At 34.4% G+C, this 72089-nt stretch overlaps 7 protein-coding genes across 9 annotated transcripts; 5 read left to right on the top strand and 2 right to left on the bottom strand.

Moving 5' to 3' along the window:
* Positions 1-3904: 3904 nt before the first annotated feature.
* LOC107629726 (trehalose-phosphate phosphatase A) lies at positions 3905-9867 on the top strand. 3 transcript variants are annotated; one of them, XM_016332598.3, is made up of 14 exons: positions 3905-4131; positions 4411-4490; positions 7044-7529; positions 7624-7764; positions 7852-7923; positions 8033-8161; positions 8253-8309; positions 8426-8527; positions 8665-8742; positions 8848-8917; positions 8998-9068; positions 9166-9258; positions 9362-9388; positions 9532-9867. In XM_016332598.3, exons 3-14 carry the CDS (start codon positions 7239-7241, stop codon positions 9646-9648), a joined length of 1248 nt encoding a protein of 415 aa, XP_016188084.1. In that variant the 5' UTR covers positions 3905-4131; positions 4411-4490; positions 7044-7238; the 3' UTR covers positions 9649-9867. The 3 variants fall into 3 exon arrangements, with proteins under 3 accessions (XP_016188084.1, XP_088365601.1, XP_088365600.1); XM_088509475.1 differs by lacking the exons at positions 3905-4131; positions 4411-4490 and adding an exon at positions 5444-5754; XM_088509474.1 differs by lacking the exons at positions 3905-4131; positions 4411-4490 and adding an exon at positions 5619-6951.
* A 2895-nt stretch (positions 9868-12762) lies between these two features.
* On the top strand, positions 12763-13251 carry LOC148569891 (uncharacterized). The gene has a single exon (XM_088506706.1). The coding sequence runs from the start codon at positions 12763-12765 to the stop codon at positions 13249-13251; it is 489 nt and encodes a 162-aa protein (XP_088362832.1).
* A 7137-nt stretch (positions 13252-20388) lies between these two features.
* Positions 20389-28608, top strand: LOC107629727 (acid beta-fructofuranosidase 1, vacuolar). The gene is made up of 7 exons (XM_088509291.1): positions 20389-20870; positions 21077-21085; positions 25771-26627; positions 27086-27247; positions 27358-27602; positions 27703-27790; positions 28203-28608. Exons 1-7 carry the CDS (start codon positions 20504-20506, stop codon positions 28404-28406), a joined length of 1932 nt encoding a protein of 643 aa, XP_088365417.1. The 5' UTR covers positions 20389-20503; the 3' UTR covers positions 28407-28608.
* A 1369-nt stretch (positions 28609-29977) lies between these two features.
* AGL12 (AGAMOUS-like 12) lies at positions 29978-35088 on the top strand. Its single transcript, XM_016332604.3, has 7 exons — positions 29978-30662; positions 30986-31079; positions 33621-33682; positions 33906-34005; positions 34139-34180; positions 34394-34435; positions 34734-35088. Exons 1-7 carry the CDS (start codon positions 30481-30483, stop codon positions 34845-34847), a joined length of 636 nt encoding a protein of 211 aa, XP_016188090.1. The 5' UTR covers positions 29978-30480; the 3' UTR covers positions 34848-35088.
* Positions 35089-39835: 4747 nt separating this feature from the next.
* On the bottom strand, positions 39836-43905 carry LOC107629728 (uncharacterized). The gene is made up of 4 exons (XM_016332603.3): positions 43267-43905; positions 41347-41529; positions 40990-41261; positions 39836-40901 (listed from the first exon to the last, which is right to left on the bottom strand). Exons 2-4 carry the CDS (start codon positions 41513-41515, stop codon positions 40305-40307), a joined length of 1038 nt encoding a protein of 345 aa, XP_016188089.1. The 5' UTR covers positions 41516-41529; positions 43267-43905; the 3' UTR covers positions 39836-40304.
* Positions 43906-48870: 4965 nt separating this feature from the next.
* LOC148569892 (uncharacterized) lies at positions 48871-54010 on the top strand. Its single transcript, XM_088506707.1, has 4 exons — positions 48871-48943; positions 49013-49966; positions 50049-53036; positions 53628-54010. Exons 1-4 carry the CDS (start codon positions 48871-48873, stop codon positions 54008-54010), a joined length of 4398 nt encoding a protein of 1465 aa, XP_088362833.1.
* A 6796-nt stretch (positions 54011-60806) lies between these two features.
* LOC148569893 (uncharacterized) lies at positions 60807-61586 on the bottom strand. The gene has a single exon (XM_088506708.1). It carries the CDS (start codon positions 61584-61586, stop codon positions 60807-60809), a length of 780 nt encoding a protein of 259 aa, XP_088362834.1.
* Positions 61587-72089: the final 10503 nt, after the last annotated feature.

A 72089-nucleotide genomic window follows, 5' to 3' on the forward strand; every position in this document is an offset into this window, starting at 1 on the left:
GGACCAAGTTGTGAGTAGGCTTTACATTTATAATTATTTGGCTTTACATCTATAATTATTTTGATATATGCTACTTGAATTTATGACTATACTTACAAGTTATTAACAAAGGATTTGAATTTGATTTTAATAATGGATTTATTTGAACTAAATATTATTTTTGGAAAATTCGAATTTTTAATCTGTACATGAGACTATATACATGTTTGATGAAGTTTTGTATTATTGTAGAATATTCGATTTTATTGAATATGTGTTTTTGAAACATTAAAGTATTGTAAATACTCACTCATATACTATGAATTTGTAAAGTATATTTGACATTTCATATGATTGAAAAGGATTTTTGATAAGAGAGTATTATTTGATTTGATTTGATACTGTATATATTTGAAAGATCAAAGATTGGTTGTATTTGAAATTATATGTTTTGAATTGGTTTGGGAGGCTCGTATTAGAAAACCGTAGTTAACGACGGTTATGACGTTAACCTAGATGCATCTGGCTCAGACCTCAGCTAGCAGGGGCGTTGCTAGCCTAACGTGTAGGCCACACGTTGGATCTGTTATTCCGTACGGACACGCTAGAGGAAAGGGCTACCCTTAGAGGTGGAGCCGCCCAAGTGTGGACTATTTGATTTGGTTTCTGTATGAGAACTCCCTTATTGATTCACTTATTCATATAAATTATTATTTTCTAACTAAAATTATTTTCATAATAATGTTTAGATGGTCTCATGTGAATTATAGATGTACTGTCTAGTCACTGAGTTGCAAAACTCATCCCTTTTTTTAAAAAAAATATTTTTCAGGAAAAAGTATTTGATTATGTGAGTCTTTCTATTCAAGAGTAATGATCTGCAATGGGTTCTATTCCTTGTTGAGTTCTTAGGCGTCATCTGCTCCATATGTCACAGGCAGAATCCATCTATATTTATTTATTTTACTTTTGTTCAATTATGTAATTATTCATTCTAGAAAGTTTAAATTTATCAAAAAATTATTTGTAACATTTTATTTATCTTATATTCGAATCTGTTAGGCTTGCTAGGGAACTCTTTTTCCTGAGCGCCAGTCATGGCTCATTTTGGGCTGTGACAGATGTGATAGAGACTTGTTGATGATTGACGTGAGAAATTTTTTTAAAAAGTTGACCTTGATGGCACGAAAACTCTGTTAAGAGTAAAAAAATCCTAGCAGAGCATTGTTACCTTGACGACACTCAAATCTTATTATTTACTTTCTATTAAATATTTATTATTATTCTTATTATAGTGTTAAAAAAAAAATATTAGATCAGGCCCAATCTAATTTAACATATGACAACTCATTATATTATGTGTTGCTCTAGTTTTTTCTTCCTTCTCCTTCTTCCTTCTTTAGCGCCGTTTATTCTTCATTTCTTCTTTAGCGCCGTTTATTCTTCATTTCTTCTTCAAGATGCATCTTCTTCCTCTTTAAATTAAGATTCATGTTATACATGTTTGTCATAAAAAAAAATTAATCTCATTTATTCTATTCTTCTTTTCTTATTTTTTATTTTTTATTTTTACTTTACTCATTTCTCATACTCTTACTCTGTTTATTATGCTCTATTGCTTCACCTATTTTGCAGGTGATGAAACAGAAATGGTATCCTCCATTTCACGGACAACAAAATAGAAATGGAACTCTCTCATTCTGTGGACGACGAATCAGAAATGACTCTGGCACGTCTAGATCTATTTTGCAGACGCTATGTATCAAAATAATAGCAAAATCTATTTTGCAAATGCTTCACGTGAATTGACTATGCGTACTTTGACAACATTTTTTCATGGTACCTTTTTAGAGAATTAAAACATTTTTAATATTTATATTAAATAAAAAAGCCTCCTAAGTTGGACCCTTCAGATTGGGGTCTATTAGAGAAGTGGTGTCTAAGACTCCAAATTTCTAATGTCTAAATTAACATTAAATTGAAGTAATTAAACGAAGGATAAATTTAAACTTTATTCACGTTGGCAAGATCTAGGTTCGAACCTTGGTTCATTATGGACTTACTGTTACAGATGGGAGATGGCAAACTAGGTAGTATTAATAGAGTTAGGCGTATCTACATCGTAATACATTTAATGCAACCGATCAATCTCCATAACCAGTTTTCTTTTCATTTTTTTATTAAAATAATTAAAAATTATTTGTTAGTACATAATAAATTTAATTTTGATGTATTAATAATATAAAATATTTTATATAAATTATAATTGTTTTTTCAAAAGGTTATTCACACGCTTAATATAAAATATAATAATTTTTACTAATATAATTATATGTGATTAAATATACGTATAAAATAATTTTAATTAATATTTTTTTATTTTTTCTTTTGAAAGTAATACTTTTTTCGATTTTGATCATTATCCAAAAATTTTGCTAATTAACCAATAAAGGTTTAGCCAATAATAAGTCAATAAACATTTTTAAATTGTACTCCATATTAATTAATTATTAATTACGTACAATCGTTTAAATTTCTCGATTAGAAATTGTTTATCTATATATTTTTTTTTATCCAAATGACAAAACTTTCTCTCATAATTTAAAATTCTTTATTGATTTTCAATTATTAAAGATGGTGACGGTGTTATAATTTCATCAAGTAAAACTTCTTTTTTTTTTTTTAAATTTAAGAATAATCTTAAATAGAATTGTTTTTTGTTTTTTTCTTATATTTAACTTTAAGTTACAACAAAAAAATGGCTCCTAACATATCAATAGGTTATAGAGATTACTTACATCAATTACTTAAATAATTAGAAATTAATTAAAAAATTTAAATCATAAAAAAAAACTGTTCTTTGAAAAATAGTCAGAAACCATAAAAAACAATTTCTCTCCTTTTAATATTTGCTCTACTTTTTTAATCGGTTGATAGTTGGTTAAAAAAAAAGAGCTTTTAGGAAAAAACAATATTCCTCTTATTAGTTATTACCCTATGTCATAATATATAAAATTTGACATGTTACATAATATGATTCGTAATAATCTGTACATTTATAGAAAGAAATATTAGGTACTTCAATTAGTATGTTTCATCCCTAGTTCATATAAAAGAATTTAACATCTTGATTAATCTTTCCTTAATTACTAGTTTATACATTAATAAAAACATAAATAAAATGCTATGAAAGCAATATGGATTGGATGTGAAGTTTAACAAGATTATTGAACCTCAAAATTTCTACTGTACCTGTTACTCTACGCAGATCTACGTGTCTGTTTGTTGGTTGGCCGGGACAATATGGGGTCATGGTCATGCATGAAGGCCCATCCCCATGCCACTTCACCTCATCATGAGGCCATCATTCGTTACAGTGGACCCCACCTCTCTGACACGTGGGACCATCCTACAGGCCGTCCACGACAATCGCCACCGTCACCGACGACTACCACTCGTTCGCCCCCGTTCTCTTCCTTCCACTCTAATAAAACGACATACATGGTGGGCCCCATCCCACAACGTGGCCACGTCGACATCGCCTCACTTACACGTGTCCCTACGCGCTTCGCCGCCAACTCGCTCCGCCACGTGTCTCTCTGGCCCCACTCCCTTTCCAATGTGCCTTCGGTCGTTGATTCAATGCGCAAACCAATGAAATCAAATCTTTGCCCTTCGGATATTCAGTTATCAGTTACACGGTTACCACTATCCCTCTCCCACGCGCCGTGAGATACACCACGCGCCGTCGCAATTGAAGCTCACGCGCTTGAAATCGAGATTGAGTTTCTGTATCGTTTTATTGAATTTTATTGGTGGGGTGGTGGTGTTTCCTAATTCAACAACCGACGAAGGTTTCCTTGTAAAGCACGTTTCGTGAGGGTCGAAACGCTATAAATACGCCTTTCTGATTTAGCAGTGTTTTTCTCTCCTCTCTCTCTTCATTTCTTTTCTCTTTCTCGCTCTCTCTCTCTCTCATTCTGTTACGTTCTCTCTTTTTTAATTTAACACTTTCGCTTCTCTCGCCGCTTAAAAGCACACCGTTTTTCAGTACCACTCCATTATATAGCTTCGTTCTTGAACCCTAATTCTTCGTTCTTGTCTAGGGTTTGTTTGGTTTCGGTCTGTTTTAATCATTAATCATATTTTCAGGTAAATTTCTCTTTATTCTGCTTAACACATTGCCTTCCCCACTGTCTCTTTGTTTGGCTGCCGAGAATTTCTCTCCAAAAGGGGGATTCTAGCTGATATTTTTTGCGCCGAACAAAGGTGTGGGTTTTGTGGTTTGTGTGGGTTTTCGGGGGGGGGGGGGTGTTCTTTATGCTTTATATTCGCTCTGTTTTGTTGGCTGCCAAACTCTGAATACTGGTGGTTCATTTTTTTTTGTTCCCTTTTAAAATTATTTTTCCTTTTTTTGTTTCCTTCTTCCAGCTAGATATCTGCATTATTATGAAAGAAGATTAATGAGAAACCTTGTTACGTTGTTCGCGTGGTTGGAGCTCGTTTATTAGGTAAGCTTCTTCTTCTTCTTCGTCATCTTCTTCTTCACTCTATATTCATGAGAAAAGGCTTTTAGCTTTCTGAAGGAAAACAAAAGGGTCTAACTTTTTTAACAAAGCTCTTTCCGAAACCCAGATTCTGAAAGTTGGCTCCTTTTTGTGAGAAAGTTTCCTCTGTTTTTTTATTTATATATATAGATATTTTAAAAATGGTGATTGGGGGGTAGTTGCTTGACATTCAAGAGGGTCGGTGGCATTTTGACTCGTGATTGTTTCGCGTTACCTTCGCTTTTAATGATTATTATTATTATTAATAATAATCTAATATTTAGAAGATTTGGGAGCTAGTCAAAATCTACGACACCCCTCTTTTTTTATTAATATATTTAATATTGTTAGAAGAAACTTTTCTTCCTCCCCTATTAATTTCTTCCAGCAAACCATCGTTTACTTTGACTGATCGTTGCATGATTGGTTAATTCAGTTTTTTTTCGGTTTTCTCCCGACCGGGAGATGGGTACTGTCGACTATTGATTCTGATTTGTCTCTGCCTTTAGAGCTGTTCTTGATTAAGCTGATGTGATGTTATTTGTTTCCACCTTTTTTTTCCTCTCTATTTTTTCTCATTGCTTTGTTGTGCTTCTCATTAAAACTGTCATGAACTATTTTAAAATGGATAGTAAATATAATGGAAAAAAAATTAAGCAAAAAGTCAAAATTTGAAGTAGATGCCGGTCCATATTCAGTTAAAGTGTTTAACCATTCATGGGTTGTTTCGTTCCTTCTGAGTATTTTTCTTTTGCACAGTGAGGAAATTACTTGTACACCAGAATTTACACACAGTTTGTGGACTTTTTTTTTTAATTATTATTGTTAGTTAGCAATTTTTATTGATATTCCATGTCAGTTTGTCTATTTCTTTGCAGAATCTTTATTTATTGGGACCCTTTGTATTATTGACTGCCATGCTTTGTAGGGCCATTATGTGTGGTTGCATATGGTATTGTTTTGATGTTTTCTTTCCCATCCACTTGGTGGGGTAGTAGGGCACTACATTATGCACAAATCAGCATCTGATTAATTTGTTTCTATTAGCACAGTTCACCTGTTTATACTTTCTATTTTCCTCCGCTTCATATTGGTGGTTGGATTTTCTTTTCCTTTTCTTTCTTGTATTTGTTTCTTCTCCTGATATTTAGTGCAGTTCTCATTTGTTCTGATATTTTTCTCTGCATCGTGTACTAGTCATTCTTCCTGGTGATTTTTGCTGTGCTCAGTAAGTTTGTTGATGATTATTTTATGAAACCATAGCAGTTATTGTTATTAGCTTGTTGTTCTGAAATCAATATCTACAATTGTTGTGTTGAATTCTCTTTGGTCAATATCTTTAAAGCAGCATCTTATGTGACTAAGCATGGAATTGCTTTTCATGTTTTAATTCTTCTAAACTAAGTTTTTTATCTCTGAAAATTGGTAAAATTGATCTTTTTTGGGTAATACTTCACTCTGTATGAGTCTGCCCTGTGTTTGATATATAGCATCTTTTTGTTAGAATGAATTTTTTCTTTTCTTTTTTATTTTTAAAGATGGAACTGTTGATATGATAGTCAATGAGGCATGATGAGAAAACTGCACTAATACTTGGGTGTGTGTCAGCAGCTCCTGTTGTAAGCAATAATTGAGAATAAACCCACAAGTTGTTAACTTTTCCTCATCCCTTTATCTTCTATTACAAAATCATGCTAGAATGTTTGACTTTGATGAACTTGCAATAGATGCTTTTTCTTATGATATAAATACATGAATTTATATGATCCTATTGAATTACTTCGCCATGACTCATGGTCAGCCTCAGCGGTCAATAATGCAAATTTGGCAACTAATGCCAAGTTGTGCCTTGTGTATTTCACATCATTAGTTCACTAAAAGGAGGATGGGGTCTTTACTGTCTTTGGATTTTTGTGAACTGCAATTTTGGGCCAATCATTAATTGGAAGAGTCCTTCTAAATATGCATAAATAAATGAAAAGGAAGAATCAGTGTCAATTCATTGTTTTTCGCTTTCTTCTTTGTTTTTTTTTTTTCCTTTTATTCTAAAGATTTTATTTCTTCTTTACACGGATTGTAAAAGTTAAAGCTATATAATTAGGCTAGTGCTAAAAATAGTTTCTAAAACTGTCTCCTTTACCTCAACCTCCCTTCTCCCCTGCTTTGCTTGCTGGTTGCTTCATGTGACTGTTTAATATTCTAGACATCTCAAGATCTTTGTTATTTATTGATTTGGCATTGACCAAAGCGTTTTCACGTGCACTGTTTCACCTCATAGATGTCAGACCTGCAAGTAGTTTTTCCTTTTCTATTGTAGGCTGCACACTGTTTTGAGTTTATACATTTACCATTTTTGGAACCCATGTTTGCTGTTTCAAATGGAAAAATCTCCTTCACTTTCTTTTAAAGGGTTGATAGTGAAAAGGTGGGCTCAAACTTGGGTGCCGTTTATTTCAATTTATCTGTCACTAGATAATGACATCAAACTAAGGCAATTCATATTATCATTATTTTCAGGAGCTCAGCAGTTGATGGACTGTTACCCCAAGAGCAGTGACAAGATAACATTGAAGAGGTGGTTTTTCATTGATAAGAGAGTTGGGTAAAGTGGAAATCTGATACATAGATAATAATAGTTCAATTGGTGCTCAATACTCCTTAAATTTCACACATTGTTGCCGTAATATCAAGTGGTTCACAAACCTGGATCCCATGGACTTGAAATCAAATCACACCCCTGTTCTTGCTGATGCTGCACCCATAACAAAGTCAAGACTGGGTGTGCATTCAAGTTTATTGCCTTACTCCCCAACCGGGGCGACCTTTCCACATGGTATGCTATTGACTATCCCAAGGAAGAAAACTGGACTTCTTGAGGATGTTCGTTCTAGTAGTTGGTTGGATGCCATGAAATCATCTTCTCCTCCCCCCAGGAAGATAACGAAGGATGTTAGTCATGGCTTTGCGTCACATGAATCTGATGCTGCTTATTTTAACTGGCTGGTATTGCATACTTTCCTAGAAGTTAAATTCCAGACTTTACAAATTGTGGAGGTTACTTATGCTATTTCTCTCTTTCATTTTGTTAATTTCACAGCTAAAGTATCCCTCAGCACTTACATCTTTTGAGCAAATTACAAACTATGCAAAAGGGAAGAGAATAGCCTTGTTTCTGGATTATGATGGAACTCTTTCACCGATCGTCGATAATCCTGACTGTGCTTTCATGTCTGACAATGTATGTAATGTTACCTGGAACTTGAATCAAAAAATTATCCTTTTCTAATTCGTCACTTTCTGATTTCTGATCATACAAATTCTGCAGATGCGAGATGCTGTTAAAAAGGTGGCTGAATATTTCCCTACTGCTATTATCAGTGGAAGAAGTCGTGACAAGGTAGCTTAACAGCTGAAATACAAGAAAAGATTTTCTTCCTCATCAAATTAGCTTTATTTCTTGATATGTTGGTATTGATTCTAACTTTTGTTTCACCCTATTGGCTCAGGTATATGAATTTATAGGACTAACAGAACTCTATTATGCTGGTAGTCATGGTATGGACATCATTGGTCCTGTCAGGCAGGCTGTACCTGATAACCACCCTAATTGCACCATTAGGTCTACTGACAAGCAGGTAATGGGGGTTTGTAGTCCATATGTATAAGCTCATTTTTCTTCTCAAGCTTTCTTCTAAACAGTTTTCATGATTATCTTTAACATGACAGGGTAAGGAAGTTAATTTATTCCAACCTGCTGCTGAGTTCTTGCCCCTGATTGATGAGGTAGGCATATATTTCAAAAATACCATCATTATTTTGCATTTTGGTTTTTTTTATTTTTATTTTTTATTTTTTTATTTTATAGGATGCCATATCCTGACTGGATTTTGTTTTGACAGGTGTTTGAGTCTCTTGTTGAGAGTACAAAAGATATTAAAGGAGCAAAAGTTGAAAACAATAAATTTTGTGTGTCTGTACATTACCGCAATGTAGATGATAAGGTACAGTCTCTCGTCCTCTAATGAGATAAACCACAGTTAGCAGTATCATTACATGATAACGGAGTAGCTTTTCTGCTTAATTATTTTGCTCTTACAGAGAGTTGTTAATAATTTTCTTCTCTCAATTTAATATGCAGAGTTGGGATTTGGTGGGGCAGATTGTCCATGATATTCTGAAGGGCTATCCACGTTTGCGACTAACTCATGGGCGCAAGGTATATCTGAGTGAATCTTTCTACTCTTGCTTTGGGGGATTTAACTGTGACGGATCCTTGGCATGGAGTTTTCCTTGTCGTAATCTCTGCTTCACTATTTTTCAGGTCTTAGAGGTCCGCCCAGTGATTGACTGGGATAAGGGAAAAGCAGTCACGTTTTTGCTCGAGTCACTTGGTGAGTTCTATCCCCTTTCTTGAAAATCAGAGTTCTTTGTTTTTCGCATTAATGACTGATAAAAATTTATCATTTTTCAGGGCTTAGCAATTGTGATGATGTGCTTCCTATATATATTGGAGATGACAGAACAGATGAAGATGCATTTAAGGTAATAATGAGCGCTTTCATGTCCACCTTTCTTTTCCATTTACTCTGGAGGTTTGGTTGAATAGTGATCTCAAATGAATTCATTTTTGTTCTAACAGGTTCTGAGGGAGGGAAATAAAGGTTATGGGATCTTAGTGTCCTCAGCGCCAAAAGAAAGCAATGCAGTTTACTCTCTCCGTGATCCATCAGAGGTACTTCTTATATTCTTCGTGATGTTCTGCTGCTGCACTTGTTTTGCTTGCAAATATGCTGTCTTGGATCTCGAGTTGTGATTCATTTGTTATGTGATTGCAGGTGATGGAGTTTCTCAAGTCTCTTGTGGTATGGAAGTCAAGCCCCCTAAAAAGCCTTATATAGTGTATAGAGTTGAATTATACTCTAATATATACTATAAACTATATAATATCATCATCATGGTAGTGATAATAAAGACAGCCTTATGTTTTCGATTTTGGGTTTTCTAGGAAACATGCCAAGAGGTTTCCTGCAGCAGGTTTGCGCACAGAAGACCTCTTATGGTAGCTACAACCTTGTCGCTACCTTGTTTTGTTCAAACTTCAAATCTCCTTTGGCAATTGTAAATTAGCCACTCATGTTTATGTCTCAAAAGGATTAAAGAAAAATATGCAGAGAAATTTTTTCTTTCTTTGTTATTCTTTCTTTCTTTTAAGCCCAAAGAGTGTTTATATTTTTAGTTTTTACTCACTGGTGCCTCCAGTTTTGGTTACTGTATCTTAACCACTTAAAAGGGAGTTACATATGCAATTATTATTAATTTATTCTTTTTTTTTTAATGTTCATTATTATTTTGGAATGGAATATACATGTATTTATGGCTGTCATGGCCTTTGCCATTTGCCAATACTATATCATTGATTATGAATGTTATTTTTCCGGTGTCCAAAAATCTGGAAGCGAATTCCATCATGGGTCGATGTCTTTTGGGGTCCAATAATTCAAACTTGTGATAGAAATAGAAAGCAAGCAATAAAGCTTTCTAGTATTTGTCGTTGTCTGTATGGCTATTTCCCGTCACATAAATATGATATGATTGGTAAAACCCAACAGTAAGCATTTATCACTATCAATATTTATTATATGCTACAAATGCTAGCTTGGTTCATAAATATTGTGGAATGTGGAGTGTTGATCGAAACAATTGAATCATAAACAATCAACTCGAGGCCTGCTGCACATACTTTGATAAATGATAATAGTGAAAAACAAAACGCATAAGTAAATCCAAAAGCTCTTGTTACAACCCAAGACGAGATCAGAGTTCAAAGTTCAAACCATTGATTCAACTTTTAGTTGTGTTTAGGTTTTTTTTATTTATTTCTCACTGTATCTCTCAGTCTGACAAGCCAGACACTAATCCGTTGACTAATGAGTTGTTGTGCAGGATTCGAAGATTCGAGTCTACCCAATTTGGTTGTCGTGCAGGTTCATACATACACAGGTTCAACGACCCAATACATTTGGAGTAGAGCCCAATGGAAAATATTCATTCCCCCTCTCCTCGAATGAAAGGATTTTGGACCTTTGGATCAAACTTTCATTTGAGGTGTCAGATCCATGTGAATTGTATAGAACTATACACGAAGAGTAATGCAGAGGCCCATATCAGATGGCAAATTAATTGCTTCTTAAAACGTTGCACTCCTAGTCCCCCCCAAAAAAAAAAGAACACACGTCACACTCGGGTTCAATTTTCAGCTAAGACTACTTTGTGATTTGAGAATTCTATAGTGTGTGTACTTGGGGCGTGAATAGTGTAGTAACGAATAAATAAAAAAAAAAGACTAAGAGCAATAGGTTAGAATTTAAATTCTTATGAAGTTAGTAAAGCAACAAAATAAAAGTTAACTATACTTAAATTAATGTTAAATTATATAATCTTGACTTATGAGAAATAAAAAGAAAAGAATATTAAAAATTCATCAAAATAATAAATGTTTTCTAAGATTTCTCGCAAAAAGAAAATAACATAGTGACACCAATAAAATGAAATAAAATGTGTGGTTTAACAACTGGCAAAACGGCAGCAGCGGACATGCAAGAAAATAGTAGTGTAACAGATTTGAATTGGAAAGAAAGCTTCTAGAAGTTATATGAGTAAGCATACATATCAACAAAAATTGAGAGAAAGAGATGAAGCATTGAGCAAATACGTTTTGTGGGAGTCATTCTTCCTCTTTTTCACAATTAATTTATTATTGCATATCTGAATTTTTTTTTCTAAATCTGATTATTGTTATCATAGATTATTCTTGAGTCATATCTTAGGTTATTTGGTTCTTCTTTTTCATTTCTGTAAAAGAATAAAACTAATATATCATATGAGAAAAATTAGGAAGAAAAGTCACGGATTTATTTTCCGTTATATCTTGATTTCTAGTGTAAAAATTTTGGTTTGAAGTTCTGTTTTGGCACATATAATATTGGTTTAGAGTTAATTCAGCGTTTTAGGAAGCTCAAGTATAGAGCTTCATTTCTCTTGGCGTGGAAATCAGGTTTTGATTCAATTGTTTATTTTTTAAAATTGGTTAATGTATTCTAGATATATATTTAGTAAAATTTCACCATTATTAATGTAGACACTAGATATAAATATATATTTATAATTGGAGGTTGAATAAAGGTACTTTTCTTCTTTATTACGTGTTTTTTTTAGTTTAAATTTTTGAGACAGAATAAAAATTTTTCGATCTCAAAAGACCTACATTTTGGTTGAACTTAAAAAATTAGGTTGATCCAAATTTTTCTTTTCAAATTTTATAACCTGTTCCGGCCCAGCCCACCAATAACCTGGGTCTAGACATGAATAGTCGACCCGACGGGTCGCTCAATCCGAACTAGGAGGTGACCCGCACGTCGACTCCTCATCCACGTACTACCTGGACAACTAGCGGAATCTTCTAGGAAGGTGGGCCTGACTACAAGAGGCCCACACAGATACGGACTATAAAAGGGGAGGAACTTATCCCTCTCCAGAGGTACGTCACCTACTCTAACCTTAAACCGCTGCCTTTTGTACGGATACTGACTTGAGTGTCGAAGCCCTTGCAGGTGGCCCACCACATCGTCACTCCACAGATCCAACCAAGCATATCCCTCCAGCATCCCAGCTCGCACCCAGGTCGTAACCTCTTCGAGTTTCTGCTCCAGCACTAGTGCAACCCGACCTACCGAGCGCCCGAGCAAACGAACATTGGGGCCGTATGTGGGGACCTGACGCGAATGGATTTCCTTTTGGGAGAAGAAGGGGAGGAGGCACGCAAGGAAGAGGGAATCCGCCTGATGAGTAGGTCAACTTCCGTTGCCTCTTCCCATGAGCGCATGAGAGTGCGTTCCCGTAGAGACGACCCACCCTATAGCTCCCACGAGAGACGCCCCTTCGGCGGTACAGGCGACGACAGTGCAAAGATCATGCAGGAGTTGCGCCACCGGTGCAGAACCTCGAAAGAGAGCTGGCAGCGAGGGACCGCTATCGCCCCGACCACAGTAGAGACTCTCGTCCCAGTCTATATCGCACCCGATCTCCCCCAAGGAGGTCGGAACCGCGAGGAAGGAGCCCCCGGAAAAACAACGAAAGAACGCGAACTGACGCTCGATCACAAACTACCCAAGACAGGTTGGAAGAGCATGGAGAGACCCGCAGAGAGAGAGCGAGAAAACGACGAGACCCCATAATCATGGGTGTGACCCTTTTTCATACCTCAATCCTTAAGGTCCGGTTGCCAAAGAACTTTGACAAGCCCACGGACATGAGGTACAACGCGACGAAGGACCCTCAGGAGCACCTGACGGCCTTTGACTTTGAGGCCAGGATGAACCTAGAGGGTGTTGGGGATGCGGTCCGATGTCGAGCTTTCCTTGTAACGCTGGCGGTCCCCGTGATACGATGGTTTAACGCTCTTCCGCAAGAGTCCATTACGGCCTTCACAGATATATCCCGCAGCATTTTAGTGAAGTTAACCACACGCATCGCCAAAGCTAAACACCCGATCAACCTGCTGGGTATCACCCTAAAAGCCGAAGAGCTGACCAAGAAGTTTCTGGATAGATTCAACAATGAGTGCCTAGAAATCGACGGTCTAACTGATTCGGTAGTCAGTCTGTGCTTGACGAATGGCCTACTGAACGAGGACTTCAAGAAATACCTTACTACCAAGCTCGTCTAGACCATGCAGGAGATCCAAAATCTGGCACAAGAATACATCAATGACGAGGAGGTTAGCCAAGTGGTGGCAGCCAATAAGCGGTAGCCGATCAACTCGCCTCCCCGTCAACCCGTGTATGCAGACAAACCAAGAGAGATCCCAAAGGAAGGGGCATCGGGGAAGCAATCCAAGCCGCCGTGTATGCAGACAAACCAAGAGAGATCCCAAAGGAAGGGGCATCGGGGAAGCAGTCCAAGTTGTTTTCTCAGGTGGGAAAGTTCACTAACTATACCCCCGTCACGGCTCCTATTGTCGAAGTTTATCAATAAATTGCGGACAAGGGCATCCTATCAAACCCCAGCAGCTGAAGGACAGGACAGACGGGAACAAGAGCTTGTATTGTGACCACAAAGGCTTTGTCCACAAAACTCAGGACTGTTTCAACCTAAAAGACGCCTTAGAACAGGCTATTCGCGAAGGCAAATTGACTGAGTTCTCTCAATTCATAAGGGAGCCGAGAAGAAGAGAGCGTGAACAATTTGAGGAAGACCGAAGCTGCACCGTAAAGCCAAGGCAAATGTCCAATGAGAATCCTGACAACGCCCCGAAAGTAGTCATTAACGTCGTGGTAGGACGAGATGCACCCCCAAGTCAAAATCGGCAGTAAAGAAGGATGCCAAGGTCCTAGCCGTGTCAACGGGAAATCCCAAGATTCCATCCAAGGAACCTTCCGAGATATCCTTCAGTCTGGAAGACCAATGGTGCCACGATCACCCCGAAAATCCACCCAAGGTGATCACGGCGATGATCGAAAGACGCTTCGTCAAACGGATTCTCGTTGACACAGGAGCCGACTCCAACATTATGTTTAGGAACATGTTTGATGCCTTGGGGCTCAGAGAAGCCGATCTCAAGACCCACCAACATGGGGTCATTGGACTGGGTGACAACTATATAAGGTCGGACGGGATAATCTGTCTCCCGATCTACGTGAAAATCGGCAAAAGTAAGAGGTTGGTAATTGCGGAGTTTGTTATTTTGAGAGACTCCACAACCTACAATGTCATCCTTGGAAGGAAGACCATCAATGAATTTTCAGCTGTTATATACACCAAGTTTCTAACAATGAAGTTTGTGCTGACAGCGGGACGATTGGTTCCATCAGGGGAGACTTAGAAATGGAGGTTGCTTGCGACAACGCCAACCTTTCATTGAGAAAAAGGTTAAAAGAGGCATCTGGGGTGTTCCTGGCTGATTTAGACACAAGAGTAGATGACAAGCCAAGGCCAGAACCCCAAGGTGATTTAGAAAAGTTCCGAGTTGGTGACATGGAGAAAAAGTTCACCTTCGTGAACAGAAAACTCCCTCATGAATTTAAAGGACCTCTCATGGAGGCCGTCAGAGCAAACGGCGACCTGTTCGCCTGGACTCCAGCCGATATGCCAGGGGTAGACCCTGAGTTTTTCTGACCAGGTGGCCAAACAGACGGCTAGCCTGTTAGAAGCGGGATTCATTAGGGAACTGGAGTACTCGACGTGGCTGTCAAATGTGGTTCTCGTCAAGAAGGCTAATGGAAAATGGAGAATGTGCGTCGATTACTCGGATCTCAATAAGACGTGTCCAAAGGACTCTTTCCCCTCCCGAACATCGATTCCCTGGTAGATGCAACAGCAGGATACCAGTTCCTAAGCTTTATGGATGTGTACTCTGCGTATAATCAAATCCCGATGCACCTACCTGACGAGAAAAAAATGACGTTTATAACTCCAGCTGGGACCTGCTGTTATAAAGTAATATCGTTCGGACTAAAGAACGCAGTAGCTACTTACCAGAGGCTGATGAGCAAAGTTTTTAATAACCTTATCAGGAGGTCAGTTGAGGTATACATCGACAATGTCTTGGTGAAAATAGCTGAACCAGGCAACCTAGTTGGTGACCTGGAAGCCGTCTTCGAGGCGCTTCGAGAACACAACATGAGGCTCAACCCCCTCAAATGCGGATTTGCCATGGAAGCTGGAAAGTTCTTGGGCTTCATGATAACACAGGGGGGTAGAGGCCAACCCGGACAAATGTGAGGCCGTCCTTAAGATGACGAGCCCAGGATGTATCAAGGATGTGCAGAGGCTGGCTGGAAAGCTCACAGCCTTGTCTCACTTCCTCGGAGCCTCGGCAGCGAAGGCCCTCCCTTTCTTCAATCTGATAAAAAGGGGAATAGCCTTTGAATGGATCCCGACTTATGAGGAAGCATTCAACCACTTCAAAAGAATACTTTCGGCACCCCTTGTTCTCGGCAAGCCAAAAGAAGGCGATCCCTTTTTCTTGTATTTGGCAGTAACAGAACAAGCCATGGCGGCTGCCCTCATCCGAGAAGAAGACAAGATACAGTAGCCGGCGTATTTTATCAGTAAGGTGCTCCAAGGGGCGGAGCTAAGATACACCAAGTTAGAGAAGCTGGCATATGCCCTATTGATAGTCGAAGGTTGAGGTAGTACTTTCAAGGTCACCCGATCATCCTAAGAACTGACCAAGCCATACGTCAAGTTCTACAAAAACCCGACTTGGCGGGCCGTATGATGATATGGGCGGTCGAATTATCCAGTACGACTTGCAATATGAACCGAGACATGCGATCAAGGCCCAAGCAATGGTAGACTTTCTAGTGGAAGTGACGGGAGATTCGCCCGAAAGCACGGATACACGGTGGAAGCTTCATGTTGACAGAGCCTCCAACCAAACGTTTGGGGGAGCAGGTATAATCCTTAAAAGCTCAGTGAGAGTGATCTATGAGCAAGTTCAACTTCCCGGTTTCCAACAAACAGGCGGAGTACGAAGCCTTGATAGGGGGCTTGGTCCTAGCTAAAGAGGTCGGTGCATCGAAAGTTGAAGTCAACAGTAATTCTCAAATTGTGACCTCTTAAGTTAAAGGGAGTTACCAAGTCAGAGATTTCTTACTTCAAAAATATCTAGAGAAAGTGAAGAAGCTATGTAAGGATTTTGAAGAGGTAATGGTTCAGCATGTATCCAGGAAAAAGAACGCCAGGGCTGACCTCTTGTCAAAACTAGCAAGCACAAAACCTGGCGCGGAAAACCGATCTTTGATTCAAGGATTAGCGACGAAGCCATCGGTAGCCCGGTGCGTAACCCAAATGCTAAACCCTCCTTCGTGGATGGATCCAATTCTTCACTTCTTGGAAAGTGGCAAACTCCCTGAAAATGAGAAGAAAGCTAGAGCAACAAGAAAAGAAGCAGCTAAGTATGAGGTGACACAGAGGTAGCTGTATAAACGAGGGCTCAACCAACCTCTACTAAAAATGCCTACGCCCCGACCAAACGGGTTACGTCTTAAGTGAAGTTCATGAGGGGTGTTGCGGCCACCACATCCGAGGAAAAGCATTAGCTAGGAAGCTCGTCAGAGCTGGGTATTATTGGCCTACAATTATGTTGGATGCACAAGAGTTTGTCAAGAAGTGAAGAAAATGTCAGGAAAATGACAACTTCTACAAGGCTCCAGCAAGAGAATTAAGCTTAATACTGGCCTCTCGACCTTTCGCTCGATGGGGAGTCGACCTCTTGGGACCATTTCCGGTCGGCCCTGGACAAGTCAAGTATCTGATAGTAGCCATCGACTACTACACTAAATGGGTAGAAGCGAAGCCACTAGCCAGCATATCATCGGCAAGTTGTCAAAAATTCATGTGGAGAAAAGTGATCACCAGATTCGGAATTCCTAAAATCGTGATATCGGACAATGGGATGCAGTTCGCAGACAAGAAGTTCGGGGAGTTCCTCTTCGGGTTAGGAGTCAAGCAGAAGTTTTGCTCGGTAGAACACCCACACAGCAATTGTCAGGTAGAAGCTGCAAACAAAATCATTCTCAAATGGTTGAAGAAGCGGCTTGATCAAAAGAAGGGCTCGTGGGTAGACAAGCTAGCCTCGGTCTTGTGGTCTTATAGGACAACACCCTAGTCCTCCACCGGAAAAATGTCTTTTTGACTTACCTATGGAGTAGACGCAGTGATCCCAGTTGAAATTGGGGAGTCGAGTCCGAGGTTTCTCCTCGGCGGTGGTGAAGAAGCCGTAGAGAAATACTTGATTGATGAGACCAGGGACATGTCCCATTTGTCAAAAATTGCATTGAAACAGAGAATAGCGCTATGGTACAACGGGAAAGTGCTCGGCAGGAGATTCGAGAAAGGCGACCTAGTATTATGGCGCAATGATATTGGGTTACTGACCCCAGGAGAGGGCAAAATGACGGTGAACTGGGAAGGCCCATACAAAGTAAGGGAGGCTCTCGAAAGAGGCGCTTACAAGTTGGAAAGGCTCGATGGGAGCGAGGTCCCGAGAACATGGAACATAGTGAATCTGAAAAGGTTCTATGCGTGACTTTCTAGTCCTCTATCCCAATACCTTGTCTTTTATTTTAAATGTTTTGAATATGTTGCCTTTACTGCGTACTTAATTCAATCTTAGTCCTGGCAGTATCGGCCGATGTGACGGCTTTAGTGAACTTCTTTTCCAGGTCAGCAACCTTGGCCTCCGCCGCTGTCGCCCGACTCGAAGCGGCACCGAGCTGGCTCCCCATGGTCAACTCCCGGTTGGTAAGGCGGGCCACGATCCCATCAGATATCTTTAGCTTTTCTTCCGTGTCTGCCAATTTAGTCTTGGTGGTTTCCATCTCAGCTTTCAAACTGCTGATTTCCTGCAGCGCCGAGCGGTACTTCCCATTCAGTACCCCAACCTGGGCTAAAACGGATTCCGCCTTCCTCGCGATAGTTGCAGCACAGAGCATGTAACAGTAAACCCACTTAGCCTGAGAGGCCAAATCACCACCATGGAAAAAGTCCTCATTGCCTGGTAAAAGTTGGGAGTCAATGAATCCCCCAGCCCACCAGCGACCCGGGTTCAGACATGAATGGCCGACCAGATGGGTCGCTCAACTCGAGCTAAGAGGTGACCCGCACGTCATCTCCTCATCCATGTGGTACCTGGACAGCTAACAAAAGCTTCCAGGAAGGTGGGTCTAACCACAAGGGGCCCACCCAGGTACAGACTATAATAGGGAATGGACCTTCCCCTCCCCAAAGATATGTCATCTACTCTAACCCTAAACCGCTGCCTTCTGTACGGATACTGACTTGAGCGTCGGAATCCTTGCAGGTGGTCCCATCACATTGTCACTCCGCGGATCCAACCAAGCATATCCCTCCAGCATTCCAGCTTCCACCTAGGTCCTAACCTCTTCGAGTCTCTGCTCCAGCACTAGTGCAACCCGACCCACCGAGAGGAACATAACCCTTGATTATTTTTCTTTGAAATTAAATTTAGATTAGATTTAGAGTTGAATTCGGTTTAATTTATAAATATTTTATTAAAAATAGGTTTATAATTTAAAAATAGACCCTTTTTTACTTGGATTCATAATTTTGTGTATATATCTTAGTTAAAGATTTATGTACATAATGCTAAAGTTTTTATTAAGAACCTGCTTGAATATACCTGTAAAAGTTAATGAATCACAAGGGTTGGGTGATTGGCATGAATCTCGCCATTTTATCACTTTCCTCCCTTCTACATATCAATTTTCACTTTCGTCATCATGAAATCCACACAGTTCATGTTTATATTAACTAATTATTACTTTTTAAAACCTTTATTTTTTATTTTTATTTTTTCCCCATATTTTCTTGTCAATTACAAGTTACCACTATAGCTTTAATAACTACCTGCTACCATATCATATTTTATAAACTTTCGTATTCATATTTTAAATAATGTTGACCCTACTCATTTGTTGCTATGATAAGAGGTGGTCCAAACTCCACAGACATGTTCAATCAAAATCTTTATCGTCCATGTATTTTGAATTAAAATGCATGGCCTAGAAAACTATTATTTTATCCTCAAATTCTTCTTAATATATATAATTATATATTACTAGTTGTTTTAATAATTCAATTTTCCTTGTTGAACCTTTTCCTATATGATTTCAAAGTTCTTTAGAGAAAACTTTAATTGCACACTTTTGTAGTAAATTCATCTTGTTCTTTTCTATTATAATGAATAATGAATTAGTTGTTTTACCATTTCCTAATAATAGCACATGTGCTCCACTTTTTATTTTTCTTCTTCTTCTTTTACTACATATAGTACCTAACAAAAAAATTTACGTGATTACTCTTGTAAATGTTAAAAATAGGTAGAGATATAGAAAAGAAAATTCATATATAACAGTATTATGATTATTGATTAATTAATAGTAATTTTGAGTAAAGCCGCCCAACAATGAAGAAATCAATGCAAGCATAGGCTTGTTCCCAGATTGCGTGCAGCCCCTGTTTGATTGATGGTCAACATGATGAATTCCGATTGTGTGCAAGCCATGCTTACACGTCCAATATTGTAATTATTAAAAGTATAAAATGGCTGTAATATAGATAATTTAACCTTTTTTTTTTTTTATTAAAGATAGGGAGTCTCGAATCTGCGACTTCTTAGATGAATATAAAAAGATTATGCTATTTAAACTATAACTCATTGACTTAACTTAATACTTATATAAATGATTGATTTCTCGATTTCTTGAATTCTTGACTATAAAATATAATTTGAACCCCCTTCAATAATTATTAATGGAGTTTAATTAGAAAATTAATTTATTTTAAGTCAACTATCTTTTTATTTTAAATTTTAAATCTTAAATTTTAAATTCTAATTCTAAATCTTAAACTCTCAAAAAGCATAAAATAAAAAAATATCATAAAAAAATAACTAATTAAAAAATATTTCTCTATAATTATTAATATATATTCACACACCAGAGAAAAAAACAATGATATATATAATTTTTTTTTATTGAAAACAAAACATGTCTCTGGATACTATGTAAAATTGTAATATGGGTGTGAGTGTAAACCTAATATTAATTGCTTTTTTATATTATATATGTTTGAATTTTCAAATTTGGATCCCAATTAAAATCCTACCTGTCCTTCCATATTAGCCACAAATATACCCATAGATTTCCATGTTCTTTTGTGTGGCCTCCAATTATGTTGGATCCAATCATCCAACTACCAATCCAACATAATTCAACATGTGCTATTTTGTACTATTATTTTATTATTCATTATTTTGTTACCTACATTTCAATACTTCCCTTTCTTATATAATATCTTCTTCTTCTACTTCTCTCTATTCATCACTACTAGTCATTTTACTTTACATATACATGATCATTTGCACTAGCTAGCAAGCTAAAAGATCGATCATAATGGGGGGTATCAAAGATGATGTAGGACATGTTCCTTTGCTAGAAGCTGAAGAAGAAGAAGAAGGATGGAGGCCCTTAAGGTTAAGGGGTAGTTACCTTGGCATATTTGGCTCTATCGTTTTCCTAGTGTCAATGGCTGCACTCATCATATACCAAGGCCATGATTATTATGATGAAGCCAAAATAGAAAACAAGGGTAACAACAACAATAATTACAACAAAGTCCCTAGAGGAGTAGCTGAGGGCGTTTCAGCAAAGTCAAACTCTTTTCTTTCCGAGACTACTCCTTCTTATAATTGGACCAATGCTATGTTATCTTGGCAAAGAACAGCTTTTCATTTTCAACCCGAAAGGAATTGGATGAACGGTAATAATATTTTTTATATATTAATATATGCTTGTTGCCATGCACAAAATTATTATTATATATTCTACGTGTGAACTATGCTTTTTAAACTTTATTTTATTTAATTACCTTATGAAAAGGCCGGGTGATTAATTAAAAATTTTCTCTCCTTCTTGGTGTACTGGGGTTGCTCTTGTTGATGGTCAAATTGGTTGAGTCTTCTTCAGATCCAAACGGTACGTTATTTCTATCCCTTTTACATAAGACTTGATTGATCCATATGAAGTAGCTAAGAAAATAAAAAATAGAAAGAGAATGGATTAATGAGGATGACATGTTGAGATGCAGAGTTAAGAAGTTGAATACTACTTATCCATCAGATACAGCTGGTATTGAGTATTGATTGACCTGACGATGTTGTTAATGTGAGTAATTAAATATTGAATACTAATAATGCTAACCGAGTGAAGCTAATGAAAACGAAGACAAACATTGGCAATAATGTAAAGGTGATGGTACTTTTAAAGATAGATGTTAGTTGAACAAAAGGGATCATTTAATTCATTAATTGTCTATTTTTTTTTTTGGTTTCCCACGGTATCCCTCAACCCGGCAGGTCAAAGACTAATCCGTCGCGGTACTGAGCTCCATTTAAGGGTTTGCCGCTGACTCGCGGACTAATGAGCTAACCACTAGACCAACCTAACTTAGTTATTCATTAATTGTCTATGACTAGACCATTCCTAACTTTTGATTTTGGGTCCACATAAGCCCCCTCTTGTGTTTTGGATGTGGCACATACAATACTCACTTCAAAATATTGCGGAAAAGTATAGGTAACTAATTACGATGCCAACTGCAAGCAATTAATAGTAAATTTAATTTTAAATTAAAAAAAATATATTTTTACGCTCACGAAAACACACACTTTATTACTCAAATCCATAGCATTTCGAAATTGCGATCTTTTTCTCTTCTGCTGCTGTGACGTCGCCGTCCCCTCTCTCCTGGTCCTCCGCCGATCGTCACGCCGCCACACACTCCTGCCTCCTTTTCCAAACGCTTCTCACCTCGATACCCATCTCCTCGCGCAAGAACAGGCGACGGCGATCTCCCTCTCCTGACGTCGCCTCCCCCTCATTCTTCGCGCCACCGGCCCCTCCTGGTTCGTTGCCGGTCGTCGCGCCTCCGTACACCCACACCACCTTCCAAACGCTTCTCATCGCGGCGTCCATTACCTCGCGCAAGAACAGCGCGGCCAACCACTCAATTCCTCGCGCAAGATCTTCTTCTTAGTTTTAAATGATTTATTTTACTAATTTTGGAGGTTTCTTTCTATTAAGGTTAAATATTTTTTTTTTATATTTTATATATTTTTTTTAATTTTGAATAATTTTTTAATAATTTTAAATAATTTTTTTTATTTTAAAATATTTTTTATCTAATAATTTTGAAGATCTAGTTTTGTCAAATTTTGAATTTTTTAAAATAATTTTGACTACCTCATGTTTTTTAGGTTCTGAATGTTTTTGTTAAGTTTCGAATGTTTTATTATTAGGTTTTGAATATTCTTTTTATGATGGTATTCTTTTTCGTATTTGTAAGTTTTGGATAATTATTTTTATTTGTTTTGGATATTTCATTTTTCTAGGTTTTGGATGTGTTTTTTTTTGTATGTTTTGAATGCTTTTATATGTATCTTCCTTTTCGATTTTGAATTTTTTTAATAATTTTAGATTTTTTTTTAATTTTTGAATTTTTTTAATATTTTTGGATGTTTCGTTTTGTTAGATTTTGAATTTTTTAAAATAATTTTGGATATATCTTTTTTGTTAGGTGTTGAATGTTCCTTTTTGTTATGTTTTAAATGTTTCTTTTTAGAATTTTACTAGGTAAACAATGACTTTTGTGAACAATGAGTTCTAGAATTGATCTAATAAAGTAAAAAAATACTTCACTCTCAAATTATCCTCTAAAACACATCTAGTGAATTGAACATCCACCTATTATTAACTGTGCATGAGTAACCCGAATCAAAATGAATAACCATCCAATTAAAAATAATAAACATAATCATCTGCATACCTATTAAATTAAACATCCGACATATCTATTATTCACATTGTTTAGTATTCTCATTATCTACCTATACTTTTTCTTTTTTTATTAGGTTTTGGATATTCTTGTTTTAATGATTTTGGATGTTTATTTTCGTTGATTTTTAATGTTCCTTATGATAATTTAAATTCATGTACTTTTCAAAGAGAAAATTCAAAATGTAAAAGTTGCTAATTGGCCAAAGTTAAAATTTTATTATTGGATAAATAAGGACAAAAAATACACTTGAAATATCTTGGCACTCACAAAAATTATCTCAAATTTTATTACTGACAAAAATATTCTTAAATAATTTATAAATGTGTCAAAAATGTTCAACTATGATCAAAGACCTACTTCGTTAAAGAAAAAATGTGACGCAACTCACTTACTAATTTCAGACTCTTATTTTTTATATAAAAAACTACGTTTGTCACATTATTCTTTTCCATTAATGTAGAACAATTTTGTTCATAAATATATATTTTTGTCATATTTTTAACTAATTTAAAAATATTTTTTTCAATAATGAAATTTTAAAAATATTTTTATTAGCCACAGAATAATTTAGATATATTTTTAAGGGTTTACCCGGAAAATAATAATGGCCATATTATTAATCAATAATTATATTAACTTAAATTTTATCAACAAACTATATTAATAATTACAAAATAATATGGAATATATAGATACACGTTTATTCTATTATAATTATACCTACATATCTAAATATTTTAATTAGATCAATTATACATAAATAACAAAAATCAAGCAATAACTTTTTCAACAATAGATGCTATATATTTTCAATTTTTTTTTTCTATATCTACATTCATTATTATGTCCACATATAATGGCGAAATATCTCTCAGTCACATTTTTTATTGTTCAACTAACATTCTATTTCATGCAATATAACTAATTTAATGACAGCGCGATAAATTTATCCTTAAATTTTAAAGATATTTTTTTTGGTCGGGTATAAATTCTCTCGGCCATTTTAACTAACATATTTCAATAATATTATGGTTTGCCTTATCTTCTATTTTCTTATTTTTCTGAATAATGCAACTAAGATAATTAATATTTTTTTATTATTAGAATAACATTTACTCCAATTTTATTATTAGAATAAGTTAATTAAAAAATTTAATTAGCCAATACAATTCCCTTTTTTCCCTAAACTTTTTTCAAACTTCAATAAAGATATTATTATCTAATAATTAAATTCATTGATCTACTGTTTTTTATTTTTGGTTTAATTTCATTAACTACTTCAAAGTCTCGAATCTTTTTGGCCTTCTTATTATATCGTGTTAAAACTTATAGCTGGATCACGTTAAGAAATTATGTAGAGCAATCGATCTCGAAATAATATAATAAAAAACAAAATTTTGTCAAACTCTCTGATTTAAATACGATTTCTTAATTTTTATAAAAAGATTTTTAAGTGTACCGTTAGTAAAGTACTTATTGTACCATACGAATCCATGCATGTTTCTTGTCGTATTGTTCACTTGTGTACACGTGAAAATTTTGTAAGATTTTAATAGATTATTATATCATATTAAATAACGCAACTTAATTAGCCGTGGTCATTTCATTAACTACTTGTTTCCCGTATTTATCATGTACCTATCTTGATTAATAATTGGTCAAATTATTATGCTTGTACTTTTAAGATTAAAAACAGGAGATGGAATTTGAATTTGTATTTGATAACTCTTGAATTTGGCAAAGGCTTTCAAATCATAGCGAAACTTCTTAACGTTGAAGATTTGTTTAGCTTAGGTGATCAGATAACAAATGAAACAAATTCTATTTACACCATAAAATATATGTTTGACTTTTAGTTAACACCTATGTTGTATGGTATATATGCCCAACACTTCATGTTTGCGTACTGAAGCTATGTTCAGTGAATTGCGTTCCATATTTCATACACGCACGGGAATTAATTTTTAACTATAATTTAGAAGAGTTTAATTTTAATGTATTTAATCGTGTAAAATTCATTCAATTATATTTATTTTTTTAGATAATTAATTACATAATTAATATAAAAATTAGTTATTTTTACTCATGTAGTCTACTATTACATGATTAAATGTATGTGTATAATTATTTTACATTGAGAATATATTAAAATTAAATTATAATTTAAAAAGGTCAATTTATTTTTATCTTTTATAGTCATATATAAAATATAGCCAAAATAAACAAACACCAAGGTCAAGTCTAATATTGGATTATCAATTCACCACATGAAATGTTTTGTTTTGAGTATAAATGTATAATAAAATCTTTAAAAAATCCCATAATAATTGACTTCTTTGTTGAGAAAATTCAGGACCCTATAAGAGTTTTACTTTGAAAAACATTCTCCATCTGAATTTCGTTACATTTTTTTAACTCATTTTTCCTTAGAATTCAATTAAGAAATCTTTTTTTAGTTAATATTAATCAATATTTTGAAATTATTTTTTTATCTTGAATCATAATTCGAAACTTAAATTTATCAAAAAAAATAAAGGTTAAAAATCAATTTTATAATAAAAAATTATTAAAGATTTACGTATAATTATTTTTAATTTTTATATAAAATTAATATCTAAAAATAGATAATTTGATATATTTAACTAAATAACAAACTAAGTATAAACTAAAATTAACTACCAATATAAAATATATATTAAAAATTAATAAAATCACACATATATTTATATAATAATTAATTTTTAATATACCCATAATATTTTTTTAACTAAATTGTGATATAATTTTTTTTAACTATTAATTTTATATAAAAATAACTATGTAGGTCCATTGTTTCACAAGGGTTGGTACCATCTATTCTACCAATACAATCCCTTTTCAGCGGTGTGGGGTAACATCACATGGGGCCACGCAGTATCAAGGGACCTCATTCACTGGCTCTACCTTCCAGAAGCCATTGTCAGAGACATGTGGTTCGACATCAACGGTGCATGGTCAGGCTCAGCAACGCTCTTGCCAGGTGGCGAAATCGTGATGCTCTACACCGGCTACACCGACCAACAAGTGCAGGTTCAAAATCTCGCATACCCCGCCGACGCATCTGATCCCCTCCTCCTCAATTGGGTCAAATACGCCAAAAACCCCGTCATGGTTCCCCCACCCGGCATCGGCCCACACGATTTTCGCGACCCAACAACGGCCTGGTTCGGCCCAGATAACAAGTGGACGCTCACGCTTGGGTCAATGGTCAATGATTCTGGCCTTTCCTTGGTTTATAAGACAACTGATTTTATTAACTATGAGCTTAATGACCACTTCCTGCATATCGTTCCGGGTACGGGTATGTGGGAGTGTGTTGACTTTTACCCGGTTTCAATAAACGGGTCGGTTGGGTTGGACACGTCAGCAAATGGGCCAGGTGTCAAGCACGTGTTAAAGGCGAGTTTGGATGATACAAAGCTGGACTATTATGCAATTGGGACATATTTTATTGAGAATGACACGTGGATACCCGATGACCCGGATTTGGATGTGGGTATCGGGTTGAGATTGGATTATGGAAAATACTATGCTTCAAAGACATTTTATGACCAAAATAAACAAAGAAGGGTCCTTTGGGGTTGGATTAATGAATCGGATAGTGAGGTTGCTGATATCACAAAGGGTTGGGCATCTCTTCAGGTAAATTAATCACATTTTTCTTTTAAAAATAAATTAATTTTTTCTTTTAATGATCAATTTAGACCCCACTATTTTACTCTAGATAGTGGATACTCTTTACTTTTAAGGTCATATGAAAGCACTTAAAATTTTAAGTATAAAAATATTAGATTTGTGTCTATACAAAAATATTTGGTCCAAACTTTAGACACTAATATTTGATGGGTAGATCTTTGATTGGAACATGTGGCACTTTTAAACATGTGCTACTGACCTGTTGTACCAATTTCAATATGATAATAATGCCTAAATTCAAAAGAAAAAGAAAGAAAATAAAAACAAAGAACTTTAGTAGCACAAAGAGTCAATTTTAAAAGTTTGACACATTGTAATTAAATTTTATAGATTGATGGGTAAATTAATTTAATTATTAAGGATTTCTGATCCACAAATGTTTGTGTTTTGGGTGCTGGAATCAGACTATTCCAAGAACAGTATTGTATGACAAGAAGACTGGAACTAATTTGCTTCAATGGCCAGTGGAAGAAATAGAGAGTTTGAGACTTAGCAGTCATGAATTGAAGGAATTATTGGTTAAACCTGGCACAGTAGTGCCATTACATATTGGCCCTGCAACACAGGTTTGTCCATAGTTATTGGTTGCATTGTTACAACTTGTATCTCACATTAATCATGGTTTTACTTTACATTTTTTTTATTTTTATTTATTTATTTATTTTTTGTTGTTCAGTTGGACATATTTGTTGAATTTGAAATAGAATTGCTGGAATCAGAAGGGATTGTGAATAATGTTGAAGGGTGTGGAGTTGGTGCTGTTGAGAGAAGTGCTTTTGGACCATTTGGTATTTTGGCTATTGCAAATGACGAACTTTCTGAACTAACACCAATTTATTTTCGTCTTTCAAATTATGGAAATGGAACCTCAACTACTACAACTACTACTACTTCTACTTCCTTCTGTGTTGATGAAACTAGGTACTATTAACTAATCAATCATCATCATTCATATTTGCCTCTGTTTTTATTAGGAGAAAGTGACAAAATATATATGAGTTGTTGTTGGATAATAATGCAGGTCATCAAAGGCACCTGATGTATCAAAGCTAGTTTTTGGAAGCAAAGTGTCTGTTCTAAGTGATGAAAAACTATCATTAAGAGTATTGGTAAGTAGTGTCAATTAATCTATTTGGTCTTGCGTGGTTTAATTTACGAGATAATATTTAAATTGGATTCTCAAAAATCATACATAAGTTAATATGGTTTATTAAACTGATAAAAAATTCAATATTTTTAATTTAGTTCTTGAAAGATATTACCGTGAGCCAAATTGATATGTTAACTTTTACTAATGTATCACTAATGATCGCTGACATATGAAGTTGTCACATGACATGTTAAAAAAGGTGTCACATACATCAATAATAAAAAGTTAACATAAAAACCAATTTTAGACACATTAATATTTTTAGAAATCAAATTAAAATATTAAATCTTTCAAAAAGACCAAATTAACTAGTGTGTGGTGGAATATTAACCTAATTTTCATGACAATTGAATATCTATTTATATGATTAGGTGGATCATTCAATCATCGAGAGTTTTGCACAAGGAGGGAGAACTGTGATCAGTTCTAGAGTTTATCCAACAGAAGCAATCTATGGAGCTGCAAGATTGTTCCTGTTCAACAATGCAACAGACATTAACATCAAGGCCTCCCTTAAGATTTGGCAATTGAACTCTGCTTTTATACGCCCATTTCCCTTTCACAACACTCAATGAAATTAAATGCCAAAACTATATATACATAATTGCATCCAATAAAAGTATTATGGTTCACTTGCTATTTTGCCGCACAAGAAAACATAACCACTGAAAAAATCATGTAGTAAAAAGTTAAAAAACCATGTATATTAAATTGAGTTTCCCTGCTATTATTGTTTCATAGTTATCAATTAGTTAACGAGTATCCTATTAATTTTTACATTCCTTGATCCTCATAAGTCATAATAGTTTCTTTAGGGTAAGTTATATATCCTAAACAATACTGAAATATACGGTGAAATCTACCATACACTCTTTAAAATAAAGGGTAAATTACTCTTGATAACATATACAGTGATTATTATAAATTATCTTTCTACCAGAACTTTAAGATTCATATTATTTTTTCTTTTCTTTTCAATTGACACTATATTTCTCTTAAAATTTGATAACAATATCATTATATTTTTGAAAATCTTTACACATAGTACCAAAAATACAAGACAAATTTCTCTACTGCAGTAGAATTGAGGGATAAAGTAGCGTTTACAAGATTATTACTATTTAGACCATTGTCACTACCGCCCTGAGTGAGTCTATCTGGGGAACTCAGAACCGTTTGATAAATTGCGGTCACGATGAGAGTAGTAACTACCATGACAGCGTTGCGTTGATGTTCTCTTATTTACATTCTACTGCGATCTATTAGTATGAAAACAAGTGATCGAAGTGACTTAAATTTTAGTTTGTCTTCGCCGTTGGAATCATCATCAACCGATGCACCACGTTTTGCTTTAACTTTCAATAATGTTTCTGTAATCGTTGGCGCATGAACTTCAGTTAAGTCTAATCACTTTATATATTGCAAGGGGTAATTTACTCTTTATTTTAAAGAGGGTAGGGTAGAATTCACCGAAATATATATATAAATCAACAAGAATCAATGAGTGAGAAAAAGATCGACAATGATACGTGTATATCAAAATTAGCCATTAAAGTATATATTAAAAATAAATTAAACCACATATATTTATATATAAATACAATAGCTGATTGTGATTTGCGAATAACATTTTTGAAAAAAGGTTTATGTCAAATACTTTATTATATATACACTTGGTGGCACTCAGCTTTCTTCAGAAGCAATAAAAGCTACTTTTTTTTTTCCTTTTCTTTTTTGTGACTAATATAATTCTAATATTCAGTTGGAATGAATGACAGGACCGAATACCAATGGCAAGAAAGAAAATAAAAAATTCGGATTTTGACTATATGCAACAATGATATTAATACTATATAATATGATTTGATTCCTCGTCCTGTAGTTCAGCTTAGAGTGCGCCAGAACTAATCTCATCAAAGTAAAAAAAAATAAAAAGAGGTATCAGGTTAAGATATTACAACAATTGAGCTTAAATTAAACCCGTTTCACGCTTTACAAGGTTCTACTTTACCAGATTCTTGATTATATTCCAGCACGGTTTGGCAATTTAGCATAGGTTAATGTGCCCTCTTGTTAATTATAATTTTTAATCTAATGTTAGTAACATGGAAAAAGCACTTTCTAATAATAATAGGGTTCTAAGTGCAAAACAGAAGAGAGTGTAGCATTATGATTATGATTATTATAATTATAGAACAGCATATATACTATGGAAAATTGAAATTGTGGCCTTGGTAGTTGGTATGCAGAGCGAGATTTTTATTTGGTTGGCAATATAATACAGGAATAAAGGCTGCACATAAATTATTTAAGTTGAAAAATGAAATGAACCATATTCTATGGTTGAAATGACCAGATGAACTTTGGTATCACATGCTTTGAGTGATGTGATCCATTATGAAATTAAATTGGAACCAATTGATAACTAAACATTAAAGAAAGCTTAGTGAGGTGTAAAGTTTGTGGCTGATTCCCTTGTTGATCATAAGGTGAGGTTATATATAAGGGGTTGGATAAAAGCAAGATTGAAGCAATTTCGTTAGAACAAGTTTGAACAGATAAAGAGGTACTACTACGTACCTGGTTGCAGCAACCTCGAAGCTAGTTCAAACTAGTGGGAGGTTGTGTGCAGAGAAAGCGCACACATCAATGGCTCGTGGAAGAATTCAGTTGAAGAGAATAGAGAACCCTGTGCACAGGCAAGTTACCTTCTGCAAGCGCCGAGCTGGCCTTCTCAAGAAGGCTAAGGAGCTCTCTGTCCTTTGCGACGCTGAAATTGGCCTTGTCATTTTCTCCTCTCATGGCAAGCTCTATGAACTCGCCACTAAAGGGTATTACTATTATTACTCTTTTTACTGTTAGATAATTTGATAGATTTGACTAAATTATTATTTAACAATTTTTAACTATCAACTTTATATGAAAATAATTGTATGTGAGTTTTTTTTCAACTATCAACTTTATATGAAAATAATTGTATGTGAGTTTTTACTGGGTATTATTGTCAATTTAGAAGTACATGTGTGGACATCCATAAGATTCTTGCATGCATGCATGTATTAATATTATGGTTTGTACATTTAACTTGTGTGATAATAATAACAATAATAATAATAATAATGTGCACGTACATGTTTATATGTGGAAAAATAAGAACCATGCAAGGGGTGATAGAGAGGTACATGAAGTTCACTACTGGGGCGGCTCAGCCTGAAGAACCACCAACTGAACCGCATCATCATCCTCTTGTATGTCTGATCTCTCTCTCTCTCTCTCTTTCTCTTTTATGTTAATTAAGTAGCTACTAAGTGTCATGTTATTATTGCTAGCTGCATAGACCAAAGGAGAATTAAGGAAATTAATTAAAGGCAATAAAGCAAATATGCTGTTAATTAAAGAGGAAAAGAATATGGGAATATATATAGCAATTTATTGTTGTCCTTTAATTTTGTTTAGTATTATAAGGAGTGGCGGTATTAGATGCGGCTTGGTGCATTAAGTCACGGAATAAAAATAAAAATATATAATAATGAGTAAAAGTTGTGATCATGGAATGTTTTCTTGTCTGCACTCTCCATTACCCTTTTGACACATAGGGCCTAATTATATTATATATTATTCTATAACCATACAACCTTGTAATTCTATGAGACCTGCCATATATAAGGACTTCTCTTGCTTACCAATTAAGTTAAGGTGGTTTCTAATTAAGTTGTCACGAATTCATGATATAAAAAGATTTTTTAACATAATGGGAAATAAAGAAGAGATCATGTTTATGATATGTCATTTTCTCATGCATTCACTATATAATTTGATCTTTAGTGCTATACACACACATTTTATTTGTCACTTATTTTTTGAGCATATATATTACTGCTAAATTAACAGCTTCCATGAAGCATAATCAACAACAAAAACCAGTAATTACAGCTAAAATCAAGAACAGAAGTGTTTATTAATTAATTTATTTGAATCTACCAATCTGGTTTGCAAACCTAGAGTTAATACAACCAAGGAAAATATGCATGATTTGATGATATACTATGTCATTCAATTTTATTTTATTTTTTTAATGCCTTGAAGAATAGTTCTAGTATCCAACATCCTAATTCAACTTTAAAACAATCTTTAGTTTCAATTTATTATTGCAAGTAGTGCACTTTTGTACATTATGAAGAGAGTTGCACGTAGTACTAAAAAGGAAGAAAAGTTTCACATTCATTATATATTAAATTAGACTGTTGCTTGTATATATATAGCTGGATCTTTCAAATAATATTGAGATTAACTAAACCACTAAAAATATCCCAACAAAGATTTAGGTGTTTATAAAATTATTTTTAAAAGATTAAAATAGCAAAAATATTCACAAAATATATAAAAACGTATGTGATCAAAATAATCAAATATTTTTTATATATATTTTAAAAAGGAATTTTGAAGATCGAATTTCGATATAAGCATAACCAAACAAATAAATAAAATGTTTTCATCTTTAATTTTTATAGTTTTGAGCCAATTAAGTGAATATTTTTTTTTGCGTTATTTTAATAGCCAATTTTTTTTTAAAACAATAAAAAAAATGTTTAGAAATGAGTTTCGTTCTCACTTTTTATATGCATTTTCTAAATCATTGTCCATATATTTTCAAAAAACAAAGTTATTTATTAAATATAAATTTTATTTTTTGTTTATAAAAAAATAATTTTATCATGTTTTTAAAATTTTATAGAATGTTTTTATATTTTAATCATGTCCGTTTGACTTGAGTAAGAGTTTTTTTTGAGTTTGTATATATTTGATATAGGCATTCTTTTCTTCTTTTTTTTTTTTCCTTTTTTGTCTTAGCATGGAAAAAATGTGAAGACTCATGTACAATATATTTGACTATATTACAATATAACAAATTTTAATTATTAATTATACATAAAATTAATTGCAAGTAAGTTTTCACTTATAAAAAAAAACTATCCATACCAAATATATATCTTTCATCCTTCATGGCCAGTATTATTTATACAATTAATCTCATATTTTTCCAATATATAATAGGTGGATATACTATTCACTATATAAAGAAACGAGAGCCTTTTCTCTATTTAGATGGTATGTACTACTTATCATCATTTTCATTTGGCATTGATAGATGAATATAATTAGTTAGAACTTAGAATGAACTAGGCTCCATATATTGAAAGGATTGTAATTGAAAGAGAAAAGTTTGAAAAAGCAGAACAATGAAAGAAACAAAACTTGTAATTCAAGAATGAATGAATAGTATTGATACTAATCTCAATTACATTACCAATGAGTTTCTACCTCTATATGATGACCTATTCTCACACTGCACTGGTTAGTGTAACAGAATTACCTAAAATAACAGATTCATAACACTCATAATTAACTGTAACTACTTTTTTTTATATCCTTTACGCATATATTGTTGACACATATATATGTAAATGTAACATATTCCATATATATATTTGGCAGTAACTTTACCAATAATCTTATTGAAATTTTTTTAAATATTTCAGAAATACTAATGTTTAGCATTTTTAACCCTGACCCCAATTATAAAATATATATAATATACATAAATAAAGATCAACCATTAAAATCATTGAAGTACCGATATTTTTAGAATATTTAAAACTTTTCCAATCTTATTATTATTATTATCCTATTCGTTCTGCATTCTTGTTATCAACATGTGCATCATCACAATTGACCACTAATGTTAATTAAGTAACATGGTTCCCGTAATTAATCATTTAATTGTCTAGGATGCTAAAGAGGAAGCGGATGTTCTAAAACAGGAAATTGACACATTGCAAAAGGGAATCAGGTACCAAAGAATACCAAGAACTATTTATTACACAGTGAAAACTCAGGTGAAGTCGACTTCACATGAAGTTGATATTTGAGAACTGTTAAATAAAAATTTAGTCAAATCAGTTAAATCATCTAACGACTCTCAAGTATTAACTTCATGTGAAGTCGACTGCACCTGAGTTTCCACCTTCATTAGATAAAAAAAATGAACGATATTTTCATGTCTGTTGTCGTAGTTATTTGTTTGGAGGAGGAACTGGGACAATGACAATCGATGATTTACAAATCTTAGAGAAGAATCTCGAGACTTGGATTTATCAAATTCGCTCAATGAAGGTACTAATCAATAACAAGCACGTCCATGATATATTAAATTAACTATATATTAATTATTATCTATTAGTTAGTTTCAATTTTGATATGAATGAAATGAGTAGTAATCCCCAGTTTGCATATATATGCACATCAGATGAACCTCATGTTACAAGAAATTCAAGATTTGAGAGACAAGGTTAGTGTAAAATCATTCAATTTCAATTAATTTTGATTGTCATATAAAGCTAGTAATTTCAACATTTCTTCCTTTTTATATTATTTTGAAAATAAAAATTTAAACAAAAGAGAAAAATTAAAGAAACGTGAATGTATGTGTATTATTAATAGTATATGTATTTTGTTAACTTGATTTGCTGAATCAATTTTTTTTTCTCTTTTGCATTTGAAGGAGGGTACACTCAAAGCAGCAAACAAGTTTCTCCATGATAAGGTAATTAATTAATAACACGTTTTTTTATTCATTAAGCACAACTTTACTTTAAATTGGAAAGCATGTGATGAATAATTAATTAAGGTAAAAATTTATATGCAGTTGTCTTAATATAAATTTAATAGTTGATAATTATTAGATAACAATTTAATTAAACATATCAAATTATTTATCGATTCTCATTAACGGTCAACTTCACATTAAGATCAATGTATACAAGTTTTTACTGTTAATTAATTATATATGATTTGGTCAGGGAAATCTAATACGCATAATATATTACATTATTATTTTACAGATTTTGGAGAATACAACTGCATTTACTAACTTTGCTCCATTTGCTACTGACTCAACTTACCCACTAACTATACAAGATGGGATTTTTCCAGCTCTAGGAAATGTACTTGGTTAATCATAATTATTATGTCATATATATGTTTTAGTGACTTATTAAAGAACTAGATGAATATTAATGTGGTGTATAATTACTTAGACATTATTGAATAATGTTGTATGAACAATATATAAGATTTGCCCAGTGGTGTATGTATGTGCAACATTGTGTTGTTGCAATACTATATATCTAGAATAAGATTATCATGTGAAAAATAAGTATGGTTTCTATTATTTTACAGCTTGTATAATTTCTTCAATAATGTCCTTTTGACTGTAGTGTATGTAAAATATTTTGCGTGGTATATGAGGGATCGAAAGAAGTTAAAAAATGGTAGATAATATATCCATGTAGTTCTTTTAGCCTTATATATACACGATGTACTTATTTTATATTTTTCAATTTTTTTATCGTTTAATTATTATATATTGTATTATTATTTCGCTTTTTTATATATGTATATTTTCACATTTTGATATATACCAATAATATTTTCTTAGGCTTTAGGCTTTGTTTGGAAGTTTTAATAAGGTGGCATACATAAAATATAGAGGGTGAGAGAAATCAAACATGTAGATTTCTTTTTTTTTTTTTTTTCTTCCTTTGAAATGAATACATACACCTCTGAATTAAGAAATTGTTGGAAGCCGATAGTTTTTAGTATTTTTATTATTAAGTGATTAATATAAATATTAAATTATTTTTAATAAATAAATTTTATTAATTTATATGTATAAATTTAAAAAAATAAATAAAAATTATATTAATTTATATATACAAAATTTTAATAAATATAAATATAAATTATTACTGATTTAATACATGCTAGTTAAAAATAATAATATTTATTAACTATTTAACATTGCTTTCTATATATTGTTGGTTCATTTGAATATGTATGTGAGTCTTTTTCGTTAATAAAAGATTAAAAAAAAAGGTTAAGAAAAGAAAAGAGAATTACTACAAAGGGAGTTTGTGTTTGAGGGACATTATGGTTATGGTGATAGAGCTTAGTGGAAGGCCATGCAACTTTTGGTGCTTGCGTGATCATCTCTTCCATGCGCATTAGTACCTTAGCTTGCAGCCCAGCACCATGATTTCTGCGTAGCAAGTTTGAGCACAAAATTCTATGAATGTATCATTGCTTATAAAAGTTTCACTTTAAGTTTATCCGTATGTGTGAGAGATATATTTATAAGAATGATGAAAAATCATGTTCAAGCTAAGAGTTTTACTTTTTAAATTGGTTTCATATATTTTTAAAAGTTGTATTTTATCAAAGAGTTTCATCTCATCAAAAAGAGTTTTATATTTTCGGGAACCTTATATTTCTATGACGCTCACTTATGTAAGAATTTCTTTTTTTATTTTCGTGAATTTTTATATAATTTTTTTTATTTATCTTATGTTAGGTTTTTTTTTTTTTGGGCTAACAATAATAAAACTTTATATCTCTAAATCATAAATATTTTGATAATATATCATCAAATTATTCTTCTCAAAAAATTAAATTGACTAAGAAAAGATATATTGTAACAACTCAAACTACCTGCTAGTATGATATTGTCCGCTTTAGCACACAAAACTTTACGGTTTTGTTTTTGATGATAAGAATGATAGCCAAAATCCTCCACACTCACTCGTTAAAATGCGTCATGCTATCATCCCTATTGTCAAAGACAAAACTATCAAAAATAAAAATGTGAGAACTTGTGTGCTAAAAAAATCTTGGTGGTCAAAGAAAAAGAGGTGGCATATTACGAAGTGGAAGATCCTCCAATTTTTCTTGCCCTCAGAGTTAGGTTTGTGCTCGCTTTATTTCCATCGATTTACTTAGAATTTTAGCTTTGCTCATTTACCTTTTACCTTTTACCTTTCATAATCCAAGAGATTTTTTGGCTAAGTAAAATACAAAAAATGACAACAAAAAATTATAATATTAATAAATCTGACTATAAAAAAAATTAAAATTAATTTGTGACCATAAAAAATAAATTTTTATAAACAAAAGTACTTAGATCTTAAAAAATAAAAACGTATTAAAACTTTTAAAATAATTCTTCCAAACTAACCTAACAACTCTCAAACTCTAACTTTATCTCATTTCCAATCTTCAATATTCGTTACCACCACTCCAATCTCTCAATCCCTCCCTCATCCACTCCATTCCCTCTCCTCACCCCAATCCCTTAATATTAAATATTTTTTATTAAAGTAATAAAATAGTTAATTAATTACCAGGAAAATTGAAAGCACATATGAGAATAGAATAGCACGCGGCGCAGAGGAATAATATAAGGATTGCTTTAATTTCATGCATGGTGGGACATATATTACGTTTGATGGGGCTAACATAATAGCACTCACATGGAGCTTCTTAATCCCTTTCATTTTCTGGGTGTGAATCTGTCAATATAATTATACATGTTTATGATTCCTTAGCTTCCATTACAAACAACATACACCATATATATATACTTATTAAATAAATTCACACTCTGTAAACCCTAATTATTGCATTGCATCCACACAATAATAATAACATGAAGGAAATTGTCACGCCAACAAGTTTAGTTAATACGGTCAAAAATAAAAAAGTCTCTCTCTGACTTAGAACTACACCACTACTTTTGATACCTTGGAATCCACAACTTAATGATCAGCGGTTCCTCCATTTCTATGGCTGCTTATTACTTTTCTTTATTTAGCGTTGTTACAGCCACCTGGAACATGATTCATGAGTGTGTTGGTGCTTTAAAGAGAAGAAGACCATGTAACTTGACTTCACAAGAACTAATACCATATATATAATTAAAAAACTAAATGAATAAAGTCTTATCTCTATCTCTATCTACATCTCTATCTCTGCACTGCCCTTATAGCTAGCTTGTGCTTCTTCTCTCTTGCACATATATATATACTACTCTCATCTCTAGCTAGCTTATATAGTTCAATTGTCATTCATATTTTTAGAGAGAGAGAGAGAGAGAGAGCTATCAATATATCTCCATTCACTGCCTGTGTTATCTTCTATGCCGAAAATCTCTATGTCATCTGTTCTGTATTATACTTATTACTCTTAGTATACTATAACTACTAAACCATATGTGTGGTGCTTTTTTCATCCCTGCTCTTAGCTTCTTCTTTATATGTTTTTAGAGATAACTAATTTTGTCTCAGGTGATTGGTTGTTTTGATATTGTTGACTTAATTTACCAGGCCTAGTAAGATTTCATGTTTTCTGAACCAACTAGCTACCATATATATCTTTCTTCAAATAATTACATGCATAATATATACACATATACATTTCTACTCTCATCTATTGCCATTTAATAATTTTATTTGTTAAAATTTAAAGTTTTCTCAACAAGTCTTAAAAGTAACAAATATTATAAGACACTTACACTGTAAATTTTAACAATCCTGTCAGATAAATAATAAAAGATGAATAACGTGAACTGGTTTACTAATCATTTAAATAAAAATTATATTTAATTAATTTAAAATTAATTTTTTTTAACTTATTATTTAGATTATTAAGAAAAAAACATTATTGTCCTCTGTACTTTTTCAAACCCTAAATATCATGACTCTAATAATTTCTTTTCGATGATATATATTGCCACTTGGAATAACTAAAAAGCTATCTTCTTATATAATATAATATATATAAACCAATTTCAAGCTTAGGCTATACATATAATATCTTCGATATTATTGCTTGCCTTCTAAATCAAACCTCAAAGATTTAATTGAAGGCACATGCGAGACTTGGCAGCAAAGAATAAGTGTGGTACCGAGCTCCCTCTCATTATCTTGTCTATCTAATATCATTCACTACTGTCGTTTATTATTCCTTTTTTTTTTTTTTTTTTTTTTTTTGCTTCATCATCAAATATTAGCACACAAGCCATATTGATAAGGATCTCAGGTCCCTAATGTGTGGGGACAATGCAAAATTCTATGGTTTAGATATGTGATTCTTCAATTCCAACTTTTTGAGAATATATATTAATATAATCATACTAAATATATATTAAAAGTAATCACCTAAATTAGTTACGAATGTAAAAAATATATTAAAATATAAAATACATATTAAAAATAAAATAAATTACATATATATTTATTATATAAAAATAAATAGACTAATTTTATTATATTTTAGTGATTGCTTTTGATGTGTAAATAATATTTTTTATATATAATATATAATTAAGGTCTCATTAACCTTTTGTCTTAATTAGCATAAGATATTGATTCTCGACGCTCGAGAGCTGAGGGACCATCTATCAATCATCATTATACTTTTTAATCTTTGTTTCCAAGGAAAGGAAACATGCGACAAATATGCGGCTATATATATGATAGTGAAGATCAAGAGTAATTATGGATTCAAATATTATTAATCAAGGTTAATAAACATTTTCATCTCCTGGCCTTTTTATTCAATATATAATCCTGAGCCCAAAGATAATATTTTAATTATTGTACCACTTCCGAAGAAAGCCAAACCATATTCAATGAAGAAACAATAAGTTATTGTTAAACACAGGTTTTACTAATATGGTGTAACTCAATTTGACAATAGTTTAGGTTGGTGGATAGATAATAAGAGTTTAAGGACGAATTGAAAATGTTTAACCATGAATATGTGTTAAATAAATTGGATTAGTCAGTCTCTTGTATAGGATGAAATGTTAAATATTATTAGAGATATAATTATTTATGTATTTTTTATTAATTTAATTTTTTTAAAAAGATAATTTTATAATATAATATTAAATTTTTTATAATTAAAAAATTTAAAATTTAATACTTGTAAATGTTGACTTAAAAAATAAAAATAAACTTTTACTAGAAAAAAATTATATAAAATTTGCGTAAATTAAAAAAAAATTTCTTATATAAAAGATATATATCTCTTCTTATCAACTGAAATTTTTAAAAGTAGTAGTTTTATTACAACTATTAAAAAGCAAATTCGCAACAAACAAAGAATATATGGAACAATTTATTTCTTTTAATTGTAACATACAAACACAAATACGATACAAACACAGGTCAACAGTAATCAAATAAAAACAGCAGCTGTTGCTGTTTGAGTAGTTTTGACTTAGCTACAATGATAAAAACAAATTTAAGTAGTGCCCATCATAATAATCCGTAGCAAACAATACAACTTAATTCAAACCCCGCAAATTAAAACTAAGTAAGGTGAATATGTCTTGTTACTAACTATTTGACTGTCATAATTAAAAATGGTGGAGGCATCAGAATGAAGCTAATAGTTAAATTCATGCATGCCCTCCATCCCATTATATATTAGCAGGTTTATATATGTACATGAACTTAAAGAGTAGTTGCAGTTGAAGATTTAATTGTATCTAATATATATATATATATATGTAAAATAATGTAATTAGTAAGTACCCAAAACGAGGAATTTATAATATGGTGGAATCCATGATGCTATTTCCACAAATCAATTGGGGAGGTGAGGGAGTTTGATGTTGATGCAGCATCATTGTGAGGCACCATAACAATTTCCTGTGTGAGATCTTGTACAATACTATTAGAGGATGCATGATTATCATCTTGACTAAGTTGTGAAGCAACAAACTTGTCAAGAACTCTCCAATCAAGAACTCCTACTTCTTGTTGTTCATTATTGAAGAATGACTGAAAACTCGGGACTTGTTCTCCTCCTCCAATTGGTGGTGGCATGATGAGTTGTTCAGAAATGGAGGAAGGTGCAGCAGCAGATTGTTGATGAGACTCTAAGAGTGGAAGCTGAAGGAAGGGGTATGACGATGATGATGATGATGGGTGATGAAGCTCTTTCTTGATGAGAGGATACGGTGGTAGCTGCATCAAATTGGAATGGTTATTGGTGGATTGATGAAGAAGAATAGAGGATTGTTGCTTTGTTGGCGATTCCATCATCATGAATTCTTGGTCATCGTACCAACAAGAAGAATTAGGAGACTCATCATGCTCTCTCATCATCATTTTACGCATCGTTGTTACTCTCTTCTTGAATACTCTACACACCACCCATCCTTCTTCCTGCATCCATGCATGCATGCATTCATGTGTATATGTATATATGTATGCAAATATTTGTATGAGCGAAAAATATAGAGTTAAAACTTGCCTGTGGTGCGGCATTTTCATCGGTTTCAAGGCGATATTCGTGCATGATCCAATCCGATTTTTGTCCATTAGGAGCTCTCCCTTTATAAAAGACTAATGTCTTCCTCATCCCTATGAGATCATGCTTTGAATATATAGCTTTGTCTCTTCCCGTTGCTTTCCAAAACCCAGCTGCTGTTGCCCTATTTGTTCTTGTTCCTGTTGGATACTTCTTATCCTTGTGGCTAAAGAAATACCATTCATTCTCCTCTTCTCTTCCTATCCTGCATATCTCTTCAAAATTTGAACAACTTATTCATTAATTAACAATATATATGCCTCACAATACATATAGTCTATGCATGCATGTGTATTATACCTTGAAGGTCCCATGGCTCAATTTTGTAGAGGTCAACATCTTTGATTACATCAAGCTCAATCTTCCTTGAACTAACCTTCTTCCTAAGGTAGTAATCAACAAGTTCTTCATCCGTCGGGTGGAATCTAAAACCCGGGGGAACATGACAAAAACTATTCATATTCTCCATCCAATTTTTCACTCCTGCAAAAAATATATAGTAAGATACTTCCATCCCCTTAATGCATTGTGCCTTCACTTGCCCAATTTATTACGCTCCGTTTATTTACAGAAATAAGACACTGAGACATGGACATTAAGACACAAAATTATGTTTGATTGAGGAGATATGAACAGAAACAGTGTGTCTAGAGACACTAAATTAGTGTATTTTATGTCTATCCTGACAGAAAGGACACGGGAACACTAACAAAGGACACAACTTATTTTTTATTCTTTTTTTTCATTATTTTTATTCATTTTTTATAATTATATTTTTTTATTATTATATTTTTCATCTCAAATTTTTTGAATGAAAAAAATTGAGAATAAATTAGATTTTTATAATTTGTTCTAGTTTATCACCAAATAAAATACAAAAACATAAAATTTTATGTCTCTATTCATCAGTGTCTTATCCTATCATGTTTTCAGTGTCTTGTTCTGTACTATTCTGAGAAAAAACAAAACGCAGCCTTAGTGACAATGCAAGAACACCTTTATAATAATTTATTACTCTACAAGTTACTTTTATCCCTCTTGCTCTTTCAATCCCTAACTATTTCATAATAAGGCCAATTCGGACATTTTCCAAATATTTACAGAGTAGCGTCTTTTAAGCTATAAACTTACACCATCTAATATTTACTTTTGATTATATCAACAAGTGCCAACAATAATGAAAAACAATACCAAATTAATTACACCTCCTACAGTATGTACGTAGTAGTATAATGACGACATAATTAATCCAATTATAAGCATAGGGATTTAATTTGTGATATTTGAAGACGGAAATATAACAAATTATATTGTATATCTCCCCCCCCCCCCCCCCCCAAGTGTCTCATCAAAATGTGCACATGTGGCCTATAACATATAAGAACCATGGAAGTGAAAAATGTTGTAAAAGAAGAACAAGAATTGATATCCAATATGGTTTGTCGTTATAAAGTGTAGATGGAGAAAAAAGCAAGACCATGATGATATGATTATGCGTGTGAAAATGTTCACATAGTCAACACACATGTGATAATGGACATGCACACACACAATACTAACTAAGTATGTTACTAGATCAACATATATATACATACAATATAGTGCGTGTCACTCATTGTGATTCCCACTGATTTATGTGACCCATGCTTCTAAAGAATAAAGTTCATGAACCTTCTTATTATGTGTCACAGTATGTTTAGCCAAATAAGACACAACATCCGAGATCATCAACCATTCAAAATATGAACATGGAAATCAAATCTGCCCTTTTGTTTTTTTCATTAATTTTGATCACTTTTAAGTAATTGCTTGTTTTTAACATCTCCAAATTAATCTACAGAAAAGTTTCAATACCTCCATCTTATAGAACAAACTGCACATAATAATGACTTTAAGATATTATTAATTAATCAGTATTTTAAGAGAGTACTAATTAAGAAGCTAAGGTTACTAAAATTAAATATTTGAAATAAAATAAAGAATCAAAATATCAAAAGATATGCTACTTTCTGTCATTGAAAATGTTAATAATTACTTTAAGAACATTGGTTATTAACAAAATTCATAAATAAGCATACTCTATTTAATTAGTGCCACAATACATGTCATACATATATTAGAGACTCTGTATATTTAATTTATAACTCAAGATATCATGAATATGTAAAAAAGAAAAACTAAAAAAGGTAATGAAATGAGAGAAAGTGTATGAGAGCTCACAGAAACAAGTCTTAGGTTGCGTGGCAGAAATCGATAATCTTGCTCCGGAAATGGTGAGTAGTGCTTGAGTTTGAGTTTGAGTTTGAGTTTGAGAATGAGATCAAAAGATAGTAGCTAAAGACAAGTCCCTCGGGAATGGAAAGCGTTTCAGATCCCGAGGAGAAAGAAAAAGGATGAACAGAACAAGCACAAGAAGTGAAGAAGGCACAGAAAGCAAGGTGTGATGAGGAATAAAATAGAAACCCTAATGAATAATAATGAGTGGATGCAGTTTGGTTGTGTTTGTTATGTGGCAAAGAATAACAATATGTGTAGTGTTATGTCACTGAATTGGTGCAAAAGTTTTGAAGAAAAGGAATTGAAGGAACTAACGCGGAGATTAAAGATGGCAGATAGAGCCAAATGGTTGGATCTCTCAGCTGCCACCTCTACCACCATCACCTAACCATAAACCAACAGAGGACAATGCCAGATTTTGCTCTCCCTCTCTCTCACTCAATAAGCTAAGAGTCTCTTTCTAAATCCATATCTGTCTTGTGTAGAAGCTTAAGAGAGAGAGAGAGAGAGAGAGGAAGTTAAAGGGTTGAATGTGAGAGGAACTAACTAAGAGGACAGACACATGAAGAATCTTAAAGGGATTTCAGGAGTTACTAAAATTAACAATTTTTTTTTTGAAACATATTATTTATACATGAAAATGAGCTACTTATTATTTTTTTTATTATTTTTTTTTTACGAAAGATAGGAGACTCGAACCCGCAACCTCTTAATTGAGTATGGAGAAATTATGTCATTTGGACTATAATTCATTGGCAATGAACTACTTATTATTTATATATACATATATGTGTTATTTAATTTATTATAATATATATTTTATACTAATAACTGATTTTAATAATATATATATATAATATGATTATATTTTTTATATCGATTTAAAATTATTTTTGTTAGTCAAATATTAATTAACTAAAAACAATAAATTTTATTAGTTACATATCATTGCTCTTTGTAATATATATAATATTATCATCTATTGGAACTTCTAAATTTATTGTATTAATTCTTTTGTTAATATATAATATACTATTTGCTATTGCAATTATTTATGATAAGCTATAAAATTATTTTAGGAGAACTATTACTACAATAACTAGTTTATATAGTGAAAGAGTTTGAAATTTTATCAGATTTTTTTTATCCTTAGCTTGATATAAAACTCTTCTTTAGATGTTAATCCCACAATACTCATAACATAATATTCTTTTTAAGAGCCAATATTTCAACAATTCTATTTTGTGATGACTCCCGCTAGGGAGATAATAGACTATTTGTACAATGTATATAATAGACTCTTGACTTTTTGGATCTAGCGCTCTAATACTATGTCATGATACTATTCATTCCAAAAGTTTCAGCTGATGGAAAAAAATAACACTAATGGTTATATTTCTAATACTCCCTAAATTTTCATTGTACATATTGTACAAATATTTCGTTAGTTTCTCGTACTTTCCCTTTTGTGATACTTCATTTGGCCTTTTGCTAATTAGAACTCTATGCAAATTGTCCTTTTTAATTGGTTAGTTCTCAATGTTACAAGACCTTAAGAAAATTATTATCATTACAAAAGTTAATTTATATGAACGAAGAGTTAAAAGCATTGTAAAACTCTTTTTCAAGTGTTGCCTTCGAGATGAAATATTTTCTAAATATTAGCCCCACGAAATTCATAAAATTACTCAATTTAATTTATTGGTTGAATTTTTTTTTCTATTCTTAAAAATTAGAGTAAAGAAATGTCTAAAAAGGGTGTGTATGTTGGTGGTGACGTAATGGAACAGGCAACGCCCTAAAAGAAAAAGGAAAAAAGAAAAGCAAAAGTTACTACGCTATGTATGAGGCATGGTGGCCCCTATTTGGCCCCATTCCAATTCTTAGTCCCTACCATTTTTCACCATCTATCCCCTTCTTACTTGCTAGCTAGTACTGTAATTGATGAATCAAATTTTGTGATCATCAATCATGAAGTGACACTATGGATGTTCTATTGGGACACTAGACATACATGTGCCAAATCTTGATAAGCTCCTTCTTCTCTCTTATTCTTGTCCCTTTCTAATTAATTCTCTGAGATTCATAAGCTAAGTGATAGTTGTTCAGCTTATTATTAAGCTAATGATACAATCCTTGCAGGCTTTGTATCTGTGTGTTAATGTAAAAAATTCTCATCATCTTAACCAACCTAGCTAATTAGACCACATATATTTAGACACCTATAATACTATAGTAGTTGTTTGTTCACCATACATACAGCACTAGGAAATGACAATAATGTAGCTCTAATAATCATCAAAGGGTAGTAAAAGTGCAAAGCAAAAGTACGTATGTATGTCCTCAATGTTAATTATTTCATTTGTCTTGAGCGATACAAAAGAAACAAGATAAATAAACGTATATATAGGAAAAATTTTAAGTGTACCGGAAACACCGGTGTTCTAATTATTTTAACCGTTGATTTCAATTAATATATATTATATATATTTTTTATAATTCAGATCAACGGTTAAAACAATTGGATCACAAGTGTTTCCGGTATACTTGAAACTCTTCCTATTATATATATATATTTAAAACTTTTAATTCGTTGCCTATGATTAAATAGTTGGCGGAATTAACATTAAAAAAAATCAATGAAAAAGAATATTTTAGCAAAAAACGTTTAAATATATTTTAATGATTATTAATTGTCATAAAAAGCCTATAATATTATTGACGGTCAATAATAATTATTTTAAAAATTATTCAAAGATATATTTAACTGTCACTTAATTGTAAAAAACAAAAAAAATCTTCATTGACAATATCTCTATTGACAATTAGTTATTATTGATCATAAAAAATAAATATTAATAAAAGTCAATCATATTATGTATATATATAAAAAATTAACTACTAAATTAAATTAATCACCGATATAAAATATATATTTAAATATAAAATAAATATTAAAAATAAATCAAATAATATATGTATTTATATATAAATATATAGTGGCTGATTTTTAATTAGCATGCACATAATATTTTTGAATAAAAATATTGTTAATAAATACTTAATTAAGTTGTTGTCAAAAATATTTTTAAATCCTTTTCCAACAATATTAAATATTTTTTGACAACTAATAATCGCAAAAAAATTCTATCAAAATAACTATTTTTATTGGCCTTCAATATTACTTAGTTTTCTTATAGTGTGATTAGCCTCCTAGTTTAAATATTATGAGAATAAACTCCATACAAATAAATAAATAAACAAGATTAGTGTTAGTTGCTTTGGTTATCTATTGTATCTCTTAATTTAATAAATTAAGAATTAATCAATTACAAATCTAAATTTTATTTAAAAATTTGTTATTGGTTAATGAGTTGCTTTATATATGACAAGATTTAAATTTCTGCAATATTTAAAACTATGCTATGTACTTACCGTATATTGATTTATCCTAGAGAAATTATTTTGGGACATTCAATGTGACTAATTGATGAGTAGCCTTAACTTGTTTAAGAATAACAAAAAGGTCCATAGTCATGATCTCCACCTAAGCTCTAGGTATATAACCGATCATAATTATTAGTTAGAAATGAAATCATTCTTAATCACTCTTTACGGGAAAATAAACTATAACATTAAATAGGGTTACAATTGAGAAGACTTTGATGAAGATTATATATATACATTATTAACCACTTGTGCACCTTTATTTAGATAAAATAAAAAATAAAAAACTTAATTAGTCTATATATTTATCCAATCCCAAGATACTGTAGTTGTTTATTTATGGCATGATTTATATCTTGAACAATTTTGTATTATTAACCTAATTTTGTTGTCCAGCATGAACAATGCTCTAGAGAGTCATAATTGAAGGCATATATATATTTGCACGTCTCGCTGTCACAGAGTGCAGTGAACTCATTACGGAACTCAGGCCCCCTCCCAACACCACAAAATTTATTCCGTCCCGTTCTCTCACTTCATATGTACTCTAATTCATCAATATTTTAGGCTGAGTTTGTTTTTAAAAATAAGATAGGATAAGATATTAAGAATATGATAAAATACTGATAGACAAAAACACAAAATTTTATATTTTTGTATTTTATTTGATAATAAATTAGAATAAATTATGAAAATTTAATTTATTCTCATTTTTTTATTCAAAAAATTTGAGATAAAAATATAACAATAAAAAATATAATTATAAAAAATTAATAAGAATAATAAAAGAAAAAAGAAAAAATAAATTGTATTCTTTATTAGTGTTTCTGTCTTTTCTGTCATAATAGACACAAAATACACTAATTTAGTGTTTCTGAATATATTGTCTCTGTCCATATCTCCTCTGCTAAACACAATTTTGTGTCTTAGTGTCCCTATTTCGAGTAAGTGTTTACATAATCTTCTTCTGTCCGAAGAAATTTTTCATCAAAATAATGAGTCACCATTGATATCGACACATCTGAGATCGCTAAATGTTCGAGAGTTTCTCTATTCAATTCTTTTCCTTCTTCTTGTTGCTGGATATCTCGTTTGTACACATCTTCTCTTTGTTTTTCGAGCCTACAAAGAGTTATAGATAGAGTTCAAAAATGTCAAATCTTCGATGATTTCATCATACGTGATTGAGTTGCGAAAACTTTTGGATAGATATCCTACATCTGAACTGAATTCTTTCTGGTTAAAGAATCTCTTTTTAGTTGCTCTAGTGTCCTATCTCTATAGACAAACGCAGCCTTATATATTATTAAAAAATAAAAAATGCACTGCTCTTTATTTGGACATTGGTATTTTGCATCGCTCTTGCTTTTTTTTTTAACTATATATATATATATATATATATATTGAATACGCGTAGAAAACTCCTATATATATTATGATTATTTTTTATAAATAAAAAATGATTATATATTAGTTTATTGTCTTTTTAAATATCATATAATGCTTGTATTAATTAATTTAACAGTTCTCTGCATATATGGATTATATATCACAAATATACTAATGGTCCATATGAGTACCACATAACTATTGGTGAATTAAATGTCTCTATTAATTTACTGTTTTATTTAGTAATATATGTGATACGGCCGTTATACATCGGTTACGAGTTATAACTCGGCTAATACCTTTGTAACTGACATATCAATAATGCCGAATTTATGGCAATGAATGACCTTCTGATCGGTTATATCAGAAACGGCAAAGTAAAGAATATTACCGTTATAACACCTCGGTTATAAAGGCAATCGACAGAGAATGGTAAAGGTAGATCATTCTGAACTAAAGAGACTTTTTCATAAAATTTCTCAAAACTGACTTGAGCGTCGGAGTACTTTTTGCAGGTACTTCCCCCTTTTTTATTCTCGGTTAACTTGCTGAACGGTGGAGTGGTGCTATTTGAAGATAAGCTCGGCCTCCTCTTACTCGGGGACGACCTATAATTCGGCTACAACAAGGCAAGAACATTTGGCGCCCACCGTGGGACCCGAAATTTGAAACCTTCTTTTTCTTAAGCCCCAAACACCTCGACGACCAACAATGGCTGACGCACCTCCTCCCACACCATCCGAGCTTCTACGCATGGTAACCGAGCTTCAGCAGGCAAACCAGCGCATGGCTGAGACAAACGAGCATATGAGAAACGATAACCTGCGAATGCAACAACAGATTGAATAATTAGTCAACGCTCGCCTGGAACACGGTAACGAGCATAATGAGCGAAACAATGAGGATGAACACCGCACACATGTCTCGGAAACACCTCAAGACAACGACGACGGCGGTCCTCGGGACAACGAAAAAAGAGCCGAGACTGATGGAGATGAGCTTGACAACTCCACAGGACCATTCACAGCAGATATCATGAATTTCCAACTACCTCGGCAATTTACCTTACCAACAACATTAACTCCATATGATAGGTTGGGAGACCCAAAGCAACACATCAAGAAATTCCGATCAATAATGATCGTTAACGGTGCATCTGACCCTATTTTATGTCGTTGTTTTCCTTCCTTTTTAGATGGTCCTGCACTTGACTGGTTTTGTTCTTTGCCTGCAGACTCTATTTCCCGATTTCAGGAGTTAGCAAAGCAATTTGAAGATCACTTTGCAGCATCTGCTATATACCTACATGATTCAGACTACTTGACGACCATTAAACAAGGCCCTCAAGAAAGCCTGAAGGACTACATCACCCGCTTTACAAAGATAGCAATGAGGATTCCCGACCTCCATCCCGAAGTCCATTTACACGCCATCAAGAGCGGCCTCCGCCCAGGAAAATTTCAGGAGGCCATAGCGGTAGCTAAACCAAAGACTCTAGCCGAGTTCCGTGAAAAGGCCAAAGGGCAAATAGACATTGAGGAGCTTCGCCAAGCTCGCAAGTCAGAAAGGTCGGCAACCACCAAAGACGACGAGAAGCCTCGTGAGAGTAGGAAGAATTTCAGACCAACACCTCGCTACGAGTCATACACACAGTTCAATGCCAAACGGGATGATATCATCAAGGAAATACTAAATTCCAAGCTGATCAAACCTCCACGGAAAGCCGGGAGTTATCCAGAACCAAAAAATGCTGATAAATCTAAGTATTGCACGTTCCATCAAAAGTTCGGTCATACGACCGATGAATGTGTGATCGCCAAAGATCTCCTTGAGCGCTTGGCAAGACAGGGGCACCTTGATAAATTCATAACGGGCCATATGCAAAAAAGGTCAACTTCTACCACCCCCCACAGGAACCTCGTCAAAAGACAAGGAGAAGGCCCCCATTCAACCTAGAGGTGTAATTAATTGCATCTCAGGGGGATATGCAGGAGGAGGACCTACAAGCTCCGCCAGAAAGCGCACATACAGAGCAATGCTCGCCCTTGGGGATACGGCCAACAATCCTCAACCGACACAAAGATTACCTGAGATGACGTTTTACCCGACCGATTTTGTTGCTCATGACGCAAATTTGGATGACCCTGTTGTCATCTCCATTCAGCTGGGCGATTTAATAGTTCGGAAAGTACTGCTGGATCCAGGCAGCAGCGCCGACGTTTTATTCTTTACCACATTTGAAAAAATGAAATTAAGTACTAACATTTTGCAACCTTCTGTAGGAGACTTGATCGGGTTTTCAGGAGAGCGAGTCCCGGTCATGGGTTCAGTGTGGTTACAAACCACATTAGGTGATCAGCCACTATCTAGAACACAAGATATTCAATACCTAGTGGTGGACACTTTCAGCCCATACAATCTCGTTTTGGGACGACCCTTTTTAAACAGGTTTGCTGCAATAGTATCAACTGTTCATCTCTGTGTTAAGTTTCCTGTGCAGGACGACACGATAGCCGTAGTTCATGGCGATTTACAAGAAGCTCGGCACTGTTATAACACAAGCCTAAAGCCTATCAAGAGAAGTGGTGACAGACGAGTAAACTCCATAGGAGCCGAGCAGCCGATGTTAAACGAGCTTGACCTCCGAGCCAACCTTCAAGAACGCCCTTTACCTAATGAAGAGCTAGTGAAACTTATCTTGACAGATGACCCGACCAAATTCACTTTCGTCGGCACATCCATGAAAGGTGAAGAAAAAAACCAGCTAACTAATTTTTTGAGACAGAATGCCGACCTATTTGCGTGGACATCAAGAGACATGCCAGGAATAGATCCTTCTGTTATTACACACAAGCTCGCTATTAATCCAGCAGCCCGACCAGTAACCCAAAAGAAAAGAAACCTAGGCACAGAAAAAAGACTGGCATCCATGGCCGAGGTTAAAAAACTGATCGACGCCAGCTTCATACGAGAAATCAGGTTCACAACTTGGCTAGCCAACATCGTAATGGTAAAGAAACATAACGGTAAATGGCGCATGTGCGTTGATTTTACTGATTTAAACAAAGCATGTCCAAAGGACGCATATCCTTTACCTTCAATTGATGCTTTAGTAGATAATTCTTGCGGTTATGGTACATTAAGCTTTATGGATGCATATTCTGGGTACAACCAGATCCTTATGCACCCATCAGATCAAGAAAAAACTGCTTTTATTACTGAATATGGTAACTATTGCTACAATGTTATGCCTTTTGGCTTAAAGAATGCAGGGGCAACATACCAACGGCTGATGAATAAAGTCTTCGATCAACAAATCGGCAGAAACGTGGAGGTGTATGTCGACGACATGGTCGCCAAAACAAAGATCGGCGAAAACCATGTTAATGATCTCGCTGAAATATTCGGCCAAATCCGAGCTTTTAACTTGAGACTTAACCCTGAAAAATGTGCCTTTGGTGTCCAAGGTGGAAAATTCCTCGGCTTCATTCTTACTAGCCGAGGAATTGAGGCAAATCCGGAGAAATGTCAGGCAATCCTCGACATGAACAGTCCCACAACCATAAAAGAAGTTCAACGACTGACAGGACGATTAGCAGCTCTATCGAGATTCCTACCATGTTTGGCGTCTAAATCGGCGGAATTTTTCAAATGCTTACGAAAGAACACAATTTTCCACTGGGACCAAAACTCCGAATTAGCATTTCAAAACTTAAAGCAGTTTCTATCTAAACCTCCTATTTTACAAAAACCTAAGATCGGTGAGCCCTTATATTTGTATTTGTCTATTACTGATTTAGCGGTTAGTGCTGTTCTTGTTGCAGAAAACAATAAAGCTCAACAGCCAGTATACTTTGTGAGCAAATCACTCCAGAATGCCGAGCTTCGTTACCCGAAGTTAGAAAAGTTGGCTTATGCCCTAGTATTTTCAGCAAGAAGGCTTCGTCCCTATTTTCAGAGTCATACAATCAACGTTAGGACGTCTCAGCCGCTACGCCAGATACTCGCCAGACCCGACCTCGCAGGGAGGTTGATCAAGTGGTCCATCGAACTCTCAGAGTTCGATATCCATTACCAACCAAGATCATCTGTCAAGTCACAGTATCTAGCCGATTTTGTTGCTGAATTTACAGGATCAAACCCAAAAGAAGACAATGAACACTGGGTGTTATTTGTGGATGGAGCTTCAAACCCCCAAGGATCAGGCGCAGGGGTACTCTTGGAAAATCCCGGGGGAGTTATTATTGAACATTCTCTCCGGTTCTCCTTTAGAGCCAGCAACAATCAAGCCGAATACGAAGCCCTCATTGCGGGGCTCAGGTTAGCAATTGAATTACAGGTTATTAATTTACATGTCTATTGTGATTCCTTGTTGGTGGTCCAACAAGTAAATCAGTATTTTCAGACAAAGGATCCAATTTTATCAAAATATCTTGAAATTGTGAAAAAGCTAATAGCTCGCTTTTCCAAATTTGAGATTACACACATAGAAAGAGAGCAGAATCACAGAGCAGATGCATTATCTAAACTAGCTACAAGTCAGTCACACAATGCTTCGCTTTTACAGTCAACCTTGAAGGAGCCGAGCATATATATGATCGGCAACTTCCAAACCGAGGATAGTTGGCAAAAGCCATATATCCAATACCTTAAAAATGGAGAACTTCCACTAGAAGTACAAGACACTAAAAAGTTTAAGAGACAGGCATCTTTCTTTACATTGATCAATGGCCAATTATATCGGCGAGGTTATTCTCGACCATTGTTGAAATGCTTAGACAGGTCAGAAGCTGAAATAGCCTTAGCTGAGGTTCATGAAGGCATCTGTGGAACACATTCAGGGGCAAGGAGCCTAGCACGCAAGATCCTTTGTGCCGGTTTTTATTGGCCGACCTTATGGGAGGACAGCCAGAACAAAGTCCGAGCTTGTAATCATTGCCAGAAGCACGCCCCTATGGTACATATCCCAGCCGAAGAATTGCACCTATCAACGGTAAGCTGGCCATTTAATAAATGGGGAATTGATATCCTCGGACCTTTTCCAACGGCACCGAGACAGGTAAAATATTTAGTTGTGGCAATTGATTACTTTTCCAAGTGGATTGAGGCTCAACCTCTAGCCAGAATTACATCGGCACAAATAACATCATTTGTTTGGCAGCATATAATCTGTAGATTTGGTATACCTCAACACATTGTAACTGACAATGGTCGGCAGTTTATAGACCATAATTTTCAGACTTTTTTGCAGAATTTAAAAGTCAAACAACATTTTTCTTCAGTTGAACACCCTTAATCAAATGGTTTAGCAGAAGCTGCCAACAAGGTCCTCCTCTAAGCCCTACGGAAAAAACTCGACGACGCTAAGGGCTTATGGGCCGAGCTTATTCCGGAGATCTTATGGGGATACAATACCTCGGTACACTCAACAACTAAGGAAACACCATTTCGTTTGGTATATGGTTCAGATGCAATGATTCCAGTTGAAATATCACAAAACTCCCTAAGGACGCAACATGAAGCCCAGGACGATGCCCGCCGGGCCGACCTTGACATGGTTGAAGAAATTCGAACCATAGCAGAAACTCGGCAAAAAGCTTTGCAGCAACGCATTGCACAACGTCATAACAAAATCGTCAGACCAAGATCATTTAATCAGGGCGATTTGGTGTTGAGAAAAACTGAAGCAGCACGCAAACAACTTTCCCATGGCAAGCTCGCCGCAACATGGGACGGACCTTACAGAATAAATAAAGTAATCGGCAAAGGCGCGTATCATCTAGAAGAATTGGACGGAACGATACTACCTAACACTTGGAATGTTAGTTCATTGAAGAAATATTTCAGTTAACAAAGAGCAGAATGCTAGTACTCTTTTTCCTACCCTGAGATTTTTCCCATACATGGGTTTTGCTCGGGAAGGTTTTAACGAGGCTAGCTTACCTATCTTGATTGTAAAGGTACTGCGCTAAATAAAATTTGTTGGATATATTGTTGCATAACTTTACTGCACATACTTTGTACCAACTATTTCTTAATACAATCCTACAAGGTTATTAACCGAACTTAAAGTCGCATTGATACCTCATGCGCAAACTAAAAAGCTGATAAAATCCTAATCAGCACAGTGCATGCATCAGACCCTAACAAAAGGGCACACGAAAATTAGGATTAACCACATCCTAATTTAACAAACATATCAATTATAAAACAAACAGTACAAAAGTCCTCGGACAAACTCAAACCATTCAAAATAAACAGTTTTTTCTCAAAGACAAGAAAAACAGTTCAAAATACAACCACATACTTTAATCAGCTAAATTATCATCGCCCTCTTCTGCTCCTTCTTCATCATCAACTAATTCACCATTCCGAACTATCTTGCTCGGATCCAAAGCAGTAAAATCATCTCCAGGAAAAAGGAACTTAGCCTGGATTACAGCACGTTCAAAACCTTCTGCAAAAGCATCAAGGATATCCACTTGCCGGTTCGATTCCATCTGTTTCATTCTCACTATCACCTCCACCATTTTCTCACTCATGGTACTTAATTCACCTTCCTTTTTCCCTAATGACTCAATCACCCTCTCATGCTCTTCTTTTTCAAGCTTTAATTTCTCCTTCACAGCGGATAACTCTTTCTTAAGCTCGGTAAGCATAACATCTTTTGCTTCCAGTTGACCCTTTAACTCGGTGCTCTCAGACACACTTGCAGCATCTTCCTATGCCTTTTCTCCTGACTCCGACCAATGCTGGCTAAACGAAAGCCCAACACCTATACAACCATTATCAAAATTTCAGATAATCTTCGAAAATAGAATAACACAAAAGGCCAACTTTCAAAGATATTAAAGTATATACCCAACCTGCATAAATTGATCTATACCAAGATCTCCGACTTCATCAATACGACTAACATCAGAAGCAGACTGCACAACCTCGTCTACCAAGACATTAAAAGGAAAACTCTTGTCCCACAGTGACGAACCATCACCCTCCTGCTCAAAAGAATGGATCTTTTCTTGCTTAACGGTAAAACTCGTCAATTCATCAAGCCCAATCGCTTTCTCTCCTTCTTCCAGGTTTATTACCTCAGATTTTCTCTTCTTGAACACGATACCTTTCTTCTTAGGAATCGGTTGATTCACCTTAACCTCGCCTTCCACTCTCTCTAGATTAGAGGAAGACCCTTCAAAGTTTTTCATCTTAAAACGAGCTCTCATGCTCGATGCAAAAACCCCAGGATACCTCCCACCTAAAAAACAGAAAGAAAAAACAAAACCTTAGCAAATAAGAATTAGAATTTCAAACAGACTAGATACTCAATAAGCCCTCACCTAAATATTCGACTACAGCTGACCTATTTTCCTCCCAAGGTAACAAGTTTGACACTGATATCAAACCACCCCGATCCACCATTTCCATCAAAAAGTTTATAATACATTCGTTTCGAGGCGATATAAGCTCAGGACCCAGAATATGGTTAGGATGACAACACCAATACAGGGGAAACTTCTCACCAAGATTCTCGTCTAAATAAAACGGGAATTCCTCTTCTACCGATCTCACTTTGAAAAACATTTCTTTAAAATCCTTGAAAGAGGATTTGTACAATTTAAATATAGAAAATCCAGGTGTACTATTTAGATTCACCCAGAGGCCTTTCTAAACGCCTTTTGCTTGAAAAAGTGAGAAAAACAACTCTACATCAGGCTCAATCCCTAAGAATTCCATCAAAACCGCAAAACACTTCATGAAAGCCCATCCATTAGGATGAACCTGAGACGGCGCACAGTTCATTTGCTTTAATACGTTACATTCGAACTTTGTAAAAGGCAGTTTCACAAACAACTCCTCAAGGACACAGCTATACATGAAAAAATTTTTAAAATCTTTTTTTCGATGATAAACCCGATCCATACGGTTACATGAGATCAACTCGATGTGAAAACCAGGCCTTGTTATCCTTTCCAAATTAATTCCTTTAACACTTTCTTCATCAAAAAACAGAGAGGCCCTAATTTTCACATCTTCATTCACCCAGCCATAGGATCCGTCGTCTTCTACCTTAGGCAAACCCTTTACTTTCTTATCACTCATTTCTTCTCTCTCAGACGAAAGAAAAACAACAGAAGCAAGAAGAATAGGAAGGTAACATTACTAACCTCTTTGGCTCATTGTTTAAACCCCTTGCAAAAACAAATGAACCAGAGCAGTTGGATCATCACACAAACGTAACTCAAAAATACTTTTTAGCCACTGATTTAAGAAAACGTTTCCAATTCCAAGCTAAAATCCTAACCCTTCATTAAAACCCACTTTTAACGGCCTAAGAATAACTTTGGAACTTGCACTTTCATTGAAAAGACACACTGCATCATTAAAGTAACTTTTCCCATACTGCATTAAATACGCCCCGTTTGATTCGACAGTTTGACCTGGGGGCTCCTTACGCCGAGCTATAACTCGGTCGACTCAAAATTCAAAAGCTCAACCTGCCTTATCTAAACCCAAGCTAAGCTTGGGGGCTGTGATACGGCCGTTATACATCGGTTACGAGTTATAACTCGGCTAATACCTTTGTAACTGACATATCAATAATGCCGAATTTATGGCAATGAATGACCTTCTGATCGGTTATATCAGAAACGGCAAAGTAAAGAATATTACCGTTATAACACCTCGGTTATAAAGGCAATCGACAGAGAATGGTAAAGGTAGATCATTCTGAACTAAAGAGACTTCTTCATAAAATTCCTCAAAACTGACTTGAGCGTCGGAGTACTTTTTGCAGGTACTTCCCCCTTTTTTATTCTCGGTTAACTTGCTGAACGGTGGAGTGGTGCTATTTGAAGATAAGCTCGGCCTCCTCTTACTCGGGGACGACCTATAATTCGGCTACAACAAGGCAAGAACAATATGTATAAATATAATAATATGAAATTTGTTAAAATGATAAAATACTTTATATTATAATTAAAAAAATTAGTGTGCATTACCTAATTCCTCTCCCGTTCCCTTTATATATACAAATACCGTAACTTTTACCCCTATAAATGAAAAACAAAAAGTATTTTAATGATTGTAGTACCAAACTTGTATTATTAAGCTCCTAACTCCTAAACTTTTAGTAACTTTCTAAAAGTTTTTAGGGATTAGATATTTTCATACTTTTTATTAGTACCAAATAATTATAATACATAGAGTGTAAATGAGCTCGAAATATATACCCTTTATAAATTTTAATAGGATATAGCTGGGCCCAGTTCAGAAGCCATTTACTGACAGGCTAAGCTTGTGAAGCTAGCCGGCTAGAATGAAACTGCAGTAAGCCAGTAGCCACTAAGGCTGTAAGGCACTGCCAATGTGGGACCCAATTGGCTGAGAAGTGAATGTAGCGGCTCGCTGTCCGGCGTGGGCTACCCAACATCATTAGAATTGCAAGTTGGGCTCAGTTTTGTGGGAGCCCACTCATCTTGGTGGGCCCTTAGTGTGGTCCGTCTTCTCCTACTTGTTTGGAAATTAGGTTATTTATCCTCCTCCTTCCACCTTCCACACACCTTGCTCTGTTTTTTTTTTTTTAATCTTTTTTGTTTTTCAACAACACGTGCAAAATATTGTCGGAGTTGGGCACGGGCAGCTCCTAATAATTATAATTACAAGCTTATTGCTCACAACCTAATTGTTAAGGTAAGTGTTTTCCATTTTTCCTCCTTTAATAACCAAATTATTGTGCGTTTTCTTTGTGGCAAGAAAATACTAGTAAGTTGTAGGACAATATAAATATGTGAAATTTAAAGTACTAGACATGCAATGATACTTGCGATTTGTACAAGAGGCTTCAATTTTGTGGGGAAAAGTAGGTTGGGCTATATAACGGGGTATTTTACGAAGTATGGATCGGATATTATTTGCAGCTACATTATTCTATATAATATAATATGTGAATCTCGCTACATGTATGTTCTTTGAACATATTTTTATAATTCACCATTGATATTTATTTTTATGTTTTCTTGATTAATCCACTAGTTATTTATCGAATTTTTTTTATTTAAATTAAATAAATATAACATTTACGAAAATGAATAAGCGGTGAAATAATTGTGAAAATGTATTCTGGAACATATCTCGAATGCTGAGAGGGTAATCACACCATGAACGTATTTTGGATGTTGTGATAGGGTCACGAGGAGTCACATTATGAATGCATCCGTTATATATACATATGCTGATGTAATTCACCGTGACCCAATCACAGTACGAAGTCACAGCATTCAAGATACACCCATAATGTGGTTATTCTGTTAACATTTGAGATATGTTCCAAAATACATTTTTGCAATTACCTCATTATTTATTCATTTTCGTAAATACTATATTTATTTAATTTAAATATAAAAAAAAACCTTGTTTATTACTGTGTCGAGTTATAAAAAAAACCTTAATTTTTTAATAAAAATATGACATTTCAAATACTATAAATAAAATTAAAATTTAATCTGAATAATAGGGTTTAAAATAATAATTTGTCTACATCTGCAATATATTTAATTTAATTTAAAGTGGAATGTCAATAAATTCTATATTATATACATTTAATTATAAATTGCTACATTAATAAAAATAATTAATTTTTTTTATAAATATCCTATAAATGGTCATTAGAAAATGATGCGATAGAATAATTTTGTAAAATTATTTAAACTTGTATAAAAAATAAAGACAAATACTAATACATTTTAAAAAAAAATAAAAATATAATATTTTTTAAATTCTAAAGTGTAAATTTTAAATCTTTAAAATCTAAATTCTAAATAAATAATGTTATATGTCCAAGTGTTTTTGTTAATTAAGTCCAACTAAGTTGGTTTAACATCAACAAAAATTAATTATAGATAACATTATTTTAAATTTTATTATTTAACTTGGTTGGATTTGGTTTATAAAAAGACTTAAATGTGTAGCACTACTCATTTTAAACTCTATATCTTAAATTTTAAATTTTAAATTCATTGTAAATCTTAAATTTGAGTAATTAATATAAAAATAATGAATAAAAAGTTAAAATTTATTTAATTAATAAAAAAAATAATTTTTATTTAATAAAAACATTTAAAAATGAACTAAATTAAATAAAATTGTTAAAAAATCATCAGAATTAATTATTTTTTTGTCATTATTTAACTATTAACTTAATTTATTTAGTCTAATAATTTAATAATATAATTTTAAATATTAATAATTAATTAATAACAAAAAATAATATAATCTAATAATTTTGTAGCACTTATCAAACTAAATTATATATAAAAATTGAATGGAGATAAATAATGCGAAAAGGTTGAAAGATGAGTTGACCTTAGAAAGTGGGATTGATAAATGATGAAGGATGAATGGTGAGTGATGTGGCAATGAAAGCAATGGGGATGCGGCTTCTATAATACAAAAAGGGCCCCACAGCTGATATCCCCATATCTCATTCCCATCATGGATGTTCTTCTCTTACTCCATTCCCGGACAACCCATTCTCTTTCTATTGCTCTTCCTTCTCCTATACACCTTTTATTCCTTCCCAAAAGACATTCTTGCCCTTGAATATTTGAGATTTTCATAAATAGGGATATAGGGCCTAAAAATATCTGAGCAAAAGAGTATATATAATGTAACACCTACGATGAGTATGGAATAATGTTCTAGCTGTAGTATTGTGAGTATCAATACAGGTATGGCATGTGTGTTGTCAAAATGTGGTATGTAATCATTTTTTATACAGAAAACTAATGAATGGATGAATAGACATTCTATCCACTTTTACTTTATTCTCCATTCAAAATTAGCCACCGCTGAATTAAGCAAGTACTCAAGAAAATTTAAATAAGAATTTCAGATGACGCCAATTTATTCAAACATGTACCGTTTTCTAGCTTGGTCGGTATTATAATTAGGAAATTCTAGCAGTCAAAACTTTTAACTTAAAATTAGATAATCAATTAATGTCGAAAATATTGGTCACTTCACATTTTTCTTGTAATTATTGATTTTTTAATTTGAATCTAATGTGAAGAGAGAGACATCTCATTCATGTATGAGATATTGGTAAATCCGATTCGATCGGCTAAAAACTCACCATAATTACACTACTAACACTAGGTAATCGAGTTGAAGATTAGATTATAGGATAATTAATTAGTTGGATAGTTAGTTAAAGAAGTGTACATATATAAATAGAAAATTGGCAAATAGAGTATAGTTATTAGGCTGTAATTCCAACTAGTCATGGTTGCACAATTTTTTTTTTCTATTCTTTTTATTGTAGATTCTGTAACTGTTAGAGCACAATGTAATTTTACAATTATCAATTAAGTCTGTGAACATGAACATCAACAGAATTGAAATAAAATGAGAATACAATTTTACAATTATCAATTAAGTCTGTGAACATGAACATCAACAGAATTGAAATAAAATGAGAATAGAATTGATTAACCAAAAACAATAACAGAAATTTATTCTCTCTTCTTTGAGTCAGGGGTGACTCCACTCACTAACTATCTAGATTGTTCCTATCTTTCTCTCTCCTTTTCTTTTCCTTAAATTCCTATCAGATCCTAATAACTTTGTCTATTATTACCATGCTCTCTCATTCATTTACCCATTACATAATTCCTAGTCCAATATGGCATCTTTCGTTCTCTTTTGCTAACAATTGGGTCGGTGTCACTACTCTCTTCTTCCCTTGTTAGATTTAGCTGCTGAGATGGGCTTAGAATAGTGACTGTATCAACTATTCCCTCTCCAACAATGACCTTGTCCTCAAGGTCAAGATCAGAAAACATCCTCTGCAACTCCTCTTTATTCACCCAAGTGGTTTCATCCCTCGATGTCCCCTCCCAATCTAATAATACTTGTTCAACTGGTTGTCCCTCCTTGATCACCGTGCGGCATGCAATGATCGCAGATGAGAGAGGCTGAAAAGCGGCGGGTGCACCTGCCAGGACGGGTACCTCTGCTGGCGGCTCTCCATGGAACTTCTTCAACATAGAAACATGGAAGACAGGGTGAATGGTGCTGCCAGCAGGGAGCTCTAATCGGTACGCCAACTTTCCCACACGCTGCTGCACTTGATACGGGCCAAAAAACTGTCTCCCCAGCTTTGGATGCTCCTTGTGGAAGAGGGATATCTGCCGATAGGGCTTCAGTTTCAACAAAACCCACTCTCCTTCTCGGAATTCTTGATCGCGGTGATACTTATCTGCCTGTTTCTTCATGCGGCTTCGAGCCTGGTGTAAATAGAAGCCCAATTCATCATTGAGAATTTCATGGGTCCTCAAGAAGGAGTCAACTTCCACCACAGGAGAAGTGCTAGGAATGTAACCAGGGAGCAGGTTCATAGGAAAGCCGTGGAGTGTCTCATGTGGGGTCATCTGAATGTGGCAGAGTGGAACGATCCATTGTAGCAAAACTCAGCTCAAGGCAAAAAGGACGTCCATAACTGTGGCCGAGAATGGGTAAATGCTCGAAGGTACTGTTCCAGGGAACGATTTGTCACTTCTGTTTGACCGTCGCTCTGTGGATGGTAGGCAGTGCTATAGTGCAAGCGTGTTTCGCTATGCTCGAACAGGTTACGCCAAAATTTACTGAGAAAAATAGGATCCCTGTCTGAGACAATCACCAAAGGAAACCCATGGAGTTTAATAACAGCTGCAATGAAAATTTTGACCACTGAAGAAGTGGTGAACCCCGCCCGTAGCGGCTCAAAGTGAGCTGTTTTACTAAAGTAGTCCACCACCACCATTATCGCAGAGTACCCGGCTGATTTTGGCAATTGCACTATGAAATCCATGGAGAGCTCCATCCAGGGCCCTTTAGGAACCGGCAAGGGATTGAGGAGGCCAGCTTGCTTTGCATGCACATATTTTGTAGTTTGACAAGTTTTACATTTTTGAATCAGTTTGTGAATGTCTCTACGGAGTCCAGGCCAAAAAAAAAAAAACACTACCAAGGGCCTTAAAAGTCTTGAGTTCCTCTTGATGTCCCCCATGAGTGTAGAATAGAACTCCTTGAGTAACTGATTACGCAAACCCTCAAAATTTGGCACCCAAATTTTGCCCCAGTAAGTTAGCAACCTTTCTTGGAGTAGGAATTCAGAGGTGAGGGGCCCTTGGTTATATTGTGCTATCATTGATTGGGTTTCTTAGTCCTCTACAGTGGCGCGCAAGAGCAATGACCGTAATATGGATTGCATAGTTGAGAATGCCTGGAATTGCACCTCTGGATTCCCATCACCCTGTCTGGACAAGGCATCGGCAGCCTTATTAGTCTTGCCAGAACGATATATGACCTCAAAATCATATCCCAAAAGCTTGGTCAGATAGAATTGCTGTTCAGGGGTCAACACCACCTGTGACATTAATTCACGTAAGCCTTGGTGATCTGTCTTGATACAAAAATGGCGCCCCAGTAAGTAATGCCACCACTTTGCCACTGCTTGGGTAATATCATACAATTCCCTGACATAAGCTGATGCCACCGTTAATTTGATACTAAGTTTCTTACTAAAATAAGCAAGGGGATGCCCTTGTTGGGACAACACTACACCAATCCCTGGGCCGATGTATCAGTTTCAACCATAAATGGCAGATTGAAATTGGGTAAGGCCAATATTGGATTACGAGTAAGGGCTGACTTTAACTCCTCAAATGCAACCTCCGCTGCATGCTCCCAATGAAAATTATGGCGCTTGAGAAGTTCAGTGAGTGGGGGCAGCCAGTTGCGTGTACCTTGCGACAAACCTCCGATAGTACCCAGTGAGCCCGAGAAAGCTGCGCAGCTGCTTCAAGTTCACTGGCTTGGGCCATTCAACAATTGCCTTAATTTTGGAGTTGTCAACCTGCACTCCCTCCTTGCCCACCACATGGCTTAGATATTCAACTTCTTATTGAAAAATGTACACTTAGAGAGTTTGGACACAAATTGATGTTGTTGTCGGACTGTGTTAATGAGAAAATTATCGTGTCGGTCTAGAATTTCTCTTATAGAAATAAGAACTTCGTTGTAAGTATAGCTCCAAACTAACAAACAATTCTCACATAAAAAATTTTGGTTGTCACAAGTACAAACCCCAATAAGAATTAACCGAAGTATTTAAACATCGGGTCGTCTCACAAGGAATTGCAATGAAGTGCTCAATTATTGGCTATGAAGATGCAAGGGGGTTTGATTTGGTAATTGACAAGAAAATATAAATGACAAGAAAGTAAATGACAAGAACTAATAAAAAGAAGGAAAAGAACTCTTGGCTAGACATAGGTAATTGAGATCACCATCCTTGTCTACAAACCATATATTGACAATTATGAGGAACCAAGCTCATTAAGTCTACTTCTATGCTTGAAGTATCTCAAATGGCTTGATCAACATCAATTCATAGGTTCTAACCTAGCTACTAATTGACTTAATAGTAGGCTAGTATCAATGGTTATCAAATTGACCACCAAGGGTTCTCAAATCACCAATTCAATGAGACCTAATGACTCAAGGTCACTCAATTTCCTTAGCCTAGGCCAAGAGTCAAGAAAACTACTCAATAACTAGTAGAAGCATTTTATCAAACACCTAGAATGCAATGAAAGTAAACATCACAAAATGTAAGAATTAACAAAACTCATAACTAACATAAGCAAGAAATCAACAATAGCAATGAAGATAGACATAAAAGAAGACATGAAAACATAAAATTGCATTAGGAGAAATCAAGATCCAACAATTGTTCATCAACATAAAAGAAAGCAAAATAAGAAATTAACAAGAGAAACTAAGAAGATTAAGACAATAAAATACTAAAACATAAAGAGAATTGAAATCAAAACAAGAATTGAAAGAGAAATTTGAGAGAGATTAACCTAACTTTACCCTAATTTCTATCCTAAATCTAGAGAGAGGAGAGAGCCTCTCTCTCTAGAATTCTATCCTAAAACATGATGAAAACTCCACTATGAATACTTTGTTCATTTCCCCTTCAATCCTTGGGTTCAATAGCATCAGAAATAAGATGGATTGGACCCCAAAAATGAGCTAGAAATCGCTGGCCACGAGTTGCTAAAATGGACCCATGCTGATCCTACAACGCGTGCGCGTGATGCACATGTACGCGTCCCTAAACACCGGGAAACTATGGAAAATTTTATATCATTTTGAAGCCCCGGATGTTAACTTTTCAACGCAACTAGAACCGCCTCATTTGGACATCTATAGCTCAAGTTATGATCGATTGAGTGCGAAGAAGGCAGGATTGACAGCTTTGCGATTCTTTCATTTCTTCATGAGTTCTCCATTTTTCCATGCTTTTTCTTCATTCCTTCAATCTAATCTTTGCCTTCTAAACCTGAAATCACTTAACAAACATATCAAGGTATTGAATGGAATTAAAGTGAGTTAAATTTAGCTATTTTAAAGCCTAAAAAGCATGTTTTCACACTTAAGCACAAATTTAGGGAGAATTAAAAAACCATGTTATTTCATTGAATAAATATGAGAAAAAGTGATAAAATCCCCCAAATTAAGCACAAGATAAACCACAAAATTGGAGTTTATCAAACTGCCAGTGCTGTTCTTAAATGTGCAATGTGTTCCTCCTTGGATTTGTTGTAAATAAGTATGTCATAAAAAAACACCGCAATAAATTTTCTAAGGTACGGCTGAAACACCTTATTCATGGTTGCCTGAAATGTCGAAGGGGCATTGGTAAGACCAAAAGGCATCACCACAAATTAGTAATGGCCAAGGTGCGTACGGAAAGCAGTCTTTCGAATGTCCTCATCCCGAACTCGAATCTGGTGGTAACTCGAACGCAAGTCAATTTTGGAGAAATAAGAAGCACAAAATAGTTCATTAAGAATTTCATCAATAGTGGGAATGAAAAACTTATATTTAATGGTAATGACATTAAGGGCTTGGTAGTCAACGCAAAACCGTCAACTGCCATCTTTCTTGCATACAAGCAGCACAGGACTAGAGAAGGCACTGTGACTTTCACGGATTACTCCAAACTGCAACATTTCCTCTACCAGCCTCTCAATCTCTTCTTTCTGATAATGTGGGTAGCGATAGGGTCGCAGATTGATTGGGTCAGCCCCCGGTTGCAAGTGAATATGATGCTCAATTTCTCTTGGAGGTGGCAAGGTTTCTAGTTCTTTGAAAATTTCTTGATATTCAAATAACAGCAACTAGACAGATTCATCCTGTTCAGTTTGCGGCCTTGTAGTTGAGGGATCAATGACTCACAAGTGCAAGAAGGAAGCAATGACGTCTGCTGATACCATTTTTTCAAAGCCCGATTGCCCACTGCCCCAGGTTGGAATAGCCTCTCACCCTGCAGCTTAACCGTGAGATCACCCACCTTAAATTCCATGGTCAAGTGCATATAGTTCATTGTCACGTTGATGCGTGAGCATCTTTCCTATCTTTTCCTAGTGAATTTGCATCTAAAAATTGTTGAGTTTAATAAGGAATTAATTATCTTTTTAGCCAATATGGATGCTACTTTGAGTCTTTTGCAATTTTATTTATTTTAGGTAGTATTTGGCAGAATTTGATGGAGTTTCTGCAGCACAAGAATCAAAGGAGATGGCAGCGAGGAGCGACGCGTACGCGTGACTGACGCGTACGCGTGAATTTGGGGGTATCCATGGCGACGCGTGCACGTACCTGACGCGTATGTGTAATTTGAAGATTTGCTCAGCACGCGTGCGCATAACCGACGCGTCCGCGTGATTCACAGAAAAGACCATTGACGTGTATGCGTGACTGACGCGTACGCGTGATATGCGCCACGTGCAGAAAATGCAGAAAAATACTGGGGGCGATTTCTGGGCTGTTTTGACCCAGTTTCCAGCCCAGAAAACACAGATTAGAAGCTGCAGAATGGACAAAACAAGTGGTCCCCACCCATCAATTGAAGACTTGATTATTTAGTTAATTTTTTATTTAAATTCAAATTTGAATTCTAGGAAAAGATATTATTTTTAATTTTAATAATTAGATTTTAAATTTATTAGGATTAGTTATAAAAGGGAGAAGAAACCTCTCTTTTGGGAGAGGTCCCGGGGAGGATTCCATTCTATTCCAAAATTACATTCCGTATTCCATAACATTCTACGATGAATCATGAGCAACTAATCCTCCATTGTTAAGGTTAGGAGCTCTGTCTATTGTATGGATTGGTAATATTATTATTCTATTTTAATTCATGTCTTGATTTATATTTCAATAATTGTTTTCGTTCCTTATTTTATGAATTTGGGTGGAACGAAAGTATGACCCATGTTCTAATTGAGTTCTTGTATAACTTGAAAAAGCTCTTTACTTGAACAATAGCTTGAAAACATATTATCCTGAATTTCTAATTGTTTGTATTTAACAGGATACGTGACATATAATCCCTTTATTTTTGGACAATTAGGATTCTTGTGGCATATAAACTAGAATTTGCTCATCACCCTCTAATTGGAATTAATCGACCAAGGAATTGGCAGTTGATGAATTTTAGAGGAGACTAGGAAGGTCTAAGGAATTAGGGTCTAGTCACAAATAGTTTGCCATGAATTAAATCTTGCATGATTAAAATAGTTAATAAGAAAAGTCAATCCAGAAAATAAATAACTCTGAAGCCTTAACTGTTTCCATATATATTTCACAACTCATTTGTTGTTCGCTTTCTGAAATTCTTAATTTACTGTTTAATACTTTTGAACTTCCAAACACTATTTTTTGTTTGTCTAACTAATTCTATCAAACACTATTGTTGCTTAATCCATCAATCCTCGTGAGAATTGACTGTGATTAACAACTATTAGTTATTTAATTGTTTAGATTAGGCATTTTAATTTTAATTTTATTTAAATATTATTTTATTATTTTTCAAAAAAAAAAATTTAAAAATTTTCCTTGTTTTCTTCCTTTTCGTTCATAACCCCCTTGTCTTCGTTTGGTTTGACTTTACTTTTTTTCTTTCTTTCCGTGTATTCCTTTTCCTTCCTTTTTATTAATTTTTAATTTTTATTTTCTTGTTTTCAAAACTTTCGTTCGTTCTTTATTTATTTTTTCTTTTTATTTTTATTTTATTTTATTTTTATTTTTTTTCTTTTCATTAATTTTTATCTTTTTATATTTTATTAGTTTTATTTTATTTGTTGTCTCTAAAAAATATATATATTTAATAACAATCTAATACTAGCAATTTTTCTTAATTTCTGAAATTAAGTTTGGTGTCTCCTAGTTAGTTTTATTTTAATTTTTTTTATTTTAATTTTTAGAATTCTGTTATTTCTTCTTTGCTTTCCTGTTTACCACATGGTGCGTTTAATTCTGTTTGGTGTTTTGTGCTAAGGAAAAATAATGGAGAGAGATCATATGGGTTACTACTCACACTCAAATAGTAATTCATATGATTGTGGATGGAGGAACTACCCAAATTTTGGTTGGCAAAGTCAAAACCAAAGAAACTTCAATGCTCCATGTTCCAACTATCAAGAACCCCCATCTCCATATTCATATCAAGAACCACCACCTCTCTATCCGTATCATGAACCATCATCTTTCTACCCATACCAAGAACCGCCACCTCTCTATCCGTATCAAGAACCATCATCTCCTTCTTATTCATATCAAGAGCCACCTCCTTCTTATTCATCTCAAATACCATCAGATCTTGAGCTTCTCATGAAAGAAGTCTTACATGATATAAAGACAAGTGTCAAAAATGTAGAGAAGCATGTGCAGTCGATTATCAAACCACAGGAAGAGGAGCAAGCAAATTCCTTCCCAAGAGATATAATACAAGATCCTATAGAAGAAAGTGAGGAGATCCACCAAAGGAGTTCATACTCCAGTGAACTAGAGAACTTTTCATCCTCACACATGGAAGAAGAGGAAGATGCAAAAACAAAGGAGGAAGATGCACCCACAAAGGAGGAAGATGCACAACCTCCCATGCCCTTGGTAAGCAATGAAGAAGAGATTGAATTAGAAGACGGCTACCAAGAGGAAAAGGTTGAAATTGAGGAAGCCTGCAAAGAAGTGGAAGAATTCAAAGAAGAACACAAGGAAGTGGAGCTTGCAAGACCTTTCCCAAAGCCATCACCATCCAATACAAAATTCAAGTGGGTAAAATTCCTATCCTTAACCTTTACGTTCCCACTTGAATATGGGCTACTGGAGACGGATGGTCAACTTAGAGCTCTTTGTGGCATTAAGAGTAAGAGAAAGATGGTTAGTGGTGAGAGTTGTCAAGCAAGGTTCAATATGGTTGCATGCTCCAAAGTGAAGTACAAGGATTGGTGTAGAGCTCAATTGAATGGGTCTAGAAGGTTGTTTGGATATCTCTATGAGAATTCAGATTGCTTGCCACCCAGTGGGAACAATGGTGATCCACAAGAAGACGGGTGTAAAAGCAAGGTTTGGGACCCTGGAATTCATTCTCACAATCAACACTCTTGGGGCCTTGTCACTTGCTTCAACTTGCTCGAAGGCGTTATGCGCCTAGTTTGTAATCCCGGTGGCCATTGGAATTACAAACATTGGTGGAGATTCCTGGATCAGTACAAGCACAAACCACCATGACAAGGAGCTCACCACATGTCCAACTTAAGGACTTTAACTAAAAGTGCTAGGTGGGAGACAACCCACCATGGTATGATCATTCCTTTTCATTCTTAGCTTTATTTTGTTTTATTTTTATTAGTGGTAGTTTTCTTACTTATTTGATTTATATTGAGTTTTTACTGTTTTACTGATTATGCAGCTATTTTATCACAGGAACCGAACACCTCAGTCTATATTTCAAAAAAAAAAAAAAAGAGAGCACACGACGCGCAAGCGTCGCTGACGCGTATGCATCATATGGGTGTGCGTGAAAAAAATAAAAGTGAACAGAGAGTTGCGTGGGAGTGGCGCAGGAAGTGTGCCTGGCGCAAAAATTGGCTCACGCGTACGCATCCATGAAGCGTGCGCGTCATTTGTGACTTTGGCACTCCACGCGTACGCGTCAAGCACGCGCACGCATGGATGAGTGAAATCGGTGTAAAAGGTGTTTGGCCAGAGAGTTATGCTGGTGTGGGGCTGGAACTATGCTGGGCGCACAAGCCTCACCACGCAGACGCGTCCCTGACGCGCTCGCGACATTTTCCCATCCTGGCCATCCACGCATACGCGTCCTTGACGCGTACGCGTCACTTGAAATTCATGTGGTCCACGCGTACGCGAGCCTTACGCATACGCGTCGCATGCAACGCCCAATTAAATCACCTCAGCGCTTGATTTCAAATCATTCACCCCCCAAAATCCTAATTCTCTCTTGTTCTTTTATCCTTATATTCTTCTTTCCTCTTACTATTTGTTTTTATTTTCAGTTCTTTCTTGCTTGAGGACAAGCAAACTTTTAAGTTTGGTGTTGATGCTTCGCTTAAGGGTTTTCTATTTATTTTTATGGCACTAAGGGAGGTGAATCATCTTCACAAAGGAGCACAACCTAAAGAATAAAACGACCGCTCGGATAACTAAGGTGGTTGAATTCCTTTCATTTTTTTTATTCCTTCCCGTTTTTATTATGTTATGTTCCGGTTTTCTGCTACTTCGTTTTGTTTATTGCATGATCCTTTATTAGTAGATTCATAGGTTCTAGTTTAATTTTCTGTTAAGTACTTTAAATTCTGAAAGATGTCTCATGTATTACCCACTTAGCTTGAAATAAAAAAGAAAGAAGAACAGATGTAGTGCATTAAGAATTTGAGTTTAATTTTTAGAGTAGTCTCATTTATTTAAATGTAGTGGTATTTTCTATGACTCTGAATGCATGACTTGAACAGTGCATATTTTTTATAGTGAAGTTTATGAATGTTAAAATTGTTGGCTCTTGAAAGAATGATGAAAAAAAGAGAAATGTTATTGATAATCTGAAGAATCATGAAATTGATTCTTGAAGCAAGAAAAAGCAGTGAAAAACACGAAGCTTGCGACAAAAAAAATATAAAAAAAATAAAAAATAAAAAGCAAGCAGAAAAAGCCAATAACTCTTTAAACAAAAAGGCAAAGGGTAAAAAGGGTCCAAGGCTTTGAGCATTAATGGATAAGAGGGCCCAAAGGAATAAAATCCTGGCCTAAGCGGCTAAATCAAGCTGTCCCTAACCATGTGCTTGTGGCGTGAAGGCGTCAAGTGAAAAGCTTGAGACTGAGCAGTTAAAGTCGTGATCCAAAGCAAAAAGAGTGTCCTTAAGAACTCTGGGCACCTCTAACTGGGGACTCTAGCAAAGTTGAGTCACAATCTGAAAAGGTTCACCCAGTTATGTGTCTGTGGCATTTATGTATCCGGTGGTAATATTGGAAAATAAAATGCTTAGGGTCACGGCCATGACTCATAAAGTAGCTGTGTTCAAGAATCAACATACTGAACCAGGAGAATCAATAACACTATCTAAATTCTGAGTTCCTATGGATGCCAATCATTCTGAACTTCAAAGGATAAAGTGAGATGCCAAAACTGTTCAGGATTGCAGTTGTAAACACCACTATAAGATGAGACATGGGCTTAATCAAACTCTCATTCTCATGCAAATTCACATCCTAAGCTTATATTAGTTTTGGTTGCTTGAGGACAAGCAACAGTTTAAGTTTGGTGTTGTGATGCGTGAGCATCCTTCCTATCTTTTCCTAGTGAATTTGCATCTAAATTGTTGAGTTTAATAAGGAATTAATTATCTTTTAGCCAATATGGATGCTACTTTGAGTCTTTTGTAATTTTATTTATTTTAGGTAGCATTCGGTGGAATTTGATGGAGTTTCTGCAGCATAAGAATCAAAGGAGATGGCAGCGAGGAGCGACGCGTACGCGTGATTTGAAGATTTGCTCAGCACGCGTGCGCGTAACCGACGCGTCTGCGTGACTCGCAGAAAAGACCATCGACGCGTACGCGTGACTGACGCGTACGCGTGATATGCGCCACGTGCAGAAAACGCAGAAAAATGTTGGGGGCAATTTCTGGGCTGTTTTGACCCAGTTTCCAGCCCAGAAAACACAGATTAGAAGCTGCAGAATAGACAAAACAAGTGGTCCCCACCCATCAATTGAAGACTTGATTATTTAGTTAATTTTTTATTTAAATTCAAATTTGAATTCTAGAAAAAGATATTATTTTTAATTTTAAAAATTAGATTTTAAATTTATTAGGATTAGTTATAAAAGAGAGAAGAAACCTCTCTTTTGGGAGAGGTCCCGGGGAGGATCCCATTCTATTCCAAAATTACATTCCGTATTCCATAACATTCTACTCTGAATCATGAGCAACTAATCCTCCATTGTTAAGGTTAGGAGCTCTGTCTATTGTATGGATTAGTAATATTATTATTCTATTTAATTCATGTCTTGATTTATATTTCAATAATTATTTTCGTTTCTTATTTTATGAATTTGGGTGGAACGGAAGTATGACCCATGTTCTAATTGAGTTCTTGTATAACTTGGAAAAGCTCTTTACTTGAACAATAGCTTGAAAACATATTATCTTGAATTTCTAATTGTTTGTATTTAACGGGATACGTGACATATAATTCCTTTATTTTTGGACAATTAGGATTCTTGTGACATATAAACTAGAATTTTCTCATCACCCTCTAATTGGAATTAATCGACCAAGGAATTGGCAGTTGATGAATTTTAGAGGAGACTAGGAAGGTCTAAGGAATTAGGGTCTAGTCACAAATAGTTTTCCATGAATTAAATCTTGCATGATTAAAATAGTTAATAAGAAAAGTCAATCCAAAAAATAGATAACTTTGAAGCCTTAACTGTTTTCCCATATATATTTCACAACTCATTTGCTGCTCGCTTTCTGAAATTCTTAATTTACTGTTTAATGCTTTTGAACTTCCAAACA

The sequence above is a fragment of the Arachis ipaensis genome, chromosome B3 (assembly GCF_059453495.1).
Source record: "Arachis ipaensis isolate K30076 ecotype BB chromosome B3, ASM5945349v1, whole genome shotgun sequence".
In the NCBI taxonomy this organism is placed as follows: Eukaryota; Viridiplantae; Streptophyta; class Magnoliopsida; order Fabales; family Fabaceae; genus Arachis; species Arachis ipaensis.

Excerpts from the sequence above, each read along its gene's own strand:
- AGL12 (XM_016332604.3), top strand. The coding sequence starts at position 30,481 with ATGGCTCGTGGAAGAATTCAGTTGAAGAGAATAGAGAACCCTGTGCAC. Across the intron at positions 33,683-33,905 it reads ACATTGCAAAAGGGAATCAG|TTATTTGTTTGGAGGAGGAA; the intron begins GTACCAAAGAAT and ends CTGTTGTCGTAG. Across the intron at positions 34,181-34,393 it reads TTCAAGATTTGAGAGACAAG|GAGGGTACACTCAAAGCAGC; the intron begins GTTAGTGTAAAA and ends TTGCATTTGAAG.
- LOC107629728 (XM_016332603.3), bottom strand. The coding sequence starts at position 41,515 with ATGGAGAATATGAATAGTTTTTGTCATGTTCCCCCGGGTTTTAGATTC. Across the intron at positions 41,262-41,346 it reads TGAGCCATGGGACCTTCAAG|AGATATGCAGGATAGGAAGA; the intron begins GTATAATACACA and ends CAAATTTTGAAG. Across the intron at positions 40,902-40,989 it reads ATGAAAATGCCGCACCACAG|GAAGAAGGATGGGTGGTGTG; the intron begins GCAAGTTTTAAC and ends GCATGGATGCAG.
- LOC148569893 (XM_088506708.1), bottom strand. The coding sequence starts at position 61,586 with ATGACCCCACATGAGACACTCCACGGCTTTCCTATGAACCTGCTCCCT.
- LOC107629726 (XM_016332598.3), top strand. The coding sequence starts at position 7,239 with ATGGACTTGAAATCAAATCACACCCCTGTTCTTGCTGATGCTGCACCC. Across the intron at positions 8,162-8,252 it reads TTAGGTCTACTGACAAGCAG|GGTAAGGAAGTTAATTTATT; the intron begins GTAATGGGGGTT and ends TTAACATGACAG. Across the intron at positions 8,918-8,997 it reads GTTTTTGCTCGAGTCACTTG|GGCTTAGCAATTGTGATGAT; the intron begins GTGAGTTCTATC and ends ATCATTTTTCAG.
- LOC107629727 (XM_088509291.1), top strand. The coding sequence starts at position 20,504 with ATGGGGGGTATCAAAGATGATGTAGGACATGTTCCTTTGCTAGAAGCT. Across the intron at positions 27,603-27,702 it reads TTCTGTGTTGATGAAACTAG|GTCATCAAAGGCACCTGATG; the intron begins GTACTATTAACT and ends ATAATAATGCAG. Across the intron at positions 27,791-28,202 it reads AACTATCATTAAGAGTATTG|GTGGATCATTCAATCATCGA; the intron begins GTAAGTAGTGTC and ends TTATATGATTAG.
- LOC148569892 (XM_088506707.1), top strand. The coding sequence starts at position 48,871 with ATGGCTGACGCACCTCCTCCCACACCATCCGAGCTTCTACGCATGGTA. Across the intron at positions 48,944-49,012 it reads GCTTCAGCAGGCAAACCAGC|TCAACGCTCGCCTGGAACAC; the intron begins GCATGGCTGAGA and ends TTGAATAATTAG. Across the intron at positions 49,967-50,048 it reads CGGTCATACGACCGATGAAT|GTCAACTTCTACCACCCCCC; the intron begins GTGTGATCGCCA and ends TATGCAAAAAAG.
- LOC148569891 (XM_088506706.1), top strand. The coding sequence starts at position 12,763 with ATGGGTGTGACCCTTTTTCATACCTCAATCCTTAAGGTCCGGTTGCCA.